General features: G+C 34.3%; 5 protein-coding genes across 5 annotated transcripts; 4 read left to right on the forward strand and 1 right to left on the reverse strand.

Moving 5' to 3' along the window:
• The first annotated feature begins 5,562 nt into the window (after window positions 1-5,562).
• Window positions 5,563-6,513, forward strand: LOC105716017 (olfactory receptor 10A7). Its single transcript, XM_012450552.2, has one exon. The coding sequence runs from the start codon at window positions 5,563-5,565 to the stop codon at window positions 6,511-6,513; it is 951 nt and encodes a 316-aa protein (XP_012305975.2).
• A 9,889-nt stretch (window positions 6,514-16,402) lies between these two features.
• Window positions 16,403-17,341, reverse strand: LOC105705671 (olfactory receptor 6C76-like). The gene has a single exon (XM_012435602.2). It carries the CDS (start codon window positions 17,339-17,341, stop codon window positions 16,403-16,405), a length of 939 nt encoding a protein of 312 aa, XP_012291025.2.
• Window positions 17,342-30,392: 13,051 nt separating this feature from the next.
• Window positions 30,393-31,331, forward strand: LOC105716018 (olfactory receptor 6C74). Its single transcript, XM_012450553.2, has one exon. The coding sequence runs from the start codon at window positions 30,393-30,395 to the stop codon at window positions 31,329-31,331; it is 939 nt and encodes a 312-aa protein (XP_012305976.1).
• Window positions 31,332-47,871: 16,540 nt separating this feature from the next.
• Window positions 47,872-48,810, forward strand: LOC105716019 (olfactory receptor 6C74-like). Its single transcript, XM_012450554.1, has one exon. The coding sequence runs from the start codon at window positions 47,872-47,874 to the stop codon at window positions 48,808-48,810; it is 939 nt and encodes a 312-aa protein (XP_012305977.1).
• A 15,034-nt stretch (window positions 48,811-63,844) lies between these two features.
• LOC105716021 (olfactory receptor 6C6-like) lies at window positions 63,845-64,801 on the forward strand. Its single transcript, XM_012450555.2, has one exon. The coding sequence runs from the start codon at window positions 63,845-63,847 to the stop codon at window positions 64,799-64,801; it is 957 nt and encodes a 318-aa protein (XP_012305978.1).
• The last annotated feature ends 2,183 nt before the right edge of the window (window positions 64,802-66,984 follow it).

Here is a 66,984-nt window from a genome sequence, read left to right on the forward strand (position 1 = left end):
TTGTTTTAAATAAATATTTTAGCTACTATTTTAATTACCCAAGTGATTTGCCTCCTAAACAGTAACTTTCAGATTAGTTGAAAAGTATAGTCTGGTTACCAAAAAGATGTATCACCTGCTTTAAAGCACACAAATGCTATTTTACACACCTTTAGTGTTTACATACCTTTAGTGTATACACATCACCATTGGATAAATTTAATTTGTTTTTACCATTCCTGAAGGGTTGATGTCCTCTGGATTACCTCATACATTTAAGTTCTGAAACAAATCTGTGAACCAAGTCCTAGACCAATGTGAGATCACATCTGACTTTGTTCATGAGCCACTAAAAGGCCGCTCTTACTGACGTTTCTTTATCCTTTATTTCTTTAAAATAAACTTCATCAAATGAGACTTACAAACAATGTAATCTTTTTTACATGGGGGTCAATGCCTATTTTATGCATCAAATCCACTATCTCATTAGTGTCTACCACTTTGTTGGTGAACCAGAATATCTATAGAAAAATAATTATTGACCTTTTAAAACCAGGTAAATCCAAAATTATAATAACACGAAAAGTTTTCAGCTAAAGTAATTAAGATGAACTACCAACAAGATGGCAGTGATAGTCAGTCAATGAATTGTACAATTCAGTTTTAGAAATTGCTTGATAAGGAACTGGACTATTTTAGAGTGGCAATTGGGCACGTATGTAGCAGGTTGCATTTTATGTTTTTAAAACATGTTTTTGTGTGGTGGGAGTAGGGTAATAGTCATTTAGGAACAGATAATGCAGAAGTAACTCCATTGAAATTTTACCTCATCTTTGGATAATGGGATTTTCATGGCCTTCTTGTTAAGGTCTTATCAATCTTTTGTTAAAAATATAATTTCAACTTTTAGTGTAGATATACAGGTACAGGCACAGGTTCGTTACATGGGTATATTGTATGACCGAAGTTATACATCTTTCATTAAAAAATTTAAAAACAAAACAAAAGCTTGACGTGTGATACAGCAATGCATCATTTTTCATGTGATTGTTTTTGCTCAATATTACAAATGTTTTCTTCAGTATGGTACATAGTTATATATTTGTTATAAGTATGAATGAAGATAGACCAAATATATTTTATATCATAGTTTTTTTCTTGGAAATGATTAGAGACTTATTTTACTTGTTTTAACGGTAGGTGTACCCTACTGAAGATTTTTTAAAGAATACGTTTTGGCTGAGCACAATGGCTCACACCTGTAATCCCAGCACTTTGGGAGGCTAAGGCGGGCAGATCACCTAGGTCAGGAGTTTGAGACCAGCCTGACCAATATAGTGAAACCCCATCTCTACTAAAAATACAAAAATTAGCCAGCCATGGTGACGGGTGCCTGTAGTCCAGCTACTTGGGAGGTTGAAACAGGAGAATTGCTTGAACCCAGGAGGTGGAAGTTGCAGTGAGCCGAGATTATGCCACTACCCTCCAGCCTGGGCGACAGAGCAAGGCTCTAGTCTCAAACCAAAAACAAAAACAATAATTTTAACCCATTATAGTATTATTTAGTTTCCTGAGAAAATGAGGGTTAAGGAATTTTCCTTTAACTTCTACAAATATAGGAAGCTTTTTCTTTTCTAGAGAGAAGTGAAATTAGCAAGTGATGAACCTTCCTCGCTAGCTATTTGTTAAGGCTCCTGTATATGCATAGGTTGACCTAAACTCCTAGGGCCTTTTTTTTGCCCTCAAAGATTTCATTAGAATTTTTTGAATTATTCCCACTGTGCTGATTTGTAACTGTTTTAAGGTTTATATCCATTTATAAAAGTTGCTTCTACAACAAATGTAAGATAAGAAAATACAGGGAGTTATTTCTGCAATTCTGTTTGCACATTACAAAATACTTCAATGTATAATGTTATTTCTCGATATTAAAATTACCTAAAAAATTCCAAGGACTAAAAAAATTGCTTACTTCTTCCCGACAGTAACCATGTTAGACATCATAAGGTACCACTCACTGACTGAAATAATATATGAATCATGGCATTGTTTTCAACGTTCTCATAGTAAAACGAACCAATAGCCAAACGACTTAAGGTATAAGACAACAATAAAATACATGCCAATTATCAGCTTAATTTTATGTATTTAATTATTTAAAAATATTATTACGGAAATAAGTTAAAATACTAACATTTAAAAATGAGTTACAAATAAAATTTAAAAATCATGTAAGTTTCATGAGCGTGAAATAAATTTGTCTCACCAATACTGAACCAAAAACTATCCTACAAAAAATACAGAAATCTTATAGGGAAAATTAAAATCTGTGTTCTTCAAATAACCTGGGCTTGTTAAAAGTTGCAATTCCAAGAGACCTGACCAGTAGGTCCAGTAGCTCCACCACAAAATATCTATTGTTGAGAAATGCATATTCAATTGTAATTATGACTTACAATAAATATAGATAATTGTATGAACATTCTGTATTTCCCCCTGTGAAATAAAAACAGTGGTTTAATTAACCAAACTCCTTTCTGGTGATCCATGGATCATTTCCCCAAGGCCAGACACACTTTTAAATGCTGTACTAAAATTTGGCCACCATGTAGTGCCAGTGCAAGGCAGGTTAGCCTGTCTAAGGTATTAACTTCATTATGAAGATTTGAGCTACCAATAGACTTCAAGATCAGTTAACATTTCTCTGAAGGCATTGTATATCTTTAAAAAAGTGATTAAACTTCTAATTACAGAAGAAATATGAGGTTTTATTTGGTAAGATACATCCAGATTTTTTTTATGATTTGTTATATTTCTCAATTTTGTTAAACATCTAAATTTATCTGTACATCTGTGTATTACAAAAGCATTCTAAGAAAAATAAATAATGAAATATTAATTATTGGAAAAGGAATAACTTTATGCTTCATTAAAATAAAAGAAAACAAAAAATAATGAGGCCTTTATTCTGTCTGGAAAGTAATAGAATGCTAAAGAAGAGAGCATTAATAAAACAGTAGCTGTGTAATAAATGCTGTGGATTATAACTACACAAAGAACTTTTAATTCAGGTACTATGGTAATTTATTCATTTACATGTAGATTTGTTAGAAGTGCTGTTCCATTTAGACAAATTTAATAACAATCTCAGATGCACTTTGTATTTCAAATACTGATGATATAACTGCATTCATCCATCATAATTTTATGAGAAAACATAAACTTGTAAAATAGCTGGCTAAAATAAGAGGTAAAGTCTATTTTCTAAAAAAAAAAAAAAAAAAAAAAATGTCAGAGTTGGCCTGTTTAATGATACATGAGAAAAAACCTATTTGGCCTTATTAAGATATCACCAACTAAATTAGTGAACTTAATTAAATGACATCAAATTACCAAAATGCCATGCTGCAAATAAAGCAGTACATTCTCTAGAGTGATGTAGTAATCATGGCAACTCAACAACAGTTTTCACTTTTTTTTTTTAATCAGTATAAATTTGTGGTAGTGATTGTGACATTATTGCTGATTAATCTCTGTTTAGAGGATACATGCAAAGTAATCTTTAGACTTTTTAGGCTCTAGAAAGACTGAGAAGAGTGTTTAGAGATACATCTCATGACACTATGAAGCTCTCATTGTCTAAACTTTTATTAAACTTTAAATATCTTCAGTAAAGACAGAAAATGAGCAATGATAATTATTTAAAATTCAATAAACTGACCATCTTTGGATAGCCTTATTCATATTTCACATGGATTGTACACTATAGAACTTAATACTCAATGAAAAGGCATTTATCCTAGTACTGCTTTCTGCCACTGTCGGTATCATAATTCTGAGAGGCACTTGGTTGAGGCATTTTAGGATACACCTAATATTGTAACTACTATAACATTTTGATGCCTTCATCAACTCTCATATTTTTATAAAACAAAAGATGTCGTAATTTTAGGCCCATAACAAGTTTAGAATTGTTCCAAAATGTGTGTAAGCATGATAATGCATATGAAGTTTTTCATAAGTTTTGATGCATATACCAGAATATGATGGTGTTGTTGCTATTCCTGTGATGACAAGAATGACAGTGAAGCTGGTTTTGCAATAATGCTGAGAGAGTAATGGTTGAAATCACTGTCACGTTACCTATTATTCTGGGAATTATAAGGGTATGGGAAGCCTAAGATCACCAGAGTAGTTCGTTTCCTTTTGCTACCAAAGACATTCATTTGAGAACTTACAATATGCACAAGACACAGGCAAGATGTTACATGTCTTAAGAGTAGAATTAAAATACAGTATTATTTAGATGAGCCACTAGTTTCAAAGGATTCCATACACTGTGGATTTTTACTTCCTCACTTCAGGAGGGAATATCTACTTTAAATTATTTTGACTATAAAATGAAATATGCATTTTTTCTGAATTAAATTAGAAAAATGTATTATAAAATAATTGATACAATATTTACCCAATTTCAGTATTTGAAAAAAATACATCATTCAGCTCATATCCAATGTAGCATTATGGATAATTATTTTTCTAACACATGCTCCTGCAATTGCTAAATTTTGGTACTAAGAATGACCTATAGAGAAAAAATTTGTATAATTTTACTGTTGGCCAAAATATTTTGCTCTAAGTAAAATATAGTATTTGAGTTCATAATAGTTGAATCAGTGCTTTTGTGACTGGATCAGCTGACATACAAAAGTAAGTATATGTATCCTACTCCTCTTCTGATCATGAAGTTTTAAAGAAGATGGTCAGTCATGAGGGGAACTATTTTGGTGGAGAAAAGTTGAGACGAATTTTGGAAAGATACTTTTCTATTGCAAGTCATATTTGTTTGGAAGTTTTTAAAAAAATATAAAGCTTAAGCAATAGAACCATAGCTATGTGTATAATAAGAAATGGGGGCCCAGTGAAGTTGAATTATGGTTCAAAAGACATTGTAAAAATTGTCATAAACTATTAGGCTCATGGAGACTATAGAGAAGCACCAAAATCATAAGCATATATTATGTTTATTTATTAAGTTTCTTGTGTGTGTGTGAGGGGGGAGGATGTTGGGATGTTGGGATGTATATATATATATAGACACACACACACACACACACACAGTGGATAAGTGGATTTAAAATGCACTATATTCAGAAGAGATGTGATTAAAATAATCAAATATTAGAATGTCAAGCTAGCCCATTATTTGTCTTTATTGCATCCTGAAATCATTTAAAAATTAGTAGACTATTCTATTTTAATAATCTATCAACACTCTTTCTACTGCATCCTACAAACTAGCATGCCTACGATGAAGAATATGAACGCAAACTATGACTACTCACGAGAGAAAAATTACATCTAGGTGATAAACAATGAGTAAGATTTATACAAAATGTTTATTTTCCCTAATTTTATCTTATTGTAAACATCATTTCTGCTTCAGAGAAACAGAATGGTAAGACAACTGAGAATAGAGATATTTTATGGATGTTATTATTATTGTTATTGAGATTATCTGTATATTGATTTAATACCCTTTGACACATATACTTTATTTTTAGAGAGAAAGTGGTCTAAGATATGATCTGTGAAAATCACACCAGAGTCACTGAATTTATTCTTCTTGGTTTTACAAACAACCCCGAGATGCAAGTTTCCCTCTTTATTTTGTTCCTGGCCATTTACACAGTCACTTTGTTTGGCAACTTTCTCATTGTCACAGTTACCAGTATGGATCCTGCACTTCAAACACCCATGTACTTCTTTCTCCGAAATCTGTCACTTCTTGAAGTATGTTTCACCTTGGTTATGGTGCCAAAGATGCTTGTAGATCTAGTGTCCCCAAGGAAAATCATCTCTTTTGTGGGCTGTGGTACCCAGATGTACTTCTTCTTCTTATTTGGCAGTTCTGAATGTTTCCTTCTCTCCATGATGGCTTATGATCGCTTTGTGGCCATCTGCAACCCTCTCCGTTATCCAGTCATAATGAACAGGTCCCTATGCTTGTGGATGGCCATAGGCTCTTGGATGTCTGGTGTTCCTGTGTCTATGCTACAGACAGCTTGGATGATGGCCCTTCCTTTCTGTGGACCAAATGCCGTGGACCACTTTTTTTGTGATGGTCCCCCAGTGTTGAAACTAGTCACTGTGGATACAACCACGTATGAAATGCAAGCACTTGCCTCCACACTCCTGTTTATCATGTTTCCTTTTTCTCTCATTTTGGTTTCCTACACCCACATTATCACAACAATTCTGAGGATGCCCTCTGCTACTGGCCGCCAGAAGGCATTTTCCACTTGTTCCTCACACCTCATTGTGGTGTCCCTCTTCTATGGAACAGCCAGCCTGACCTACCTGCGGCCCAAATCAAATCAGTCCCCAGAGAGCAAGAAGCTAGTGTCATTGTCCTACACTGTCATCACACCTATGCTAAACCCCATCATCTACAGCCTGAGGAACAATGACGTGAAAGGGGCGGTCAGGAGGACAATCACTCAAAAAGTCTTACAGAAGTTAGATGTGTTCTGACTTCCATTGTGTAAGAAAGCTTCCCAGTGAGCCGAGATGGCACCATTGCACACTCCAGCCTGGGTAACAAGAGCGAAACTCTGTCTCAAAAAAAAGAAAAAAAAAAAAAAAAAGAAAGCTTCCAAAATAGGAACAGCAAAACCTACTAACGAAAGTTTAAAACAGAGTGAAAGAGGCGCTTTTATTTCATCACTAACTGGGGGGTGCATTTCTATGTATCATTTTAGGGTCCTACAGGAAAGAGATGGTACTCCTGGATTGGGATAAGTGAGAAAACACTTTATGAGAGGACTATTTAAAAATCGTGGACAAGGTTAAGTAATAGCCACACAGGTCATATAATAGAAATTTTATACTTCTTGGCCTGAAGGGACAAATAGAAGGAGTGTTAACTGGAATCTAGATAATGCTACAACTATTTAAAAAAAAAATGTCACCTAATAGCTCTGTTCTTTAGTACAGCAAAACAGCCGTCCCAACCTTGTTTTGTTCTGACTCTCTCAAATCTATTGCTGACTTCTGTTCTCAGCCAAACCAAATACAACACGGGGACAAGAATGTCTGTTGATACAATGTATAAATGCTAGCCTCCTGGGGCACAGAGCAGGATGAAAAAGAGTAGGAAAAGTTATGAAAGATAAGTGAAAACAGCCACCACAAACCACTGTATATTCTGCAGCTATTGCAATGTAACAATGAATCATCTAATGCATTTTAAGTAACCTTTAAAAAAGTATACAAGATGGAGTTTTGCAGATGCCAAGAGTCCATAATGCAAATTCTTTATATGGGTTCTATGTTAAATAAAGTTATTTAATAAAATTAACTAAGTATTAATATTTGGTGACATGGTATTGGACTTTTCTGGTCATGGGCTAAATTATCCAGTAATTAATAATAAGCTATTCTTAGAATTTAAACAAATATTTGCTTGACACCAGAATAAAGTAAAAGAATGATAGTAATAGCAAACACGGTTTATTGAGGCACTGTCTTTGACACATGCCCTTTCAAAAACTCAAGAGATAGTTATTATATCTATATTTTTCATAAAAGACAAATTATAATCAGAAAATGTAAGTAACTTGGTAAGGCAAAAGCTATTGAGATGTGGCCACAATAATTTGAATCAGATCCTTCTGAATTTGAAATTCAATGTTAACCACTTAAAAATATCTAGTCACATTTTTATTGAGGTAAAGTTGCTACCTACATGGGAATTTGGCTTTCAAAACAATGGAGAGAACAAAATAAGATCATGTCAAATTTAATTATGCAAAATGTATATTTCCAGTAGAACAAGCATATACTGGCTTTGAATATGCAACTTGAAGAATAATATGTATTCTTATAAGTCTTCATTAGCCAAGGTTTCTGTTAATTGTACAGGTTCTTCTTCAAGCAGTAACCAATCTCCATGTTTCTTTGTCGACTTTCAGAAACATTTAAAAGCCACCACAAATTTGCAACTTGTGTTGATTATTTTAGTTTAATTTTGATTTGCTGAAGTACGTATCTATTGCATGTAATTGGAGTTTGAGGTAGAAAAAATCTATTCCTTTAAATCTTTCTCCTTCAATAATCTCTTAATTTTTTTAAGCCTAACTCAGATATTCTTGAATTAATGTAACTAAGTTCAATAACCATCTCATAAGACTCCATTACAATGGTTTTCTACCAGCTGTATGTGGCTCACAAGTAGATCGTGAGGTTATAAAATAAATTTAGTGCGCATGTTAATATGTCCAACAAACTAGCACAGTTAAAAAAAAAAGTATATTCTTGACAATTAAAACTTGTGTATATGTAGGGTGTACAACATGATGTTTATATATATAACAATTATGAAAACAAAAAATATAGAAATTTTAAATATATATGCATGTGTATATACACATACACACATATATTGTGGAATGACTAAATCAAGCTATTTTAATATATACATCACTCCACATACTTACCAGCTTTTTGTGGTGAGAAAACTCACAGGATATTTTTGATTATTTCATTCATTATCTTATTGATCTTGGTTGAAATAGAAATTATTTGAAAACCACTGTAATAATCTATAAAGAAGGTTCTAGAACTGTAAGGAGCTATAATTTGACAACAATAATAAGGAATGCTTAGTGGTGGACATAGGAACACACATAGTGGAGGTTTAATAGAACTTAGTTACTTTGCAAGTTAATTGGTATTGCCTCTTTTTCTTACACACTTTCTCACAGATTCAGCTTTTATATCTTTCATATATTTACAGGCTATGTTTATAGCCTATGTTATTTATGGTATTTTGTTTCTCTTAAGCATTTCCTGCAAAATATACATAGTCACTGTAGTTGACTGGATTGTGTTCCCCAAAAGGATATGTTGATGTTCTCATCCTTGATACCTGTGAATGTGACCTTACTTCAAAACAGGGCCTTTGCGATGTAGTCAATTTAAGATGAGGTTAAATTAGACTAGGGTGGATCCTAAATCCAATGACTAATGTCATATAAGAAGAGAGAGAGATGTGATGACACAGAGTCATACACACAGGGAAGACAGTCACGTGAAGATGGATGTAGAAATTGGAGTGACAACTCTGCAAACCAAGTATTGTTGACCACCAGTGGAAGGAGAGGGGCTTGGAACAGATTTTCCCTTAGAGACTTCAGGAGAAACAACCATGCTGTCATCTTAATTCCAGACTTCTGGCTTCCTGAACTGTAAAAGGATAAATTACTGTTGTTTTAAACATTAGGTGATTTTTTCATGAGCTGTGTGGTAAATGGATTAAAAAAAATAGCTGTGCCCTTTATAATGTGACTCAGGAGTGCCTCTCATCCAGATGCTGTTCATTTCCTTATCTCTTGAATCTAGTCTAGATGTGTGACTTGTTTTTGCAAAAAGAATGTGATAGAAGGAATTCTGCACCATTCAGAGTGTTAAAAGTCAAGAAACCATGTATGCATCTACTCTCTCTCTGTCTCTGGCATACACGTGATTCCCATGAGAACAAGCCAAAGCCAGCATGCTGGAAAAAGAGAGACATTTTGAAGCAGAGTTGAATTATCCCAAAAGAGTCCATTCTATACCAGCTTACAGCTAGCTGATTCCCAAAAATGTGGAAGAACCTAGTTTAGAACCCAGCAGAACTGCCTCGCCAACCTGTAACTCAAGAGCAATTACAAATAATTATCGTTTGATTATTTGTGACATAATATTTGAATTTGAAACATAACACTTCTATGTTTAGTGGAGGTCTGTTACATAGAAATAGCTAAGTATTAAAAGATGCACTCCAAATAATAAATTATTAATAATAAGTTAAGAATCACATCTGTCAGACTCATTCTTGACTCAATAACTGAAATTGCTCCCACTGTGAAGCCTGGTGCAGAGAAGCCGTAACAGATCTGGTACTTGCCTTTCCTTTTTTTCCTGCATGAAATAAATAAATAAATAATATCTTGCTCTATTTATTGGTTCAAATTTACTAAGTTCAAATAATTTCCATTTAAATTTAAAGTGAAATATTTTAAATTAACCTTTCCATTAGAAGTACATAAGCTCTCTGATGCCACAATTCTCTATGGAAGACATTTCAGTAGCTATTCTGAGCATTAAAGATCCTATCAGAGCTTTCACTGGTCTCAGTTAAAGAAATTATTTCAAGGGCCATCAAGTTCAGAGAAGAGGTTCCCTCTGAAGAGTTCAAGGAATAAAAGTGCTAACATTTGCAGTATCTGTAAGTGTTCAGTACCTTGCATTTTTCACCAGCCTCTCAAAGCACAAAACAGTTTTTTTCTTTAAAAAAATTTTTAAATTGACAAATAAACATTGTATTTATTGTGTTTTTGAGATATGTATACAATGTGTAATGACTAAGCTAATTAACATATATTACCTCACATACCTTTTTGTGAGAACACAAAATCTACTCTCAGCAATTTTTAAATGTACATTTTTATTAATGCAGTCATCACATTGTGCAATAGATTTCTTGAACTTACGTCTTCTAACTGAAATTTTGGGTGCTTGCCTTAGTGAAATCTTCTTGCCTTCATCTATCTCTGAAAATTAACTCTGTCCTCAACTTTCCAATGTTTTTCTAGCTTTTACTTGGACTCCTTTATATGGCTTATCAACTGAGATTTCCACTTACCTTCTGAATCCAAATACTACATTGATCTCCAAATCAATGATTGCTTCAGCTAGGCAATACGTCTAACTCCATTAGCTCTTAGATATCACTACTCTCAGTATATAGCCGTATAAATTTCCTTTTGCAAAATAAAACACTTTGTTACTCAGTGAGGTTTGTAATTAAAAAGTGAGTAAAATATCTATAAATAATATTTACTCTATACTACATTTTAAAATTATAGAAAAAGAAAAAATGATAATGCCCCAACACTGGCTATTTGTGGAAAATATGCAATGGAGACAGAATATTTGAATATCTGTCTTTATTGCTCATAATGCTTCATTGGAGAAACGCAATTGCCACAAATGGGTTTTATATTCATTCTTCTGACTTATGCTTACTTACCAGCACAGCTGGAAAGCTGATAAATCCTGCACTAGTGAATTCATCAAGCATGTGAAAGCAAGCTCAGGGGAGAATAATACTAAAAATTAATATATGTACATTACTGACTATATGGCAATCTCCATTCTAAAGCTTATTTACCATGGTAAATTTTGAGAATAGTGCTAATATGATCTACACTTTACAGATGATGAAGACAGAAATGTTAAAGATTTTATTGTCAGTTTCTGCTTCATTTCCTACTGTAGATACATTCATCAATCACTTTTTAAACCCATATTGTCAAGAATCTTCTGTCAAGAATCACACATTTTTTCTTCAAGTTTGATTCATTTGCTGAAAAGAAACCTGACGCTAGCTGGTGAAAAATAATTCATATTTTTTTGTCCTTGTCCTGCTACAGTTAATGTGGTATGAAAGGTAATCTGAAAAAAATAACTTGAATTGAGAATGCATACATTATGTTCAGAGGGCTGGAGGTTCACCAGGTGTAGATGCCAAAATGTTTAAAGTTAACTATTGGCAAAAAAGACTTGACAGGTATATTAATGCCATCATATAGAAGGAGCTGGAGGCAGCTAATGCATTTGAAATAGTATGTAGGTAAAGAGGTCATTTTCAAGCAGAGTAATGACAGCATTAAAATTGGGAGAACAAAGAATGATGGGAGGTACAAAGTACAGGCTTGATTCAGAGAGATCAACTAAGATATTAAAGTAATATAGCTGCTATGAGGTGTTAAGTCCACATGCCAGTGCTAGGGGAGAGATGGGACATGTAGGGAAGAATGAAAGAAAAATATCAACGGAAATATTTGCTAATTCATTGGCTTTGTGAGACAAGAAAGAAAGAACATCAAATATATTTCAGAAACAAGGGAAGTAGTAGAGTCGATCATAGACTACAGGCTTCTATACATCAAACTAGACTGTGGAGGATGGGAGGCAGTTGAAATGACAGCGTGTATGATGATGCTCCTAATGACATTTCAAATAGTATTTAATGAAACATCATTGAATTTACAAATACATTGATTTTGCTTACACATGTCACCCTAACTGGAAATTTTTTTGTGAAGAAGTAGTAAAGATAAACCAGAACATAGAAGTGTTTTTTCTTTTTTTTTTAATTTCAGTCTCCTCCTTTGTTTACACATATCCTCACTGCCCCAGGCTAAAGTATCTAATGAGAATTGGCATGGTACTTTTGTTGACTCAAGGTTCCAACTGCAGTTACTATGATTCTCTATGGAAAGTATCTTTTTTTATTCCCTTTAAAAAAATCACTATGCAACATCTTGTATGTTCAGAGTGATTGATTCCCTTGATAAACTAATACATTTCATTCTTTTCCTGAAAAACGTGAGATAGGAGATGTTTAAATCATTGCCTCGTTAGTTTTTATTTTTAAATTCTTCTCTTAGGATAATGGCCTCTAATTCCATCCAAGTTGCTGCAAAAATCATTATTTAATTTTTTATGGCTGAGTAGTATTTCAGTGTATATATACCACATTTTTGTTAGCCACTCATCTAACAGCCAAAGCAATTCTAAACAAAAAGAACAAATCTGGAGGCAATGCATTACCTGATTTCAAAGTATAGTACAAGGATATAGTAACCAAAACAGCTTGATACTGGTATAAAAATAGACACATAGACCAATGGAATAGAATAAACAACCCAGAAATAAAGTCAAATACTTAGAACCAACTGATCTTTGACAAAGATGACAAAAACATTCACTGGGGAAAAGACACACTATTCAATAAATGGTGCTGAGAAAATTGGATAGCCGCATGTAGAAGAATGAAACTAGATCCCTACTCTCACCATATAAAAAAATTAACTCAAGATGGATTACACACTTAAATGTAAGACCCAAAACCATAAAAATTATAGAAGAAAATCAAAGAAAATCTCTTCTTGATATTGGCTTAGGTAAAGAATTTATGACAAGTATCCCAGAAACAAATGCAACAAAAGCAAAAATAAATGGGACCTAATTAAGCTTTTTAATAAGCTTCTACACAGCAAAAGAAATAATCAACAGAATAAAAAGACAATCCTGTCTTTTTTGTGTTTTTATGACCTTGTCACTTTTGAAGAATATCAGCAGTTATTTTTAGAATGATAAAAGTCCTTGAGTTTGGTTTTCTAATATTTCTTTATGATAAGATTCTGTTTATGCAAATTTGCAGAATTACCACATGAGAACCCTTCGTGTTTTCTTCTGGCTCTATTTTAAAGGGTTTAGAAACTTTTATTTATTTTTTTTAAACATAGTGACTCTATTTGAATTCTGACAACTTTCACAATTCTCCCTTTTCATCAAGAGCTTTCTCTGGAAGAAGCACTGATTAACGATCCTATAGCTAGGTTTTGTTTTTGTTTTGTTTTATAAATTTATGGGGTACAAATGCAATTTTGTTACATAGAAGTATTGCATAGTCTGGGCTTTTAGTGTTTCCATTGCCTAAATAATGTACATTGAACCCAATAAATAATTAATTATTTCTCATCATCCACCATCATTTTGACTGTCTCTTGGTGTCAGAATAGACCTGTTCTGAATTGTTGATCTGGTCCCACATTGGAAGAAGTGAATTGCAACCAACAGTCAGTTTCAAAACATGTTTATCATTATTTTAACAACAAGGATGAATCGAAGAGAGTGGTTCTTAGGCTAAGTCTATCTGGAGTTACTTATTAAATTAGGTTTTGTCTGTTCCATAGTCCTTTGCTAGCATATCAAAGTGCTGGTCCAGCGTTATTTTGTCACAAACTGTACATCTGCAGAAATTTAACAAGTAACAGGCAGAATGTTTAGAAAGAAAAATACTAAGTAAAATTAGTAGTACTATAACAATCTCAGGTTGTATAATGATTTTCAGCCATGAACCTAAGTTTAAAGGCAACCAATTCAATAAATCAAATGATCGTAGTGAAACAATGCACAGGGCTTCAATCTAATGATGTGCATTATAACTTTTCTTTAGAAGCATACCTTTTCCTGATACATTGATCACATAGAAATCTTGGATTTAAAAACCTCTTGAGGCTGGGAAACCAAACCAAGGGAGACTTTAGACACTAGCTACGGTTCCTAGGCCTGCTAGAAAGTGATAATTTTTATTAATTCATTGTAACACTGTGAACTCTTGTAACCAGACATTCTATGTACATTCTCAAATATGACATTTTAGTCAAAGCCTTGGTAACAAAAACAATGTTTTAAATTGTATCTTGGTATAGAGAGATAGTAGATTTTTATTATTAATGATCCAAATAATATTTCCTAGCTTACCTTACTATAGGAGACTGAAGTTAGGGATCTGGAAATGAAGAGAAGTCTGTTCATAAAAAAAAAGCGTGACTGTGACTATCATATCTGTGTAACTACCCTTAGTGTCAATGACATGCAATAGTTGTAGAACTTGGGTGCCCAGAGTTTTGAAATTTGTGGTACTGGTTCAAATAAACATTACATAAAAGAATAAGACTTTTCATAAATTCAATACAATTTTGGTTTTCCTTCTTTGTGTGAAAACTTAAAAATAGCTGTCTTCCTTATTGCTATAATATTTTCAAAGTGTAGGAAGGGAACAAGGACCATTTAATCAAATATATCAAACGGAAATTAGGAGACAGTTGAAGGAAGTCATGTAAATTGTAATCGTAACATTAACCATGCCATTCACCTTCTAATTTTACTCAAGCTAGTTTTTATTATAAAATATTTACCATGAAAATTTTTAAATAGACACTTTAGAGAGCATAATTTAATGATCACTCATGAACTCATCACTTAGCTTTGATTATTATAAACATTGTGTTATTTTTATTTAGTTTATCTCTTCTGAAGATTTTTGGAACACAATTTTAAAACAAGCAGCAGATACCAGATCATTTCATCCCTAAATACTTTATTATTTAACTCTAAGAGATAAACTTAAAAACATACTCCAATAACATCACACCCTATACATTTTTAAATTATCCAAACATTAGAAAAATTCCACTTTGCAGCTTTTTTGGTCAAATTAATATTCATTTGAGATCTACATGCTGCATTTGGTGGCTATGACTCTTAATTTCTTTTTAATGTGGAATAATCTTCTCTAGTGTCTTTTTTCCATGATGTTGGTGTTTTGAAGTAATTGGGTTATAGGATACGCCATATTCTGAATTGGATTGTTTGGGTTCTTATGGAGTCATTTAACATCCTCATCTAACCTCTGTATTTCCTGTGAAATGGTAGTTACATATAGACACTTAATTTTTAAATAGCTTTAAAATATATAATTTCAATTTTTCCAAAAGCCTTTTTAGACTATACTTTAGTCATCATTCTTATGATTATACTTGATACAATTAAATATACAGATTGATTTACTTGTTTCTGTTATGAACATAATTTTTTTTATGATTAGGTCACATGCCTCTAAAGAAAAAGGCTTATGTGATTTATTTTATTGTTGTTTTTCAAACATAATATACTAAATATATGTAATAATAAAATGAATTTATACTTAACATTACTATTTTCATCTAATGGTTATTTTATGCTTTCCAATGAGCCTTAAAATATCCCAAAATAAAATAATTGTTTATTGTCATGTTACAGATATAAAATCTAGGGAACACAGTTCTAAGATGAGCCAGGAACAGCTGATAAAATATCACATGTGATCTCTCTAGGTTGCATTTTATTTCTCATCTAATTACCTAGACATAGTGCACATATATAGTTTATTTATCTATATCAATTAAAAATAATAATATACCATACGATTTTTATTATACTAGCACAGTGTTGTGAGCTTTATAAAATTTCCCAAGACAAAAAGGACAGTGGTACTTTAATCTCAACTTCCCACGTTGAAGTATTTTAGAAAAGAAAAACCACTGAAAATACATATTAGGACATAAAAATCTGGGAAAAACAAAAATCCCAAGGAATTTTCATTACATAATTGTTTTGAATTTATTAAGATTTATATAAGAACTAAAGATAATCCTTTTAGGTGGAAACAACAGTTTCAATGAACTGATTCATTAAGTTGATAAAAATAGCATTTCGGATATTAGCTATATTTCAATAAAAGAAGAGGAAAAGGAGTCAGATGTGAGAATTATTATAACAGTAAAGAAAAAAGAAGTTTTATTATTTTGAAAGCAAAATCTTTATTGGAGAAAGGCAGCTTATGTATCCTGTCACTTTAGAAAGAAGTGGAAGGACAAATAAGATTGTATATTAAACGCTATAATAGAAAAATTGAGAGCTGATCCAGACACTTCCTTGTAATTTTTCTTAATAATTAATTTCTCTCATATGCCTCATTATTATTCTACCTCTTAGATAAAGACAGAGCTCTCTGTAGCAAATCCTTAAATGATTGCTTCACCTGCTGGTTTCTTAGAGTATAAATGAAGGGGTTCAAAAGTGGGGCAACTGAGGTATTGAGCACTGAAACTCCCTTCATTAGGGATATCCTCTGTTTGGCTGAGGGTTTAATGTACATAAAGATGCAGCTGCCGTAGGAGAGGGAGATGACAATCATATGAGAAGAACAAGTGGAAAAAGCCTTTCTTCTCTGGTTGGCAGAAGGGATTTTTAAAATTGTTAGGGCAATATATGTGTATGACAGAATTACTAATACCAGAGTGACCAGGAGAGTCACCAAAGCTAAGACAAAACTCATCATTTCCAACAGATGTGTGTCTGTACAGGAGATTTGCAGTAGAGGAGCAGTATCACAGTAAAAATGATCAATAATATTGGAGTCACAGAAATCCAGGCCTAGGCCTAAGATGAGTCCTGGAAAAATGATGAGGAAACCAGCAATCCAAGAACTAAGAACCAGCTGGATGCAGACTTTGGTGCTCATGATGGTTGTATAATGCAGAGGCTTACAGATGGCAACATAACGATCATAGGACATGACAGCCAGGAGATAAAATTCAGATGCTCCCAGAAGGAAGGCAAAAAACAACTGAGCTGCACAACAGTTATAGGAAATGGTTTTGTCACCAGTTGCCATGCTAACAAGCAATTTGGGGATACAGACTGTTGTATAAGAAATTTCTAAGAAGGAAAAATTTCTGAGGAAGAAATACATAGGAGTCTTCAGGTGAGAGTCCAGCAGGGTGAGGGTGATGATGGTCAGGTTGCCTGAGATGCTTAGCAAGTAAGTGAGAAGCAGAAAGATAAACAGCACAATCTTCAGTTTGGGGTTTTCTGTCAATCCTACTAAGATAAACACAGTCACTGTTGTATGGTTTTCCATTGCTACTTCTTGACCTGCTTCTGTTTTGGTGAAAATGTTGAGAAAAAATTAGGTAAAGGTTCAAATGGTAAAACATGAAAATAGCAATGTTAAAATTCTGCAATTGCCGTTAATTACATATGGGGCACTTTTTTGAAATTATTTATATAAGATAAACTCTAGCAAAATCTATTTCTCTGCACATAGAAAAATATTTTGTACAAATCTACAGAAATTAAAAAGATTATCTTATAATTCATCTTTGTATTCTAATTTAATTATATTTATTGTGATGTGGTAAAAAGTTGAAAACACATGAAAAAAAAAATAGATTTCTTCTTTTCTCAGTATGTAAGTGCCGAAATGTCATGTTGCTCACAGTTAGCCTGACTAACAATTGGAATGTAATTGTCTAAAGGAGCTTACTTTGAATGCAAGAGAGAAATAAGATGATATGTAAATATTTATGACAATTAAAAATAGAAAACCATCTTTAGGCCTAAGATGAACACTGGAAGAAATTCAATATAATGATCACAGCTCTTGAGTTGTTTTGTTTTGTTTTGTTTGCCTGAACACTCTTTGTCTTAGTCTTCTCATTTTTTACACCTAAAAAACAAAATTCAGAAAACAAATTTAAACAGCAGTGCTTTGTCCCTGCTTCTATCTCTTCATTTCCTCTGTCTCTCTTCACTTTTACCATCTTTTATTTCAATACTAAATCCTTCTGATTTCACAGTAAACATACCTTAAACAGAATTAACAGATTCAGTGCTTCTGCTGGTCATAGTTCTGAAAATATAAAGGAACTAATAAAATGAAATGCAAGATAAAGTAAGCAAGAGATTAGAGAGAGGAAGAAAAATGAAATTGGGAAGAAGAACAGAAAGAAGGCAAAATAAGTAGGAAATAGGTAAGACATCAAGGGAGAAAAAGAGAAAGCCTACCATCAAGATTGGACTTTTCTTCAGACAAGAAAGTGACTTTTAATTAGCTCTTTGCTTCTTAACTGATATATAGTCTGAGCTGCAGCAGAAGTGAAATTTGCCTCTACCGAGTAGAAAACAGGAAACATTTTTACTCTGATGATCAGTCACCAGGCAAGTGTTTAGACACTTGGAAGTAATATCAACTTCCCTAAAACAATATGATTAATCAGAAGCCAAGCTAACACAAATGGAGTTGATTGTGTGGTTGAGAAGTTATAAGTCCCATTAAGCTAAATGCCTTGAAATCTCCTCGTTATGAACACGTTCATCCCTTGAGGACAAATTTCCTCTTTGAAGACTTCATTATCAGTTATCTTCGTTGATAACTTCATTATCAATGATAAACATTATTAAACAATGTTTATAGGTCCATAGAGGATGCACTGATATACACCAAGGAATCAAAGAAGTCTAAGACAACATCCCTGACTATTGCAATTTACCAATATATTCAGAAGAGAAGATACATGAATGAATATAACAATATATAATGTGGCATAAGCTTAAGGCAAATGGGGCTCATTTTTACCATGCGGTATAGGAGACTGAGAGATTTTTATGGTTCTTGGGGAAGTTGAGGAAGATTCTTAAGAGAGGGTGGCATAAGAGAAGATGGATCCTCACCTAGACATTGGAAATACATTAGAAAGTACAAAGCATTTTAGGCACGTTAAACACTGAACAGTGTACATAAGAATGAAAACTCATTAATTAATTAAAATATATTAGAGAAATATGAAAAATAAATGAGTGAATAAATAACCAGCTTTATCCAAGGATTATTTTAAGTTCTGGAGATTCTGGCTATTAATGACAAAGTATTGCTAATGGAAAAAAAAAATCTGTAAAATATTTAAAGAGGTTAATTTTTAGCCAACATGTGTGACCATGGCTCTGGGAACAGTCTCAAGAGGTCCTGAGAAAGAGTGCCTGGGTGGTTGGGTTACAAGTTGGTTTTATACATTTTAGGAAGACAGGAATTGAGGTAAAATCATGAATCAATACGTGGAAGGTATGGAATACCCTAAAGAGGCAGGATATTGTGAAGCAGAGGAGGCCTGAGGGTGGGGGAATCACAAGTCATAGGTGAATTCAAAGATTTTCCGAAAGGCCCAGTGTGGTAGCTCACACCTGTAATTCCAGCACTTTGGGAGGTCAAGGTGGGAAGATCAAGTGAGCCTGGGAGTTTGAGACCCGCCTTGGCAACATGGTGAGAACTTGTCTCTCACATTTGCCAGGCTTGGTGGCATGCACCTCTGCTCCCAGGTACTCAGAAGACTGAGGTCGAAGGACCGTTTGAGTCACGGAGTTCAAGGCTTCAGTCAGCTATGTTCACACCACTGCCATTGCACTCCAGCCCAGGTGACAGAGTGAGACCTTGTCTCAAAAAAAAAGAAAAGGGAAAAGGAAAAGATTTTCTGATTAGCAATTGGTTGACAGAGTTAAGCTTTGTCTAAAAACTTGAAGTAAGTAAAAATAAATGCTTGAGTTAAGATAAAGGGATTGTGGAGACGGAGGTTCTTGTTACATAGATGAAGGCTCCAGGTAGGAGCCTTCAAAGAGAATAGATGGTAAATGTCTCTTTCAGACCTTAAAGGTGTCAAACTCTCATTTAATCTCTCCTAGATCCTGAAAACACCTAGAAAGGGAAGACCTAGTTGCATTAAAGAAGATTCTCTACAGATGCAAATTTCTCACATAAGAGATGGCTTCACAGAGTCATTTCAAAATACATGAAGAAATATATTTTGGGGTAAAATACTTTGGTCTCCTTCCAGGTCTGCTATCTGTCATGTGATGTTATACCACAGTCAAGTTGGAATTTGGTATCTTTTTGCCATAAAGAGTGTTTTGTCTCTTATGATCTCTATTTTAACTTTAATGCTGGTCAGTAGTGCCTAAACTCCAAAAGGGAGAAGGTAAAATGAGGTTATGTCTGACATTCCTTTCCATCATGGCCAGAGATTCAATGTTTCAGGTGTCTCTGGGGTCCCCTGGGCCAAGAAAAAGTGTCCATTCAGTTGGCTGGAAGGTTGAAAATTTTGGTTTTGGTTTACAATATAATAATGTTTTCCTAGTATTTAAACACATTCTCCCAGCCTTAGAGAGAGTCTGAGGAAACTAATTGTATTAAAATGACTATAGCCTCTTGAGTCAGAAACGGAGCTTTCTTATCCCCACAAATCATAATTTTATCAAATCAGACCAAACATTTCTTCTTTTCTCCAGCTCCCCATATATACCCTGTAATAGTGTATTATAATATGTATAACAAACCTATCACTTTTATTTGTATTTATATTAAAAATGGAAATAAATGTTTTTCTCCTCTTAAAATGAACACAATTTTATTCAGTAATAGTGACATTTAATAAATTAATAAAATTCAGGTCTTCCATGATTAAATATGGTAATGTGCCATAAGCTTAAACAGAGTTACTAAAATCAAATCATAGTAATTTAAATCTATTAGTGTTCCTAGTTTTAGAGAGTTTTTATATTTTTCCAATAATATGTAGATTTATAAACAATCTGAAAAATACATTAAAACTTAAAAATTGTTATTGTTAGAGTAGGTAGTCAGACATGAGCAGAGCAAGAGAGCACCCCCCCATAGGAATGTCAGGCAACCATCAGGTAATGGTCAGGTGGTTGCTAAACTGTCTCCCTAAAATAGTAATTGTTCACAGCCAGTGCCAGGGAAAGGCAGTTTCCCAATAGAAAGAAATCACCTGAAACTGGTGATCAGCAGCTTCTTGATAAGATCTCAGGAATTGAGCCAGTGTGCTCAAGTATGTATACTAAGAGGCAAAATGGCGGAGTTTAACTGGTATATGGTCTTCCCTAGGAACACTCAACTGGTAAGAGAAAAACACCTCCAAATGAGCATGTGTAGAACATCAATAAACATCCTGGACATGCAGCCCCTCCAAAGTACTAACAGGCCACCACGTATCTGGATAGTCTGCCCCAAGGGAAGAAGCAGGAGAGAAGAGATACAAGAACTTGGAAGCATTTCAACATATAAAACCCCAAGTCAAAGTTCAAATTATGCATTCAAAACGCTCAGTTGCCTGCTTGGTCCTCTTCCAAATGCACTTTATTTCCTTTTGTTCCCACTCCATACATTTTAATAAACTTTCACTCCTGCTCTCAAGCTTGCCTTGGTCTCTCACTCTGCCTTATGCCCCTCAGTCAAATTCTTTCTTCTGAGGAGGCAAGAATTGAAGTTTCTGCAGGCCCAAATGGATTCACTGCTGCTAACATTATCCTTAAAGGTATATAAATAGAACTATTCAGCAACAGATTTTGTTCATTGATGTTCACATTCTTTACATTCCTGCTGCAAGATAAAGCACTCAAATTACTTTTTTTTTTCTGTTCCCAGGAATCACACTGAAATGTGGAATTTTTTAATAAGTTGTAACACTTGTGAACATTGTGTGATTCTAGATAAGACTGGAAATTTAAACTTTACAAATTTCTCTTTGATTACTCGTATTCAATATATTTTTAAGTTAATACAAAACAATACTAGAACTAATCAACTATTTATCTTATCAAGTGATTATGATTTGTTTACTTCCAGAGAATGACCTTAAAAAGATTCCATGTAAAATTCTGTTTTAGTCATCATACACTCCTTTTGTTTGTTCATTTACTTATTAGTTAATTCATTTCTTCCTTGAATATGTATTTATTGCACGCTTGCAGTGGCCCAGGCACACTTCTTTTTTTTTTTTTTTTTTTTTTATTGTACTTTAAGTTCTGGGATACATGTGCAGAACATGCAGGTTTGTTACATAGGTATACATGTGCACTGGTGGTTTGGTGCACTCATTAACCCGTAACCTACAGTAGGTGTTTCTCCTGATGCTATCCCTTCCCTATCCCCTCACCCACTGACAGGCCTTAGTGTGTGATGCTCCCCTTCCTGTGTCCATGTTTTCTCATTGTTCAAATCCCTCTTATGAGTGAGAACATGCAGTATTTGGTTTTCTGTTCTTGTGTTAGTTTGCTGAGAATGATGGTTTCCAGCTTCATCCATGTCCCTGCAAAGGATATTAACTCATCCTTTTTTATGGCTGCATAGTATTCCATGGTGTATATGTGCCACATTTTCTTTATCCAGTCTATCGTTGATGGGCATTTGATTGGTTCCAAGTTTTTGCTATTGTGAACAGTGTCACAATAAACATACGTGTGCTTGTGTCTTTATAATAGAATGATTCACGGTTCTTTGGGTATATCCCCAGTAATGAGATTGCTGGGTCAAATGGTATTTCTACTTCTAGATCCTTGAGGAATCACCACACTGCCTTCCACAATGGTTGAACTAATTTTCACTTCCACCAACAATGTAAAAGCATTGCTATTTCTCCACATCCTCCACATCTGTTGTCTACTGATTTTTTAATGATCTCCGTTCTAACTGGCATGAGATGGTATCTCATTGTGGTTTTGATTTGCATTTCTCTCATGACCAGTGATGATGAGCTTTTTTTCATATGTTTGTTGGTTGCATAAGTGTCTTCTTTTGAAAAGTGTCTGTTCATATCCTTTGCCAACTTTTGATGTGGTTGTTGTTCCTTTCCTGTAAGTTTGTTTAACTTCTTTGTAGATTTTAGATGTTAGCCCTTTGTCAGATGGATAGATTGCAAAAATTTTCTCCCATTCTGCAGGTTGCCTGTTCACTCTGATAATATTTTCTTTTGCTGTGCACAAGCTCTTTAGTTTAATTAGATCCCATTTGTCTATTTTGGCTTTTGTTGCCATTGCTTTTGGTGTTTTATTCATGAAATCTTTGCCCATGCCTATGTTCTGGATGGCATTGCCTAGGTTTTCTTCTAGGGTTTTTATGGTGTTAGGTGTTACATTTAAATATTTAATCCATCTTGAGTTAATTTTTGTATAAGGTGTAAGGGGTCCAGTTTCAGCTTTCTGCACATGGCTAGCCAGTTTTCCCAACACCATTCATTAAATAGGGAATCCTTTCCCCATTGCTTGTTTTTGTCAGGTTTGTCAAAGATCTGATGGTTGTAGTTATGTGGCATTACTTCTGAGGACTCTTTTCTGTTCCATTGGTCTATACCTCTATCTTGGTACCAGTACCATGCTTTTTTTGATTTCTATAGCATTGTAGTATAGTTTGAAGTCAGGTAGCATGTTGCCTCCAGCTTTGTTCTTCTTGCTTAGGATTGTCTTGGCTCTACAGGCTCTTTTGTGATTCCATAGGAAATTTAAGGTTGCTTTTTTACAATTTTCCAATTCTTTGAAGAAAGTCAATGGTAGCATTGAATCTATAAATTATTTTGGGCACTATGGCCATTTTCACAATATTGATTCTTCCTAACCATAAGCATAGAATGTTTTCCATCTGTTTGTGTCCTCCCTGAATTCCCTGAGCAGTGGTTTGTAGTTCTTCTTGAAGTGTCCTTCATATCCCTTGTAATTTGTATTCCTAGGTACTTAATTCTCTTTGTAGCAATTGTGAATGGGAGTTCACTCATGATTTGGCTCTCTGCTTGTCTGTTATTGGAGTATAGGAATGCTTGTGATTTTTGCACATTGATTTTGTATCCTGAGATTTTGGTGAAGTTGCTTATTAGCTTAAGGCGAGTTTGAGCTGAGACGATGGGGTCTTCTAAATATACAATCATGTCATCTACAAATAGAGACAATTCGACTTCCTCTTTATCTATCTGAGTACCCTTTATTTATTTCTCTTGCCTGGCCAGAACTTCCAATACTATGTTGAATAGTAGTGGTGAGATAGGGCATCCTTGTCTTTTGCTGGTTTTCAAAGGGAGTGCTTCCAGTTTTTGCCTATTTGGTATGATATTGGCTGTGAGTTTCATAAAGAGCCCTTATTATTTTGAGATAGGTTCCATCAATACCTAGTTTATTGAGATTTTTTTAGCATCAAGCACTGTTGAATTTTGTTGAAGGCCTTTTCTGCATCTATTGGGATAATCGTGTGATTTTTGTCTTTGGTTCTGTTTATGTGATGGATTACATTTATTGATTTGCTTATGTTGAACCAGACTTGCATCCCAGGGATGAAGCTGTCTTGATCATGATGGATAAGCTTCTTGATGTGCTGTTAGATTAGGTTTGCCAATAGTGTATTGAGGATTTTCACATTGATGTTCATCAGGGACATTGGCCTGAAATTTTCTTTTTTTGTTGTGTCTCTGCCAGGTTTTGGTATCAGGATAATGTTGGCCTCATAAAATGAGTTAGTGAGGATTCCTTTTTTTTTTTTATTGTTTGGAATAGTTTCAGAAGGAATGATACCAGCTCCTTTTTGTACTTCTGGTAGAATTCTGCTGTGAAACCGTCTGGTCCTGGCCTTTTTTTGGTTGGTAGGCTATTAATTGTTGTCTCAATTTCTGATTCTGCTTTTGATGCTTGCTTTTTCTTTTTAGGCTTTTTTTTCTTGCCTAAATTACATATATTGTATTTTTTATTGCATTGTAATTTTTTTGAAATTGGATGTGACATATGAAGTAATAGGAACTAAGGTAAATTTTCTTCAATGTGAAGTTTTATGTTAATTTGTCTAGGAGTTGGGTTGTACTTCCTGTTTTCTGTAGTTATGTTTCAATGGTTTCAAATTCTTCCAGTGTCCTCTTTTGTGGCACCCCTGCCTACTCTAGATTTCTCTAGGTATACCTCCTCAGAGAAAGTCTGCATTGTGCTGCCATAAAAAAGGATGAGTTCTCTCAGCTCTTTCTACCTTTCAGCTGTTAGATATCTTTATTGGCTGTTATGGAGGCCTCTTGATTTTCACACTTGATCTTCAATTAGTGGTAAATCACTCTCAGTTCTCAACTATGCTTCTTGAAGGCTTGAATGCTCTCAGCAACAGCTATCCAATTTTGGGGTCTTTATTATTACTATATCCTTTGTACCTCCCAAAAAAGTGACAACTTGCACATGCCAGTGCAATTTCCTTCAACTATATTGCATTCCAATTTATTACTGATGAAATTTTAACAATTTCACCCATATTGTATTTTAGGGTTATCAGTGCTTCTCCTACTATCCTGTAGCTGTCTTGTGGTTCATCCAGCATTGCTTACATTCTGTTTTTGTGTCAGTTTGCTGAGAATGATGGTTTCCAGCTTCATTCATGTCCCTACAAAGGACACAAACTTATCCTTTTTTATGGCTGCATAGTATTCCATGGTGTATATGTGCCACATTTTCTTTATCCAGTCTATCATTGATGGGCATTTGGGTTGGTTCTGAGTCTTTGCTATCATAAACAGTGCTGCAATAAACATAAGTGCATGTGTCTTTATAATAGAACAATTTATAATACTTTGGGCATATACCCAGTAATGGGATTGCTGGGTCAAATGGAATTTCTATTGCTAGATCCTTGAGGAATACACTGTATTCCACAATGGTTGAACTAATTTACACTCCCACCAACAGTGTAAAAGTGTTCCTATTTCTCCACATCCTCTCCAGCATCTGTTCTCTCCAGATTTTTTAATGATCGCCATTCTAACTGGCGTGAGATGGTATCTCAATGTGGTTTTGATTTGCATTTCTCTAATGACTAGTGATGATGAGCATGTTTTCGTATGTTTGTTGGTTGCATAAATGTCTTCTTTTGAAAAGTGTCTGTTCATATCCTTTGCCCACTTTTTGATGGCATTGTTTTTTTCTTGTAAATTTGTTTTTCTTTGTAGATTCTGGATATTAACATGGTACTGGTACCAAAACAGAGATATAGACCAATGGAACAGAACGGAGGCCTCAGAAGTAACGCCACACATCTGCAACCATCTGATCTTTGACAAACCTGACAAAAACAAACAATGGGGAAAGGATTCCCTGTTTAATAAATGGTGTTGGGAAAACTGGTTAGCCATGTGCAGAAAGCTGAAACTGGACCCCTTTCTTACACCTAATACAAAAATTAACTCCAGATGTTTTAAGACTTAAACATAAGTCTTAAGACATGTGTTAAGATGTCTTTAGACTTAAACATAAGACCTAACACCATAAAACCCTAGAAGAAAACCTAGGCAAAACCATTCATGACATAAGCATAGGCCAGGACTTCATGACTAAAACACCAAAAGCAATGACAACAAAAGCCAAGATAGACAAGTGGGATCTAATTAAACTTAAGAGCTTCTGCACAGCAAAAGAAACTATCATTAGAGTGAACCCACAACCAACAGAATGGGAAAAAAATTTTGCAATCTACTCTGTCTTTTTCTTATCCTGCCCTGCTGGCTGTAGATCTACACTCAAGATGGCAGTGTTAATTAGGTAGACTTTCTGAATGACTGCATAGAGTAAAACCACCGTCTCACCTCTCCTAACAAACACACACAATCCCTGCCCTACATGCTGCATGTTTGACCTTAAATTTTCAAAAAATGCTTTTTATTTTGTTAAAAGTGGCAAAACTATTCTGAACTATTGGAATTCAGGATAGTGATAGGCTTGGAGGGTGAATGACCAGAAGGAAGTAAGAGCAAGAGCTCTGGGTTACTGCTTATTTTCTGTTTTTTTCATCTGAACGCTACCCACGTGAATATATTCACATGAAAGGTGACCAAACTGTATAATCAGGATAATTGCATTTTATACATCATTAAAATGCTTAAAAATGTGTACTGTTTAAGCCTCAATATTTTAAAAATTTATCTGCTGTGGCAGCTAGTATTTAAGTACTCAGCAGTAGAAATGTTAAAAAGTACATGCATTTGAAATATAATTTTTATGTAGAACTGACAAAATTTTCCTACAGAATGGATGTGGACACTTAGCAGGTGCAAACACATTTGACTCACATGTGTCTATCCTGAGAAACTCAACGTTGGCCTTATTTCTATTCAATCCAATTTTTTTATACTTTTGACCCTGATGTAGTAATGTCACCTCGCACACTATTTTCTTTGCTAAGGATGACATAGCCTAACTTTCTAGATTCTAAAGCTGATTGTCTCTAAATATGCCACAGGAAAAGATAGCATTTAGAGTGAACCTAGGGAGGTGCAATGTAAATCTTCATTGAATTAATCAGAATCCAAAATTTTAGTAATGCTCTTACGTTGTTCCACACTATAGATTGTTAAGTTTAATTTTCTTTTTTGAAATGTATTTTTTAGTAACATGTAAGCCAACTTTAGTGTTTTTTAAACTTTATTATAGTTTACCACATATAGCCACTCAAAGTGTAGTTCTTTTCTGGTATTTAAACTTGAGCTTATAAATCTTAGAGTTTTGCCACTCAATAAAATGATTTTAATACCTCTTCAACATCCTAGTACAATAGTCTTCAGGGAAATGTTTCCTTCTTTTATAAAATTACTAAATCAGTTAATCCTCTTGAGACAAATGTATCAAAAGGATTATATTCTTCCAGTGTTAAAAACTGTAAAATAAGCTATTGTATTCCTCATATAGACTAGAAACATCTCAGAGTGAACAACAAGCTATAATCTCTTTGTTCTTCTGCTGTCTGTACTATATATACATATACATGCATATATAGAAGAGATATGATAAAGACAGATATATACTCCAAATTTAATTTAATACAGTATAATCAGAGAACATTTCCTCTTATTATTAAAAATCAGGAGAAGAAATGAACCAGGTAAGATTCATGTCATAATAAAATCTTCAAGCCTAAACAAACTGAGTGTGTGTTGCTAGTGTTAACGCATTTTTGGATGAGAAATATGGACAAAAGCAATATAAAAACATGAGGATATGCAACATTCAGCAATTACCTCTGTGCTGGGACTCACCGAAAAAAAGACAATTGGAAATCAAATTGCTACTAAATAAAGGTTTGGAAAAATCATGTCTTATTTTAATCACACTAACTTTGTTTAATGAAGGTAGATAAAGAAAATAATTTCTTTGTAAAGATAGTGAAACATTATGGCATGAAATTATAACTAGTTTTTTTTTGTTTTTACAAAGCAAACATTAAGCTGACCATTTGAGAAGTTATACTGAAAAATTAATTGTGTTATAAGACAGCTTTGAACCTTTCACTTTGCAGAAATCTAGTTTTGAAGAAATATTCTTCACAGCATACAATAAAATCCCAGAAATACATTTTATTAAATGAATGCATTTTCCTTTCTATAATTATAATTGCATATGCCTCTAGTATGAATAATCTTTGTAAATATTGTGAGATATGACACTGAACAAATAGATTTTTTCCTGAACTTGAAAACAGTTTTCCCTATACGTAGTCATTTTGCATTCAATGTTATTTAAACATTTCATGTAAAATCTACTTCTCCTATCCCAAAGGAATCTATCTTACCTGTAACTTGCCAAAACAGCCACAGTCGCCTCTGGGACGATAATGGTGGTTGGAAACATATGACTATTTTACTGTCACCCAGCAACCATTTTATTATGTGATTAAGTAGAAAATTAATGCTGTCAAGTAGATTATAATAGTTGTTGTCATTGCTGTTTTGCTTTTTATTTTTAGATTTTGTAATTTAAATTTAGGCCAGACAGTGTCCATATAAATTGCTTTCCGACTGTGTTCTCTGCCATATAACTCATCATTTGGTGATTGAGGTTTTCCTGTGTTTTTTTGAGCTTTAATTTAAACTGTGATCTTTAATTTTAAAAAGCTTCCTAATGAATATGGATTACATTTAAATGACCATACGTTTTTACAAAATAAGATGAATCAAAAATAATGGGAAAGGAAGGGGGGAAAAGTACAAAAGAAAATGAAGAGATGTTGGGACAAAATTTTAGTTATTGTAATCATTTACAATCACTGGAAATGCTTGTGTGTGTGTTTCACCCCAGAGCTGGAATATACACAAGGTAATAAGGTTCACGTGCAACTTAACATATGGCACAACATTCTTCTTAGGGTAAGTGTTGTCATTATTAAGAAAAATTTGGTATGATAGACTTTTCAGGTGATAAACATGGGGACCTAAGTATGATCTGGAAAAAGATAGAAAAACAAGAAAAATGAAGAAGTTGGCATAATTTTCAATTGTTATGTGCTGAACTAGGAAAAAGAGAGAGGATGTGAATAAGATACAGAAGAAAAGAGATGACCAGGGCAACAGGGAGAAACATGAAGAGCAGCGACACTAGTGAAAATTACCAGGGATGTCCAGCTAACATTTTGATTGACTGATGGATTTAGAGGTGGGGTCTTGCTCTGTCACCCAGGCTGGAGTGCAGGGCCATGATCATAGTTCACTGAAGCCTTGAATTCCTGGGCTCAAAGCAACCCTCCTGCCTCATTCTTCCAAGTAGCTGGGATTACAGGCACAGACCACATTTTATTATTAAATAGTTTGTTTTGTAGGACCCTCCTCTGTCACTGCAAATATTCTGCAAATGTCCTACGTAAACAACATAAGCATTAAGTATGAGGATATATTTTATATCTGCTTGGGTAAATAGAGAAAAGAGAACAGAGTGAGTAAGATAAATGTAAATTCAAGTTTTCAGGAAAATTGGGAAAGCAGAGCTAAAAATGGTCATGAGGATGTAGATATTGGAAAGTTTTTAGAAGTTTGATGAGGGTATTGAATTCCCACTGGGGAAGCCAAGATATGTTTAAGTCAACTTTACTTTGATTTAAAAGTCAGAGTTCTCAGCTGAAATCTGAATTAATGAATAGCAAAGTCTAGGGGAAAAAAACTAATAAACACAGAGAAAAATGTCATTGAACAAAGAACGAATCACCAGATGGTATACAATAAATACTTCAGAAAAATTCAAATACAGAAAAGTTGAAATATTATGATAGTTCTTGTGTTTGTTTTTACATTGACATGACTTTATTGATGCAACATATTATCCCTTTCCATTGCTTAAATTTACGGCCATTGAGAAAACAGAACAAAGTCAAAACGTTGCATTTATTTAGCAACATTTTGAGTAAAAATCACATAAGCTGATTTTTATAGGCTACTGTTAACGGAGGTTGGGTTTGGGTGTGGATAGCAATGTATTTATAGTGGATCTCAAGAAAAATGGGTATCTCATGCAGACCTTTCCTCTTCTGTTCTAATTTTTCTTCTTATTTTTAAAAATAGAAATCAACTATGAGAAACCATACAACAGTGGCAACCTTTATTCTTCTTGGACTGACAGACGATCCACAATTACAGGTGATCATTTTTCTTCTTCTTTTTTTCACCTACATGTTGAGCGTCACTGGAAATCTAACCATCATCACCCTCACCCTACTGGATTTGCGTCTCAAGACACCCATGTATTTCTTCCTCCGAAATTTCTCATTTTTAGAAGTCTCATTCACAACTGTCTGTATTCCCAAATTTCTTGTTAGTATGGCAACAGGGGATAAGACCATTTCTTACAACAATTGTGCAGCACAGCTGTTTTTCACTATTCTCTTGGGGGCAACTGAATTTTTTCTTCTGGCTGCCATGTCCTATGACCGCTATGTGGCCATCTGCAAACCCTTGCATTACACCACCATCATGAGCCCCAGAATTTGCAACTTGCTGGTCTTTGCTTCATGGATGGCTGGCTTCCTAATAATTTTTCCACCACTCCTTATGGGTCTTCAGCTCGATTTTTGTGCAGCCAACACCGTAGATCATTTCTTCTGTGATGTTTCTCCTATACTTCAGCTCTCTTGCACAGACACTGACATAATAGAATTAATGATGCTTCTATCAGCCATTTTGACGCTCCTGGTTACACTGGTATTAGTGATTCTCTCCTATACAAATATTATCAGGACTATTCTGAGAATACCTTCTTCTCAACAGAGAAAAAAAGCATTTTCTACATGTTCTTCCCACATGGTGGTCGTATCCATTTCTTATGGCAGCTGCATCTTCATGTATGTGAAGCCCTCAGCAAAAGAAAGAGTGTCATTAAATAAAGGGATAGCTCTGCTCAGCACTTCTGTTGCCCCCATGTTGAATCCCTTTATTTATACACTAAGAAACAAACAAGTTAAAGATGTTTTTAAGCATATAGTCAAAAAGATTGAACTTTTCTCAGTGAAATGAATCACTTTAATGATATTGTTAAGGTTATGAGTAAAATAAAACAAGAGTGGAGTATGTACACAGTTTTTCAATGTTTGTATTAAAAATAATATTACCTCTTTTTTGACTTATAATTTTCATCATGGCCTTCCTAATCTCCAAAGCCTAACCTTCACTCCCATTTCTCCCTCATGCTAAGAGCACGTACAGAAGATGCTTCTTGGTTTTGGTCAAAATCATTTGCTCATTATTTAGTGCCTCTTTCATTTCCTCTCGAAATTCTCTCAGAGGAAGACAAAGTGACACCTCAGTTTTTCCATGCTTCTTTCCACTCTTCTGGAATGTGGGGACCCAATTTGTCATATGTTCTACATGAAGTTCAGTGGACTACCTTGGTCTGATCACTTAATGAGTGTATTATTGGTGAATACAAAAGTGAAATCTGATTTCTTACTTAGTGTTTAGTAGAATCTTGAAGCAAATCAATTTAATGGCATTTCTTTAATTACACAGTTTAATAGCTTCAATTTTTCAACCAGGCTTAGAGATATAGTGTATTTTCAGAAATAAAAGAAAGGAAATTCAGAGAGGTTAAAGTATTACTGCTGTTGCAGCTGTCATATAGAAATTATAGCTAGCATTTATTAATTGCTTACAATGTGCCAAATTTTATTAAATTTATTAGTTTCATCTTCAAAACACTATAAGACAGGTATTTTATCCTCCATTTATGGATAAAAATATGAGGCATAAGGATTAAATAATTTGTTGATGACAAAAAACAAAAACAAAAGCCCAAGGATGAGAAAATGAAGCCTTCATGTCCGGTCACTGCCTACACATTTTTGTGAAAATCTCTTTCTGCTCTTAAGTCACTTAGAATGCAAAAGAACAGTAAGATTTTTGTAGAACATTCTACAGATTTATGGGTGACATAGATAAAATTAAAATCTTACAGCTCTACAGAGTACCTCATTTTTCAAATTAAGTGATTTGAGCATTAAAATTAATATAACGCCTGATCATGTGCAAAGCAGAGTATTTCAAAAGTTTTCCTTTCAATAGGATCATATATCAGTGTTACAAAACAAAAAAAAGTTTTTTTCTAAAAAACTAATGTCAGTTTCCTCAATAAATATTTGTCTGTTAGTTTCCACATAAGGTAACTGATGACCTTATGAAAAATTCTGATAGGATTTATTTTTTTGACTTGTAACATTATTATATACATTTTATCTTAATATATTTCCAAGTATATGTAACTGTCAGATCCCCAGGCTAGCTAGAAATTTTATATTAATTTTATGAGCATTAGTGAGAAACTTTGTATATATATTAACTGGGGAATTGAGAAGCTGAGAAGACTCAAATAGACATTTTAATAGTGGCCATGTATGTGTAAATGGTTTCCATAATGCTGCAATACTTCAAGAATGTTTTGTTCAAAAATAGAAAATAAAATATCTAGGAAGCATTCTTCAGCTTTCACCAATTTGCTTTCTTTGCATCAGGAATTTAAGTTTATATAGACAAATAATTATACTTTATAGATAATAACTACACTCAAGAAAAGTTGACTCAAAATGTTTAGAATCTGACAAAAATTCTGATCTGGAATATCTCAGATTTTCCTGTGAACACTATTCTCCACAATTTAAGTTGTTGCCAAATGCACATATGCAACATATTTATTTTCTAAGGATTACATTGCTTAATTTTAAAACTTATTCTTCATACATGAACTCTAAGCTCAGCTCTTTTAAATGTCTGATATATAGATAAATCCACAAAATATTTGATGTAGATCACAACCCATAATTTCTTCCCTTTTTCTTCATCCAAAAATGAATATCGACAACTCTGTAAAATTCAGAAATATACTTAGTAGACCTAATTACTTAGAATAGATGGATTTTTCTCTATTTCTAGGCTGTTTGTAAGTAGATAATGGAAAACGCAAAAGGAAAGAAACTCTAGTCCTAATTTATGATGGGAAAAGATTAGTGAAAGTCATTTTTTACTTAATTTGAAATAAATCACTAGTAATCTGATTTATAGCGTAAATACCACAGATCAGGGTCCATTATAGGAACTTATAATTTTTAAATTGTGTTAGACTTTTAAAAAGTTATTAAAATCTCATTTGTTCATGTTTATCTCATGTCTAATATTCATTTTTCTGGAACTGAAAAGGGAAAAAATAATCAGCTGTTTTTCACCAGTATTAGGTTGGTGCAAAAGGAATTGCGGTTTCACCATTAAAAGTAATTAAAATTTCACCATTAAAATTTAATTTCACCACTAAAAGTAATGGTGAAATTGCAATTCCTTTTGTACCAACCTAATATATACTGAATAAGTATTCAGACAAGCTAGACTCAAGGTATGTCTATTATATAGCCTTCCTGCCTTTGATCTCTAACTCATCCTCCACATTGCTGTTAGAATACTTTCTAAAATACAAATCCATCATGCCACCACTCTGCTAACATATTATTGATGGTTCTCTGTTGCCTGAAAAATAATAACAAAATTCCCCCAATATGTGCATTACCTGACCTTTCCAGTTTTGTTTCTTATCTCTTCCAACTAGTACTTCTATGAGTTAACTACACTAAACAACTAAGTATATTGCAAAACTTCTGTGCTGTCATATACATTGAATGCCTGCCTATTGTCCAAATCTCTGCTAGCTTCAATCACCAGTTAAAGATAATTAAAATTAATTAAAATGGATACTTCTGTGGAAGGCTGGTCGACAAGTATGTTAGTCACTTCATACTCAAACTTTTGTAGTGCTTGTAGTCAGCTCTAGATGGTGCTTATCATAGCACGTGTAATTATTCTTTTTCTTGCAATGAACTCTAAATCTTATAGTTTTCTACATTCTCTCCATCTAACCCAGTGTCTAGTAAGGAAAAAAATAAAATAAATAAGGCAGTGAATGATAGGAGATTAATATGTTTGCCAATAAAATAAGATTAAAGTGTGGCATTTGATGGGGATTAATATAAAAATGTAAGCTTAGATTCACAATGTCTATTATAGAATAATTAATGGATTGGACGTGATGACTAGCAATAATAAAAAATGTTTAGGTGTTAGGAAACTACAAGTTTATTATAAATATGGAGTGTTTATGAGCATTGAAGAGATCATTAAATTACATGAGACACTAAAGTCCCATTTTATCATACATATCTCAAAAATTCTGTTTAGTTTTATCCTTTAAAATGAGCTTTTGAAAATTGTTTGAAGTCAAAGAATAATCAGCATTGTCATAAATTTAGAAATTATGTCACATGAGAAAATATTTAGAGCGCTAATAATATGGAGCTTGAGGAAAAATTGCTTATAAGAAAAATAAATGCTATATTCAAATATTAAAATCACCATGCTTTCAAAAGTTATGGACTTGCTTTTCTTTCTATAAGTATAGGTGTGCAACTGGTGTTTATCAAACACTCAATTAGTAAATATATATGTATTTTCAAGGTATGTACACATTTATTAGTTCATAATTTATATATAAACAACAGTATAAATATTTTGAAATTTTAATAGAAAAATAGGAATTAATAAAGGAAATTATACAAAATAATCAATATGTTTTACAATATAACTTTACAGTATAACTTTTAATTTTACTGATGGTACAAATATTTTAATTTAATTAAATATACTTTATTATACTTGCAAATACTTATACAATTCTTGTGTGAAATGATCTGCAAGTCTTAGTCCAAGTTTATTTTACCTAGTACTTAGTTACGTGGGTTGTCATAGTGCAAAGTTAATGCTTCATAATAATGTGGATCCACCTTAAAGAAGTGAACATCACAATATTTATCCTTCAATCCCATTCAAATTTTTTTTTGAGTGACTACATTTCTGTTTTCTCTAATGTTAATCAGCTGTCTTGATTCTGCATTTTTATATAATTTTTTTAAAGCACATACATGTTTTATGGCCAAATAGGAACAGCTCTGGATTGCAGTTCTCAGCAAAAACACAGAGGATCAGTGATTGCCACATTTCCAAATGAATTTTTACTGCCCACAGACCAGGAGATTCCCAGGCGAAAAAGCACCATGAGTCTCCAGCATGGTTGTTTCAGCCAGCGCAGCAGGTCTCTGCCCAAAAATTCACACAAATCCAGGCACCATTTTAACTGGCAACTGGAACGCCTGGGAGACAAGAGTCGCTCATTCAACTGAAAAAAAGGAAGCTGAAACAGGGAGCCAGGTGTTCTGGCTCAGCTGATCCCACCCCCACAAAGACCAGCAGTCGGAAACACTCTGAATTGAGAGTTTCACAGCAAGCACAGCTGGACCCAGGACAGTCCATCTCTGTGGGGAGAAGGGTGTCCACCACTACCAAGGCAGTCTGCATGTTTGATTTTCTGTTCTTGTGTCAGTTTGCTGAAAATGATGGTTTCCAGGTTCACCCATGTCCCTACAAAGGACACAAACTCATCGTTTTTGATGGCTGCATAGTATTCCATGGTGTATATGTGCCACATTTTCCCCTGTCCAGTCTATCATTGATGGGCATTTGGGTTGGTTCCAGGTCTTTGCTATTGTAAACAGTGCTGCAATGAACATTCGTGTACATGTGTCCTTATAGTAGAAAGACTTATAATCCTTTGGATATATACCTAGTAATGGGATTGGTGGGTCAAATGGAATCTTTAGTTCCAGGTCCTTGAGGAATCACCACACTGCCTTCCACAATGGTTGAACTAATTTACACTCCCACCAACAGTGTAAAAGTGTTCCTATTTCTCCACATCCTCTCCAGCATCTGTTGTCTCCAGATTTTTTATCATCCACTCTTATAAGTAAACACCCTGGCATTCTATTGTCATGTAATTAAGATTAGCTCAGAAATGAGATTGAATAATCTCTGAAAAATCCATGTTTCATTGATTTCACTGTACACCTTTCTTGGGAAAGAACCATATATCATTTGAAGAACACTAGTGGAAGATTTAGATATTAATATGCATGACAGTTTTGCAAAGATAACTTTCTTCATGGGTTCTGGTTCTATGAAATGATTGACATCTATAATTGAATAAGGAGCTTTAACTGCATTATGATGGCTAATTTATTCTTCCTTTCACTTATCCTAGATTTCTTTTTTTTTTTAATTGCATTTTAGGTTTTGGGGTACATGTGAAAAACATGCAAGGTTGTTGCATAGGTGGATACGTGGCAGTGTGATTTGCTGCCTTCCTCCACTTCACCTATATCTGGCATTTCTCCACATGCTATCCCTGCACAACTCCCCACCCCCCCGCTGTCCCCCCTCCCCCCCAACAGACCCCTGTGTATAGTGCTCCCCTCCCTGTGTCCATGTGTTCTCCTTGTTCAACACCCGCCTATGAGTGAGAACATGTGGTGTTTGATTTTGTGTTCTTGTGTCAGTTTGCTGAGAATGATGGTTTCCAGGTTCATCCATGTCCCTACAAAGGACGTGAACTCCTCGTTTTTAATGGCTGCATAGTATTCCATGGTGTATATGTGCTACATTTTTCCTGTCCAGTCTATCATCGATGGGCATTTGGGTTGGTTCCAGGTCTTTGCTATTGTAAACTGTGCTGCAATGAACATTCGTGTGCATGTGTCCTTATAGTAGAACGATTTATAATCCTTTGGATATATGCCCAGTAATGGGATTGCTGGGTCAAATGGAATTTCTATTTCTAGGTCCTTGAGGAATCACCACAGATTTCTTTCAATTATATGGATCAGTTAGAAATGTAATGGGCTGCCTATTTATTTTAGTCTTAGGAACTCCATGATCTGTTGTTCACTGCTAAAGTATATCATGCAATTTTTATAACTACTTCGCCCATACTGACCAATAAGTAACCGCAGTGAATATGCCCAAGTCATGTAAGTGCTATTACATAGCCTCTGCCTTCCCATGATCTATCATGTCCATTAAAATCAGGGAGTTCATATAAACAAAAGCATCCTCCCTCTTCATTTCAAGCCAGTGGTTAAAATACTTTTAAAAGCTGCTAGCAAATACCGTTGTTAATATTTTAGTATCTTGTCAAAAGCTTTTCCTCTGGGTCTTCTCCAGTTACATAGCTAAGGTTATGTAAGTAAATTGCATACAATGAAGCTGTTCCACATTGCAATTTCTCTACATTTTAGATTTATATTTACACATACGGAACACACACACAGATATACACACATATATGTAATTTCCAACTGGTATCCCTCCAGATTTCCAATCAAGTAACTTTCACAAAAGGTATCTGGTAAGGATGTAAATTCAACCAATATTGCTATATAATAAACTGCAAGATCAGAGCCTACCTTTGTTTTCAGCACCAAATGACATGAAGATTTAAGACATAATAAATTTATTTAGGACAGTCGTGAATTTCATGGTTTGCTGATTATTATGCAATTTAAGATAATTTAAGGCTACAACCTTGTAATTTCTTTCTTTAAGATCCTCAATGTGGATAGAAATAGCCTTCCCATGTTATAGCATGTGCAGTACTTGTATTTCACGTGCTTATCACAGTGTTCTCTATCCCATACATCTAGTTTGAGAAAACTCAGCCTTAAATATAAGCTTCTTTCCAAATGATAATATTTGATGCCATAGACTTGTAATATTTCATCTTCTTATGGTCACAGCACTCTCCTCAGACACTTCAAGATGACATTAACTAATTCTAAATTCCCCTCCATACGGATCTATTTCGTGCAACCACTTGTAGTACCAATATACCAGTTATCACTTTTGGGTTGCAATTCTCCATGGCATTTCTACACATTTAATATTAGGCTTGGTCTAGGTTTTTTTTTACAAAGATGTTTTTATATCACTCAGCTTTGAAAGATAGAAATAATACCTCCCTCCAGGGCAGAAGGCAGATTTGTTTCCTGACTAGGATTATAAAATTGATGTCTCCCAGCATGGCCAGTTTGGGCAGGTTTTCTAGCTATCTCTTTAAAATAGTGGGAGTTCCCTAAGTTCAGGATTTTGCAGCTGTGTTACAGACTGTGTCTGCTGCACCCACGGACACCCCTCTGCATGGCACCCCTGGGGACTGGGAGGCAAGGGGAACTGATGCAAACATTAAGCATATAGCATCTGCTATGTCCTGAGTGATAACATCCATTCATAGCATTTCTGACTCAGAAGTCTTGTGCTTCCTGTCAGAACTTATGAACTATGGCTGGCTAACTTACTACATCCCTTCCAGTTCTTGACAATTTTGGTGGAAAGGATGGGAATGCTGACAGGGGTATGGCTTTTAGAATGAGTAAAGGCACAAGGGTCTGGGCAAGGTTAGAGTAGAAAAGACTTTCCCAGGTTCCAGTCATAGATTTTCCTGTCCAAGTGGTTAATGAAAAGTGAGTCCCCCACTGTCCTACTGGTTAATGAGGTTAATGAAGATGACAGCCAGGAGGTAGAATTGGAATTAGCTATCTGAGAATTGCTGTTTGTTGTTTCTCACTTCTCTCTAAATGTAAGAAAGAAGGGTCAAGAATTTCCGAACCTGGTAGAGGGCTTTAAATATAATAAAAACATAGGAAGCTTATCTGACTCACAAGCAGACACATGAGCTTGAAAAGAAATGCGCAAAGACTTGCAGTTTAAAGTCAGGCATATAAAGCTTGAACATTGTCACACCCTTCCACGTGATTAGAAAACCCTGGACAACTGAAAGACAATGACTTTACTTTTCTTGAATCTATAAGAAAACAGGTTGAAGGGGGAAAATGACAATATAAAGCCGAGAGAGTGGCAGCCAGAGAGTTACAGGTGACATCTGCTTACCTGGAACAGAAGCCACTGAAGCAACGGACTAGTAGAAACACTTATGTGCAAATTTTGATGAATTGCTGAAGATTGAGTGTGGATGAGAATGAGAATGTGAAACTTCTGTGTGGCCACAGTCTTAAGGAATTTCAACACATTAAGGGCTTTACCTCAAAAAATTCCACCGGGTTCTCATGGTCAATATTTGGGACATAACCTCTTGTGTCTCTGGCTACAGTAGGGAAGAGTAATAACTGTGAAATATACCCAGAGCCTTCTCCATAGAAAAGATTTCCACTACACAAGAAAAGATTTTGCTAGAGTCGAATCCCATCTAAATGAAAGGCATCCTCCTGCTCTGTCCCTTGGTAGCCTTCCTGCCACACCAAAGGAAAGACTTAGTCAATAGATGTCATGCATTTAAAGAATAGAATTGGCACTATTGCAGCCTGTGAAAGAGGTAGAAGGCAGGAGGAAATAGATATGCTGCTGGAGAAATACTTGTGACGATCACAGCCTAGGGACACAGGCCCACTAAAAGACTAAAGTCTTCTTAACATCATAAAAGGAGTGATCCAGTATAGTAATAGTAATTTTTTAAAAAGAAGAGCATTGGGGAAGGAACAAAGGACAGCAAGCATATATTTTTAAATTTTTTTCTTATTCTCAAGTGATCTAAAAGATAACAGTTTATTTAAAGCAGTAATAGTAATAATGGGTGATATTTAAAATGAATGACACCTGTGTTGCTGTGGTACATCATGGCAGAAGTGGAAGGGTAGGCCGGGCATGGTGGCTCAAACCTGTAATCCTAGCACTTTGGGAAGCTGAGGCGGGTGGATCACCTGAGGTCAGGAGTTCAAGACCAGCCTGGACGACATGGTGAAACCCCGTCTCTACTAGGAAAAAAAATAGTCAGGCATGGTGGTGGGTACCTGTAATCCCTGCTACTCAGAGGCTAAGAAAGGGAGAATTGCCTGAACCTGAAAGGCAGAATTGCAGTGAGCCAAGATCATGCCACTGCACTCCAGCGTGGGCGACAGAACAAGACTCCATCTCAAAAAAAATAATAAATAAATAAATAAAGTGGAAGTGTAAAAAAAAAGTGCACACAAGGAGAGGAAGAGAATAAGAGCCAAAAGGAGCCTGAACTCATCTTTTTATATGAATAGTTCCATGATAACAAACCCACTTCCGGAATAATGACATGAATCCATCATGAGAGCAGAGCCTCCATAGCCTAATCTATTACCAGTACCACATCTTAAAACTATTATAGTGACAACTAAATTTCAACATATTTCAGAGGGGACACAGAAACTACAGAAGCTCTCATATCATGTAAAACTTATTTTAAATAAATCTGTGTGCTTGTATTTTGTTAATCTGTCTTTTGTTTTAGTGATCTCAGACATGAACCTAAAGTGGGTGAGAAAAAGATATATATTTTTTTCTTTCCTATGACACAGTAAGAAAGGAGATAAAGTGGGATCTTAAAAATATATGATAGTACAATGAGAGAAAGTAGAAAAAGAGGATAAAAAAGGGAACAGAGGCCGGGCGCGGTGGCTCAAGCCTGTAATCCCAGCACTTTGGGAGGCCGAGGCGGGTGGATCACGAGGTCAAGAGATCGAGACCGTCCTGGTCAACATGGTGAAACCCCGTCTCTACTAATACAAAAAAAAAATTAGCTGGGCATGGTGGCGCGTGCCTGTAATCCCAGCCACTCAGGAGGCTGAGGCAGGAGAATTGCCTGAACCCAGGAGGCGGAGATTGCGGTGAGCCGAGATCGCGCCATTGCACTCCAGCCTGGGTAACAAGAGCGAGGTGGCTCATGCCTATAATCCCAGCACTTTGGGAGGCCGAGGCGGGTGGATCACGAGGTCAAGAGATCGAGACCATCCTGGTCAACAAGGTGAAACCCCGTCTCTACTAATACAAAAAATTAGCTGGGCATGGTGGCGCGTGCCTGTAATCCCAGCCACTCAGGAGGCTGAGGCAGGAGAATTGCCTGAACCCAGGAGGCGGAGATTGCGGTGAGCCGAGATCGCGCCATTGCGCTCCAGCCTGGGTATCAAGAGCGAAACTCCGTCTCAAAAAAAAAAAAAAAAAAAAAAAAAAAAAAAAAAAAAAGGGAACAGAACATATCGATAGCATTCACAATATGTTTCCCAGTGTACGGCACCCTGGCGTTTCAGAAAACAGCAGAAGCAGGAAAGTCACTTTCACTTTCTCCTTACTGCTTCTCACCTGAAGCAGGCCACAAAGCCTAGCTGAACTTTCCCTGAATTTGGTCATAAAACTTTCACTCCATAGATGCCTTCCCTATACTCAAAGGAAAGAAACATTCTTTGAAGGCACAGCTATGCCAAGAAGAAACTGAAGAAATAGGTCTTGCTAAGTTTGTTCAGTTTATTAACTTAGAGCTTACCTTTTGTTCTCTAATCACAGTTCTGCAAAAGTGTCCCTAAACATGCAGGGTAAATCCATCCGTAAAATGGGGTATTATTCAGCAATGGAAGGAATAAGCTATCAAGCCATGCAATGACAGAGAAGAATTTTAAATGCATATCTCTAAGTAAAAATCAGCAGACTTACAAGGCTATAAATTATTTAATTTCATTTATATAACATTCTGCGGAGGTAAATTTACAGAGAAAGTAACGTATCGGTGGTTGCCAGGACTTTGTTGGAGTAAGAGTTAAGTGAGGAAGCGTAGGGAATCTTTGGTTAGGATAGCAAAACTATTCTATATAATAATGTAAAGATGAATACATAACATTGTGCAGTTGTCAAAACCAGTACAACTTTACAAAACAAAGAATGTGTGAAAACTCTGTGTGAAAATTTAAAAAATAACATCTGTGATATCACAATAGAATGTGGAAGAATTTAACTGTATTACAAATGTGTGACACAACCTCACTGAAGGGCACAGTGTAAAAAGTTGCTAACCGAAGTGACTTTGGAAATGAGTGGAGTCAGTAAGACTAAAGTCAAAAGGAACTATACATAACCAATGTAGTCAAGTTAATAAAGTTTTCTCCCAATACACATATATGCTAGAGCTGAATGATTAAGCAAGTGGATGGCGCATGATGGAAGCCAGTATCTCATGGTTGCATTAGGAGATGACAGATAAGGAATGATTCATGTGATGACATTTTAAACATGGTGACAGTATAAAGTTTAATTCTATATATATATATATATACACACACACACACACACACACAGACTGGTACTATAAAATATTTATCATTGTGTGTCTAGACATGGGTTAGAATAAACACCTATCTTTCCTTGCTTTGTTACCTGAGAGGGTCGAGAAGCTAAAATAGTCCAGTAGCAATAAGCACACCCAGTGCCCAAACCTTGGTTTTTAACACCATTTTCTCAAAAGAAAAATAACTAGAATCAGGTTGCTGATTGAGTCTGGCTCTATGTTTCTAATGCAGATGCTATCACTGCATGATGTATTTGCAACTCCCATCAAAAGTTGACCTGCTTTTCTCACGCTGGGGTAGACCATATTGCAAGGAATGTTGCCTCCTCCTGCTTTTGCCAACTTGAGTACGTTGGGTCTATTGGTAGTGCCTCACCAGGTAGATGCTGTTTCAGGTTACTGATTAGATGACTGTGGTACGCAATTGTGATCTTTGACACGTATCTGTGTCACGTCTTTAGATCCTCAGATCTAGAGTTTGACAACTTTTATTGTCCAAGCTATTCAGCAAAGGACTAATAGTCTCTGCCTCACTCATCTCTTCCTGATTCATGCACCTAAGTAAAGCAATATGGTCATTGAATGCAACTGTCCCCAGACCAGGCCACTCATTTTCTTTTTGGTAAAGATCAAGATAAAAGTGGTTGGGAAATATATAGACTTACTTTGAAAATTCAAGATTCCATCTCAGTCATTCAAAGAATGATGTAACTTTCTTTTCCCTAAGATCAAATCTAGATAAACCTGGTGCCAAACCTTCTAGGTGGTAATTGGGACACAAGGAGGCCTAAGAAATGAAAGTTTAATACTTGTTAAAATTTTTTAAAATGTCCTTGTTCTTCATTTATCTGACTCTTCTAGGTGAAAGATCTGAATACAAGTAGGGTATGATTGGGAGAAAAAAGAAAGGTGAAGCTATAGCTACAGGAATGGAGAACTCAGATTTGAAGGAAGCATAGGTAGAAAAAAAGCTGGCATCTGAGGAGAAAACACCTTAGATGTTCAGGGGCCATGGAGAGAGGTATTAGTAATCTTTGCCTCTAAGATGAATCCTGGGCCCTTCCTCCAGAAGAAAACTTCCACTGTATATCTCCCCAAATGCCACAGGAGCCTTAATTTTAATTGACTGCTGGGTCTTCCATCCTTTACCAGATGGCTCTGCCGGGATAACAGAGACAATAAGGTACTATTACACCACCTGCATGTTTCTTTGTCCCACTTGATAGTGACAGGAGGCAGTCAAATGCCTAGGAAGATAGGGGCACGTCCCCAGTGAAACCCCACCTCCAAGCTGAAGACAGTTTAATGCCTGAAAAGCCAAGCTACAAGTTAAATCCTTGGACCGAATTGAGAACCTATCTTCCCATTTGGCACACTTTTCTCTGACTGATCACCCTTCACCTATTTTACACAAACTTACCCTTTCCGAATTGGTTTTCTACATTGTGCGGCCACCTTTGAGTGGTATCTTCCTTTTTCACTGACCAGAGTATTAATGTCTTCTAGTGGGAAAAAGTTAGGCAGGTTTGCAAGTAGTTTCTAAAAAGATTGGCAATTTACTATACTTGGGGTTCCCCATTTGTGAATTGGATGCATTGTGCGCACATTAGGGCCTCCTCTATGTTGTCATCCACCTGTAGGGGAAAAGAGATGCTAACAAGAACATGAAGGATGATTCCAGGAAATGGCACAAACCATCTATGTTTCCGTCACTTGGCCAAAATTTAGCCACATGGTCACCATAAATTGCACCAAAGGCAAGGGCATGGAAACTTCTATTAATATGGAAGAAGTGGAAAATGGTTATCTATTGTGAAATATATTTCAGACCACTAGACAATATCCCAAAGACTGCAGAAAATATAACTTGCAGAAAAGAAAGTCAAGTTTACATAGGACATGAAATATTCAGTTGTACCTGATGAATTAGTGATGTGCATTTAGCTTGAGGTAGAATTTTGTCTATGACAGGCTGTGTTCTCCATTTTATATTCCCGTGTTTTAGTCTCACATAAAATAACCTTTTTCTTTTTTGTGTCTGTCAATGGTTAATCTATATTTCAATTAAGCTAAATAATGTTTATTTAGCTTCAAGCTTCAACCTTTTAAACAAGAAAAGCAAGGCACAGTACATTTTTATTTGTAGTTAATGCACAAAATAGCCTCATTTCCCTTGAGAAACAGTATCATATTTAAAAATACACTTTGATGAATACTGAACATTAAAACATGATATGATACTATGTAATGCTTCCAAATCCTCATCTATATATCTAGGATCTCAAAACATGGAGATGGGAGGGCAAACACATATTGGGGCAATCTACACTGATTTCTCTAGAGACATAGTTTAAGTAGTTATTTTTAAATATGTATTTTGTTTTTAAAGTTATGCAGTGCCTCAAGAGAACATTTGAATAACATATAAAATGGTCATCCTTCGGGAAATGGTGTTCTTGGATCTGATATTTTCCTGAGAGTCCTTCATAATCTTTATTTTTCTTCAGGGCGCAGAAAGCATTAAAACTCCAAGGGATCAAGAGTTGATTAATTTTACGTGGAAATTTTATGTGGATTAATTTTATGTAAATTTTTAATTTTAGTATTACACACAGTGCAATGCTACTTAGGAAAACATTCAATACATAGATAATTAACATATAGTCAAGAGGAATTTTAATACACTAGTCTAACTGCAATAAAATAGCTAACAAACCGTTTTCCAAGATTGCCATTTATAGGTGAGAAATAACAATCATAGATTATGGGACAGAGAGATTCATTCAGAGAGAAATGTAGTATCAATATGCTTGATTCAGCCTAATGATAAAGGAGTTAAATATTAAAGCAGAGATGCTTTTGTCTAAATAAATCTGTCTATACCTTTAATAATTTTTTGCGTGTTTCAGATAAATATTTTTATTTTAAAATTTTGAAGACTTATATAACTCAAAATGATAAAAAATAATATTTCTAAAAGCTGAAGGCAATATTTCCTTCTAGATAAGTTGTGACTAAGGTTTGTTCTAATTTTAGCATTAAAGCCTTAATCTTTTCTCTTTTTTTAACCTTTAAATTGCATTTGTAGACCTGACTTCTACTAGTTTTATAAAGTGAATTTCATTATGTTCACAGTGTTGTTGGGGAATAGTTGATATGTATGATTGTTGAAGTTGATCAAAGGAATGGTCTAACATGATAAAACTCTGATTTAGGTGTTTTAGATATATGGATTCCTATAATGATGGCCCCTGGTGCAATTTGTATAAACAAGAACAATTTTGTGACAGATTGCTTTATAATTATCTGAATGTGAAAAGAATGTCCAGGAAAAAATCACAGTCATTTCATTTCACTCATGTATGCCTGCATTATTAACACGCATGGTTTTAATAGCAGAATGCTACGTTGTTTCTAATGAAGTCATGCATGTGCCCTTTCCTTTGTTTCTGTTCAGGCTTTCCCTTTCCTGGGAATATCTTGTCTTAATTCCTTATCTCACTCTAAGACCTGTCTTAGAATCCAAATTACTTCCTGTAAACGTCTCTAGATATTATTGGAACAGCTTTTACTTGTTTTTATATGTTTATTTTTACTTACGTGTCTGTCTTCTTAATAATAATGTGTGTTTCTGTGATTGGAAACAATTAAATTGATATTTTCACCACAGAAAGCATAGTCCAATATAATGTCATGCATATCACAAAGGCTTGTTTCATGTGTTTGATGATTAAAATGCCCAGAAAGAAAATTATCCTTAGATATATCATTAATCATTTTGTTTAAGAAATGCACTATAGTCTGGTATACAATTGCTTGTGTACCAGAAGACATTTTGGAAAATAAACTCAATCTTAATCATGGATCTCAAATTTACTAGCTATGTAAACCCAAACAATTTTGTTTCTTGATCTCACTTTCTCACTTATCACGTATACTGGATGTGGAAAAGTATTAACTGTTTTTATTAACTCTTTAATTGCATATTAGATGGATATTTGAACAACATTATATGCCTCCTAAAATTTTATGTCAACACTATTCAATAATTCATTTTGCATTTGTAATTTATCAAATATTCCTTTTATAAGGCCATGATGAACTCAAACCTTTTCATGTTTTCATCTCTATTTTACACAAAGAAGAAATGTGAGTATACAAAATAGAAACACAGAGAAATTTTATTGGTAAAAAGTTCACTCATAATTTTTACTAATTTACATATTTTAATCTTCATTTAATTATTTCCTCTATTTCATTATCCTATCTCTAAAATCTTTCTTCTCTCTCTAGGTTTTCATACAGCTTTGTCTTTACTTCTCCCACAACATGTAATTTCCTAAATCCATATTTATTTATTTGTCTCTGCTTCTGTTTTCCTGTACCTCACTTTTCACTTTATCTGGTCCATTCTCAAGAGCAAAACCTCAGAGGAAAACTGCAGTGGCTTTCTACACACACTTACGGTATTAGACTGCTCCTGCTGATTTGGTATTGAGGTTCAGTATGAGAAAGCTTGGGGTGAGTACCAGTAGAGATTAAGGTGATGGAAATACTAGTAAGAATAGCAAATGAAATCATTCCCTGTGCCTCATTTCCACTTATCTGAGACTGGATCTTACTAGAAATGAAAGTAAATAAGACAGGACTTAAGCATTTTAGTTTGATTAGTTGAGTGAAATGATAAAGGTGTACTAGCACTGGTTATCGATGGTTAGGTTTGTGTGTGTTTGTGTGGGTATGTGTTTGTGCATGTTAAATGCAAAATATGGACACATGTACTTTTTTTTTTAGTGAAAGTTTATTTATTTATTTATTTACTTTTTTATTGCATTTTAGGTTTTGGGGTACATGTGAAAAACATGCAAGGTTGTTGCATAGGTGCATACGTGGCAGTGTGATTTGCTGCCTTCCTCCCCTTCACCTATATCTGGCATTTCTCCCCATGCTATCCCTCCCCGACTCCCCACCTCCCCTGCTGTCCCCCCCACTCTCCCCAACAGACCCCAGTGTATAGTGCTCCCCTCCCTGTGTCCATGTGTTCTCATTGTTCAACACCCTCCTATGAGTGAGAACATGCGGTGTTTGATTTTGTGTTCTTGGGACACATGTACTTCTAATGAGAGGTATCATTTGGAGTTTGATATGCAAATATTAAAAAATGTTTCTTCAATTAAACTTCTTTGAGCAAGAAGTGGCACGCCATCCAAATTCTTACATGTCATCAAGAAAGAAAAAGCATTGTCTATCCTTTAATTTCCCTATAATTAATACACATAAAATTAATGATCAATTACTATCATTATGTAGATTATTCTTGGGTAGCAAAGTTTTAATTCTCTATCCAAATCCTTTGGAAACACAAATTATTATTCTTCCTGGCCTAAGCATCTGGAAAATATTAATGAACATTGTAATGCTGTATCTGAAACCTCACTTTGCTAACGTTAGCTTAAACACTGTGATCACTGTTACTTTTCTGTAGAGATAATTATTACTTTTTTTCTATTCAGACCTGGTAAAATTCAGAGGACGGTAATGAGAAACCATACCAGAGTGACAGTGTTCATACTAGCAGGTTTGACTGATAACCCAGAATTGAAAGTTGTGTTGTTTATCTTTCTGCTTCTCACCTACGTGCTAAGCATCACTGGTAATCTGATCATCATCACACTCACCCTGATGGATATTCACCTTAAAACTCCCATGTATTTTTTCCTTCGGAATTTTTCCTTCTTAGAAATTTCCTATACTACTACATGCATCCCTAAATTGCTAGTTACTATGGCAACTGGGGACAAAAGCATTTCTTATAACAGTTGTGTCACTCAAGTGTTTTTTGCCTTCCTACTTGGAGCATCAGAATTTTACTTGCTGGCAGCCATGTCCTATGACCGCTATGTGGCCATCTGTAAGCCCCTGCATTACACCACCATCATGAGCAGCAAAATCTGCCTGCAGCTTGTGCTTGGGTGCTGGGTTTTTGGTTTTCTCGTCATCTTTCCACCACTCCTCTTAGGACTAAATCTTGACTTCTGTGCCTCCAATGTCATTGATCATTTCTACTGTGACACTATCCCGCTCCTGCAGATTTCCTGCACAGACACACAGCTCCTGGAGAGGATGGGTTTCATCTCGGCGTTGGTGACACTCTTAGTCACACTGGTAATGGTGATAATATCATATACTTATATTGCCCTGACAATTCTAAAAATCCCTTCAACTAATCAGAGGAAAAAGGCTTTTTCCACATGTTCTTCTCACATGATTGTGATATCCCTTTCTTATGGCAGCTGCATCTTCATGTATGTTAAGCCATCAGTCAAACAAATGGTATCTTTTTCAAAGGGAATTTCGGTGCTCAATACCTCTGTTGCTCCACTTTTGAACCCTTTCATCTACACCTTAAGAAACCAACAAGTGAAAAAAGCCTTCATGAATGCGATGTACAGGATTACCTCTTTCTTAAGGAAATGAGCATTCAATTGTATTATATAAAGGACATGAAGAAAGGAGTTTCAAATAATGTCATTGAATACAGTAGGAGCTTCAGTGACATAATTCTCCCTTTTTTTCTTTCTATTGCTTTGATATTTATCTTTATGTCTTTTCAAACTTTATTTTTTTCATTTTTTTTTGTTTTAGAGAAGCTAATTTTCTTTCACTTCTTTATGATAGGTAGTTTTTATTTCTATCTTACTTTCTTTTTATTTAGACATCTAAAAGAAATTGAGCTACATTTTCAACATATCTCATTTGACTTTTAAGCATTCCAGTTAATCAAGACTATAAAATATTATTTCATTGAAATTTAATTTGATGTATCAAGGTTATTACATTTTCTTTTACTTGTGATTAGTTATAACCAAATTAAAACTAATATTTATTTATATTTTTGTCATACTACCAACTTATTGGTATATATTCTATTTAAGGAAATTAAAAGGCTATTATAACATATTTGATCATAAGTGTTGCGGCTCATTTAAAAATGTATATGATTTGTGAATGATTATTGAATTTGTGAATGATTATTGAATAATATCAATGTTAATGCGGTTTTTTTTTCAGAATTTATTTTCTAACATATATATCAAATATATGTATATGTGAACAATATACATAGATATAGATATTTGCATAGATAGATAATAGTTCCAATTAGTGAGACAAGGGAAATAGAAGAAATAAAATTGTCTCTTAAGGAGACATTCTAGCTATAGGTCAGATTTGATTAGAAATTAATTTCTGTGTGATGACCAGAGATTTTTTAAATAAAAAAATAGAAAATATTTTCACAGATATACATTCTATTTCATAAATTTTTTCACAAATGTTTGTGTATTAGGCCATATTCTTTTCATTTCATTTTTTTAAAATTGTGGATCTTGACTAGAAGAAAATATGTCTGAAAAATGACATATAAAGGGCCAGAACAAATAGTCAGGGAGAAAAATACATATGTAATTGTCCAGTATGTAATTAACTGGACAATTACACAGGTGTTTGTAGAATTTTTAAAATAAATTAGATCTTGAAAAATATTTGGGTTATAAATATGATTTTAGGTAAAATGGTTATTTAAACATTGATTAATTTTCTTGTCATTTAAGTACACTTATTTTTTCATTTCCATTTCCTCTGGTGTTAGTTAACTTCTAGAATATATATAGAGACAGAGAGTTAGTTAACTTCTAGTACATATATATATACATATATTCTGGAGTATAGTGGTGCAGTCCCAGCTCACTGCAGCATCCGTCTCCAGGGCTCAAGCTATTCTTTGCCTCAGCCTACCTAGTAGCTGGGACTGCAGGTGCACACCACCACACCCGGCTAATTTTTGTATTTTTAGTACAGATGGGATTTCACTGTGTTGGCCAGACTGGTCTTGAATTCCTGACCTCAAGTGATCCTCCCATCTCAGCTTCCCTAAGTGCTGGGATTACAGACATGAGCCACCATGCCTGGCCACACTTTTAGAAATTGTAAGAACATGAAAATGAAAAATACACATATAACATTTTGCCACAATCTAATAAAAGCAAATCCTAAGGCTCTCTCAATCTTCTGATTAGTTGTTACTGTTATGTGCCAAGGAGGATCGGTTTGCTTAAAATATCCTCCCCAAGTTAAATCACTAATTTATTACTGAGTTATTCTGAAATAGTTTATATGTTTTAAAATTTCTGTCATCTACTTTAGAACAGTGAATACTCTGTAACTCTCAATAAAGATCTATTACTCTGAAAGCAAAACTTTCCCATTCTTCCTGACTTCTTCCCATTCCAGGCGGATTAGTTATGTCATCTGACGTCTCTGGTGCTACAATTGGTTTATGACATATCACTTCACATTATACCTATTAGAATCACTACCATTGGCCTCTGAATTATTAATCTCCAGGTAGTTTATTACTACTGTTTCTTTGTTTTTGTTTGTTTGTTTGTTTTAAATTATTGGTCTTCAGCTTGTAACACAGCTTCTTAAATACAGGTACCTCTTATTTCTTGAGAGAGTTTCTACCTGAAATGTTGAAATGCTTAATTCTAAAATGCTTTCAGCCTTTCTTCTCAGGTGATGCACAAACCGTAGTATTAAAAATAAGACCTATATCTTGTGGACTACTCACTAAATTACAGGCAGTGCTTGATATTCTTTATGAGTCACACAATTCTGGAAATAACAGTGTGCTATAAAAATTATTATTGGCATTAGGCATAGGATCAAAAGATAGCTCAGTGAGTTTAAGATAGCTTTGATAGATGTGGAACTAAAAAGAATAGTAAAAATGTAAGCTCAGCAAGGCTTAGTTTTCTTTATGCAATTGAAGACTTTGATGTCTTTTAAACTTTTATCTTCTGTCATTTCTGAGCTATGTGTTAGAGGACATTTATTTTCTTTGCATACTGAGCACTCCAGGATAAAGACTAAAAGGATAATTAGTGCTATTACTCTTCCCTGGTTGGTAAGGATCCTTACATAAAGCTTCCACAATCTTTTGCCTTCTAAAACCTTGTTTTACCTTTCTTAAGAACATTAACTGTCTTTACAAGGCAGAGTTAATCATTCAATTCTCTGTGCAACTTTTTTGTGACATTTAATTTTTGTGCAGCGACTCAATAGCAACTATCCTACAAAGATCATTCTAGTCTGTCAGTTGACTTATACATCAAATTAGTTATTTTACTTAGTTTGTTTCACAATACATTATAATAGATATGTGCTTCTCCACCTACCTGTGCACACAGACATGTTTGGTTAGTCCATCACATTAATATTTCCAAATTAAAATAAATATGCTTAAAAGGCATTCATTTGCTATTCAAAGGAAAATTGTCAAACTTTTACGTTTTGTCTCAAGAATTAGCTCAAAATTTGATCAAACAGCAATATAAAATTCCTTCTCCAAAATAAATTTTATTTGTAAATTTCTTAATAAGACTATACATTAATATCTTAATAAGTTAAAAATAATTTAAGGCTAAGTAGCATTAGCTGTATTCTATGATTAGAATCTTTTAACATTTTAGGATATTTCTCATAAAAGTAAGTTCTAGGCAGAGCCTGAACTTTGTTACTGAATATTTCAAAAAATATATATATTTTATATTTTAGAATATAGTTCCTATCCTTCATGTTCTCTTTTCCTCAAATATGTAGATATATCCATAGTTAGACATTGTAACAAATCAATACTAATTTTTATTAGTTGGTAACAGTTTTAAAAATTTTGTTACCGATGTCTTTTTTTTTTTTTTTTTTTTGCTTTATATTCATGGTATTATTTACTCAAAGCTGAATCACATTTCCCACTGTAATCAAATACTTGAAATATTCTACTCCTAATAGATGTTTCTTGTTTGTTTTGTAATGCTAGTTTGGAAGGCATCACTGCCTACCTATGACTACCTATGGCTATTATAGTTTTCCTTACTTTTTTACTTCACATTCTCTTCTCAATCTTAATCTCAATCTCCTCTCAATTTTTAGTCTGTAATTCACCAATCCTTCTTTTTCCAAATTCATGAATCATATATTTAGTGATGGTAATGAATCTCAGTTTTTCACTGCCTTCTATTTGATTTAATTTCTTTGTCTAGGTTTAATAAAATATTACCTGGTTTTCTATATAGCCTTATTAATGGTTCTTTCTCACTTCCTTTGCTGGATTCTCCTCTGAATGATTCCTAAATGTTGAATTTATCAATCAACATTTGATATGGTTTGATTGTGTCTCTACTTGAATCTCATCTTGAATTATCATGTATTTTGGGAGGGGCCTGGTGGGAGGTAATTGAATGGTGGGGTCAGGTCTTTCCCATGCTGTTCTCATGATAGTGAATAAGTCTCATGAGATCTGATGATTTTATAAGGAGTTATCCTGCACAAGCTCTCTTTCTCTCTCTCTTTGCCTGCTGCCATTTAAGATGTGACTTACTCCTCCTTGGCTTCCACCATGATTGTGAGCCCATCACAGTCATGCGGAACTGTAAGTCCACTAAACCCCTTTCTTTTGTAAATTGCCCAGTCTTGGGTATGTCTTTATCAGCAGCATGAAAACAGACTAATACAACACTATACATAGTAAAACTGCTTTTAACATAACATACACAGAGATCTTTGTCAGAAAAATTCTCATTGAGCACAGTAAGATTGGCATCCAAATTTTCAACAGAAAAGTGAATAAAACAGTGTCAAGAGAAGTTTGGAAGATACTTAGAAATGAAACACACAACAATGCAAAATAAAAGTATTATACTAATAAAGGCAAAAACGATAGCTCAAGAACATTGAAATTGACCCAAAATAGCTTTTTGAAGAATGGATTGTGTATATTATTGATTTGTAAACTGAAAAAGACAATGCAACAAAAAGACCCAGAGATCAATATATAACATAGATGTGCATGCAAAACTTCTAAATAAAATTTTAGTAAAAACATTCAAGAACACAATAAATAAAATAAACCAAAGACAACTTATTACTGGGATACAAGATTCATTAATATCATGTGGCACATTACTAGACCTAAACTAAAAATCACATTATTATTCCCACAGAGCCTTAAAAGGGTCTTAACAGTTTGAAAAATTCCTGATGAATAAAAAACAATAAAGAACATGTATGCTGGTTATATTTTCATAACACATGTATACACATACACATGTGTGCCTTTATATTAAAACTAGATTTTTACTGATTGTGTAAATAGTTGGCATATTTTCACTAAAAAGACAAACAAGGAAAGAATATCTTGTATATCCACTGCTATTTATCATGATGTGAAAAGGAAAAATTACAACAAATTTAGTTCAAAGATCTCAATTGGCTTTATTGCAATTCTAGAATCTGGCAACACTTCATTTCATAAAACAGAATACGTGTTCCAATAAGTCCAGTGGAGAAGTCTGGCTTTCTAAACCGCAAAAGGACTGAAGAAAGCAGAAACAAAGAACAGAAAGCAGTTTGGTCATTTCAAAGCCTTTCCTTGTAAGTTGTGGACAGGGAGACAGAACAGTAGAAAGATTACTAAGTGACTAACATCAGGTTACCTTTGGTTGTAAAGATTAAAACAGAGGGAACTTAGTTATGCCAATTGAAGATTAAACCTAGGCTGTTTCAAAAACTGGCTGTTATCTTTCTCTAGGATTTCTCAGAAAGTCAAGTAACAACTCAGTTTCCCTTCGTTGATTTAGATCTTTAGCATGAATGACTGCAGTTTGATTTGTAGCGTGGTCTGTTGGGGCCTCGTGCAAAGCTTAATCTAAAAAAGTAACTTCCCACAATTTTTAGTTAACAATTGTAACAGAATTATTAGCAAGTGTTATTAGACAAGAGAAATTAATTAGAGGCAGTATTATTAAATAAGAAGTATTTTTTAAAATTTTTTTTTATTGTATAAAGATATACAACATGATGTGTTATATACATATACATAGTGAAATGATTACTAAAGGTAAGCAAATTAAAATATACATTACCTTTCACAATCATCTCCTGTTTGTGATAAGACCACCTGAAATCTACTGTCTTCACAAATTTTCAATATACAATACAATATTATTAACTGTAGTCCTGCTGTCTGTTAGACCTCTAGATTTATTCCTTCTACATATGTACCATTTGACCTACATTTCTCCATTTCCTTACCCTTACCACCCCTGGTAACCACTGTTCTACTCCATAATAAGTGTTAATAATATCATGCAGTATTTTTCTTTCTGTGTCTGACTTATTTCACTTAGCATACTGTTTTCTAAATTTCTCCATGTCATCACAAATGACAATATTATTTCTGTGTGTGTGTAACAAATCTCTTTTTCCATTCATCCATCCATATTCACTTAGGTTGTTTCTATATCTTAGCTATTGTGAATAGTGTGGCAATGACCATGAGAGTGCAGACATCTATATGAGGTATTTATTTTATTTCTTTTGGTCATATACACAGAAGAGAGATTGCGGGATCATGTGGCAATTCTACTTTTAAATTTTTGAATATCCTCCCTACAGGTTTTTATAATGGTTGCACCAATGTACATTCCCGCAAACAATGTACCATACCTTCACTGACACTTGTTACCGCTTGTCTTTATAATAGTAGACATCTTAACAGGTGTGAGGTAAAATATATCATTGGAGTTTTGATCTACATTTACCTGATAATTGGCGATGACCTTTTCATATGCCTATTGATCATGTTTATGTCTTATGAGAAATGTATATTCAAGTCTTTTGCCCATTTTAAAATTATTTGCTTTCTTGCTATCAAGTTATATTTTTATAGATTTTTAATATTAACCCCTTATCAATATATGGTTTGCAAATATTTTCCCATTCTGTAGGTTGTCTTTTCATTTTGCAAATTGTTTCTTTTGCAGTACAGAAGCTGTTTAGTTTAATTTGATCACACTTGTCTAGTTTTGCTTTTGTTAGCTGTGTTTTTGGTGTCATATCTAAAAAATACCATTGCCAAGGCCAATATAAAAGTGCTTTCCTCCTATGTTTTCCTTTAGAAATTTAAGAGTTAAGGTTTTTCATTTAGGTCTTTAATCCATTTTGAGTTGGTTTTTTGTAAGATAAGGGTCGAGATTTTTGAAAGATCTGTACATTGAATACTATAAAATGTTGATATTGGAAACTAAAGAAGAGACAAATAAATGAAAAGATATCTCCTGTTCATGCATTGAAAGAATTCATATTAAAAATTTTCATAATACTCCAAGCAATAAACAGATTCAATGAAGTCTCTATCAAAATTCCAAAGGTATTTTTCATGGAAGTAGAAAAACTATTTTAAAAGTCTTATGGAATCACAAAAGACTCTAAATAGCCAAATCAACTTTTAGAAAGAAAAATGAAATTAGAGACATCATACTTCCTTATTGCAATGCTATAATAATCAAAATGGTGAGAGTAGGCATCCTTGGCTTGTACCATATTTTAGAAGTAATCCTTTTAGGTTTTCCTCATTAATGATTAGGTTGGTGTAAAAGTAATTGCAGTTTTCATTACTGCTTTTAATGGCAAAAATCACAATTGCTTTTGCACCAGCTTATATCATATTTGCTGTGGGTGTTTCATAAATGGGCTTTAATATGCTAAGTAAATTTTTTCTATAATTTTTTGAGAGTATTTATCATGAAATGATGTTGAACTTTGTCAAATCATTTTCTTGCATTAATTGATATTATTGTGTGTTTTTTTAATCCTACATTCTATCAATATAATGTTTTGTGTTGATTTGTTTGCATATATTTAGCCTTGCATGTCACAGATAAATTCCACTTGGTCGTGGTAACCTTATTGATGTATTGCTGAATTCAGTTTGCTAGTACTTTATTAAGAATGTTTGCCTATATATTTATCAAACATTGGCCTGTGGGTTTGTTTTTTTTTTTCACGTTCATCTGTCCTTAGTATCAGAGTGATGCTGGACTCATAAAATGACTTTGGAAATATTCTGTCCACTTCAATTTTTCTTTGTTAGGAGGTTTTTGATTAATGCTTCAATATAAAAATACTAAAAAGCCTTTTTTTTCCTAAGTGGAGCTGGTTGAAATTACATTATAGGTAAAAAATTATACATGTACTGCCATAATAAAAACTAAGAAAATAAAAGCTAAAAGGAGAAACTACACTTATTAGGCATAAAAACATACTGTAAAATATCTGCAATGAAAATATCAGGGTATAGGAGCATCAGTAGTCAGATCTAGTGGAATAGAGTAAAGTTTAGAAATAGACATGTTTATATATAGAATTTTGCTTATGATAAGGATATCAAATCACAGGAACAAAGATAGACTTTCTAATAAACATTACTAAAAGAAATGATAGGCAAGTTGGAAAAAGATAAATTTAGGCTCATATATTGCATAATACATACAAATAAATTTCAAATTGATTGAGAAGCTAAATGTAAAAATTAAAAATACTATTAAAAGAAAATATGGGTGAATTCCTATTTTACTTAGATGTGAGAAAACGATTTCCAGCTATGATTCAGAATCCAAACACAGTAAAACAAAAGATTTGACAGCATAAAAATAGGACGGTTTTTTATAGCACGCACACAGATACATCATAAAAATAAAAGTCACTGTCAAAGTAGGAGAAAATACTTGCTCATATATCTATGATTAAAGGTTGATATTCTCTGCATATAAAGAACCCTTAAAATGTAAATAATAGAAATCTGATAGAAAAATGAACAAAAGATGTTGTATAGACAATTCACAAATATATCAATGTATACGAAATGGCTGTTCAATTTATGAAATGATATACAACCCCACACATAATTTTAAAAATGCAAAGTAAAATGATTCTGAGTTACCCTTTCTCACCCATGAGATAGCCAAACTTTTTAAACTACAGAAATCCACTTTACTTTTGAGATTGTTGAGGAACAAAAACCTTAACACGTTGATAGAGACTGAAAATGCATGTAGAGAACAATTCAGCAGTAGCTAAAAAAAACATACAGGGTTTGTTTTTGGTTCAGCAATTATAATTTTAGGAATTTACCATAAAGGTCTAATATAATTTTCAACGTTATAAAAATTATGTTTTATTAAAATACATTATGAAAATACATATGCATCATTTTATTCATTGGTACATTCTAACTGTTAAAATTGGAAACAATTTTGACACACATGGGAGAGCAATGAAACTATTGTACATTCTCACAAAGAAGGACTATGCAGCTATAAAATATGTTGGAATATCTCCATAAATTGATATGGAGTATTTGATTGGATATATTGTTAAGTGAATAAATCAAAAGGAAATAGATATTTATAGTATAGCACATTCAAGTTCAGGTCAATTAGTCTCAAGAGGCTATATTTTCCATCTTATATTCACTTTTTATGCTCAGTTAAAATATCCCTTCTTAACTATGTATCTGGGATTTCAAAAGAAGGATGTGTGGTGGGCAATCAATGTATATTGAGTTCTCTGGAGGCATAGTTAAAAGAAATAAAATGTTCTTGTGTGTGTGTGTGTGTGCGTGTGTGTCTCTGTGTGTGTCTGTGTGTTTATGTCTATAGAGACCATTTTTGTAATATCCAATTTGATGATTCCCTAGGAGATGATGTTCTTGGATCTCAGTTATTCTGAGAATTATTTATTCATATTTCATATTTTCCTGTAAGGCACAGAAGGCATAAATCTTAATATTGTACAGAAATACTGCATACCTATTATACAGGGATAACTGATTTTTTGACAAATGTTCAAAGACAAATTAGTTAAGAAAGAACAAATCTGTTTTTATTTTTATTCTTCCAAGGAATTGTTCTGATGTATTTCTTGTATAAGAGTAGTAGGTCTGGTCTGTATTTCAACTCTGAATTCTTACAGTAGACCTTAGACCTGACAATTTCTTAAGAACGGATGATGGTAACCATTTTTTGTTCATGTCTAAACATTAGCAACTAGTCATTTGGATTTGCTTTTGATGACATTTGTTTTGAGTCAAATTTTGTGGTTCTTAGAGAAGACTTTGTTTAATAACCTTTTAGAACTTGCTTACAAAGATAATATACATAACCAATCCTTTTCACTTACCTTGAGTATAGTCTTTATATTAATATGATCCACGGGCTTCAGATGTTTAAATTATCCTGCACCTGCGTGTCACAAACCAAATGCAATACTATTTGTTTTTTCCAAATTTATAAAAAGCACACCTTTAAAAATAATCAAACCCATTACACTTGCACACCCAGTGTCCTACCAGTACACAATTGAAACCTAATTTTAAGTTCGAATCTATTTGCAGTATTCAGGCCTGCTTTATGCTTGGTCTGAATTTCTTCTTCTTTTTTTTTTTTTTTTTTAAGTGAAAGTAACAGAAAGGTTTTTTTGTTTGTCTGAAAAAAACAGCCCAGCAGATTTTCTCACGTTGCCGCATGACTGTGAAAACAATTGATGTCTTGTTGCATATTGCCTAGATTTTAAAAACAGACAACACAGATTTTTATGTGCACAAATAAACTTTTTGAATGGTAGTCTCTAAGGAATTTTTTCTCTATTTTCTTTTGCTTTGTAGTTTCAACAGATTCCCTTGTGTCTTTACTGAGCAAAAAGATAAAACTGTAACTCTAGCTTAATTAGAATAATGGGATACATTACTCTACTTAAAATCTGTTCTTTTTCCTAGGCTTTTATCTTTGGTGTAACAAGTCTAGTTAAGTATTAATGAAAACCTTTAGAAATTTAACCAGACTGTAGAGAATGATAGAGATATATTAGGATTTGTGTGTGTGTGTATCTGAATCCTGAGATGTGTAGTGAATATGAACTTAAGTGAAAGTGGAAATATTTTTAAACAAAATGTTCTCTCATTTTATCTTTACATGGATCCTTCTAAAGAAAACTTGGCATTTAATATCTGTTTAATAATTGAACAATGTATTGAAATGATTATAAGTACCCTTAATTTAGTTAGCCTTTGCATTCTACCTTGTACCGTAATATAAAAACAAATCCACGCCAGTCCAACCAACGGCGCTGGCAACCCGTGGACCTTCGCCACCTGTGAATCTCCTGGTCTGTGGGCAGTAAAAATCCGCTGCCCTGTGAGCCGCTGCATCAGCCAAAGCAGCGGCTCTGAGATTCGCGGCGCGCCCTTGCCCGGGAGTGTCCTGGCTTGAATCCCTGCTTCAGCTCCCCTTGCTGGCTCAGAGGTGACTCAGTCTCTCTCGCTCTGTACGTGGATCCACCGCCCCCCACCTCAGGGCGTAGGCCGAGCGGCGCGCCGCTCCGCTCAAACCAGCGGCGCTGACGACCCGTGCGGCTCTTCCTCCTGTTAATCCCCTGGTCTGTGGGCAGTAAAAATCTGTCTGGAAATGCGGCGTCCACTCACCCTCTGTGCCTTCCTTCGGAGCTGCGATCCCGACTTCCTCCTAATCGGCCATCTTGAAAACCTCTCAAAATAATAAAAGCTATTTATGACAAACCAACAGCCAATATCATACTGAATGGGCAAAAACTGGAAGCATTCCCTTTGAAATCGGGCACTAGACAAGGATGCCCTCTCTCACCACTCCTGTTCAATATAGTACTGGAAGTTCTAGCCAGAGCAATCAGACAAGAAAAAGAAATAAAGGGTATTCAATTAGGAAAGGAGGAAGTCAAATTGTCTCTATTTGCAGACGACATGATTGTATATCTAGAAGACCCTATCATCTCAGCCCAAAATCTCCTGAAACTGATAAGCAACTTCAGCAAAGTCTCAGGATACAAAATCAATGTGCAAAAATCACAAGCATTCCTATACACCAATAATAGACTTAAAGAGAGCCAAATCAAGAACGAACTGCCATTCACAATTGCTACAAAGAGAATAAAATACCTAGGAATACAACTAACAAGGAACGTAAAGGACCTCTTCAAGGAGAACTACAAACCACTGCTCAACGAAATAAGAGAGGACACAAACAGATGGAGAAACATTCCATGTTCATGGTTAGGAAGAATTAATACCGTGAAAATGGCCATACTGCCCAAAGTAATTTACAGATTCAACGCTATCCCCATCAAGCTACCAATGACCTTCTTCACAGAACTGGAAAAAACCACCTTAAACTTCATATGGAACCAAAAGAGAGCCCACATAGCCAAGTCAATACTAAGCAAAAAGAACAAAGCAGGAGGCATCACACTACCGGACTTCAAACTCTACTACAAGGCTACGGTAATCAAAACAGCATGGTACTGGTACCAAAACAGAGATATAGACCAATGGAACAGAACAGAGGCGTCGGAGGCGACACAACATATCTACAACCACTCGATCTTTGACAAACCTGATAAAAACAAGCAATGGGGAAAGGATTCCCTGTTCAATAAGTGGTGTTGGGAAAACTGGCTAACCATATGCAGAAAGCAGAAACTCGACCCCTTCCTGACACCTTACACTAAAATTGACTCCAGATGGATTAAAGACTTAAACATAAGGCCTAACACCATAAAATCACTAGAAGGAAACCTAGGCAAAACCATTCAGGACATAGGCGTAGGCAAGGACTTTATGACCAAAACACCAAAAGCATTGGCAACAAAAGCCAAAATAGACAAATGGGACCTAATCAAACTCCACAGCTTCTGCACGGCAAAAGAAACAGTCAATAGAGTGAATCGGCAACCAACAGAATGGGAAAAAATTTTTGCAGCCTACCCATCTGACAAAGGGCTGATATCCAGAATTTACAACGAGCTAAAACAGATTTACAAGAAAAAAACAAACAAGCCCATTCAAAAATGGGTGAAGGATATGAACAGATACTTTACAAAAGAAGACATACAAGAGGCCAACAAACATATGAAAAAATGCTCATCATCACTGGTCATTAGAGAAATGCAAATCAAAACTACATTGAGATACCATCTCACGCCAGTTAGAATGGCGATCATTAAAAAATCTGGAGAAAATAGATGCTGGAGAGGATGTGGAGAAATAGGAACACTTTTACACTGTTGGTGGGAGTGTAAATTAGTTCAACCACTGTGGAAAACAGTGTGGCGATTCCCCAAGGACCTAGAAATAGAAATTCCATTTGATCCAGCAATCCCATTACTGGGCATATATCCAAAGGATTATAAATCGTTCTACTATAAGGACACATGCACACAAATGTTCATTGCAGCACAGTTTACAATAGCAAAGACCTGGAACCAACCCAAATGCCCATCGATGATAGACTGGACAGGAAAAATGTGGCACATATACACCATGGAATATTATGCAGCCATTAAAAACGAGGAGTTTGCGTCCTTTGTAGGGACATGGATGAACCTGGAAACCATCATTCTCAGCAAACTGACACAAGAACACAAAACCAAACACCACATGTTCTCACTCATAGGAGGGTGTTGAACAAGGAGAACACATGGACACAGGGAGGGGAGCACTGTACACGGGGGTCTGTTGCGGGGGAGTGGGGGGGACAGCGGGGGGGAGAGTTGGGGAGGGATAGCATGGGGAGAAATGCCAGATATGGGTGAGGGGGAGGGAGGCAGCAAATCACACTGCCATGAATGCACCTATGCAACAACTTTGCATGTTTTTCACATGTACCCCAAAACCTAAAATGCAATAAAAAAAAAAAAAAGAAAAAAAAAAAACTGGAAAAAAAAAAAAAAACAAATCCAATATACCCTGTGAAAGGTAAGACAATTTTTAACCTATCTTTTTGTGCAATAGAAGTTAGGGCAAAACTTTGGAAATCCAAATCAGGAAATTACATTTGCCTTTAAGTTGTTCTATTTGCTTTATTCCTTCTGATAAAGAAGTAAAACTTCCTAATATATATATTAAATATATATCCTTATATCTGTGTAGATATCTTACAAATTCCCAATACATATTGGTATTATATATAAGACATTTTTACTTCTTCATCTATATTTTCATATTTTTATCTTTTATACATATTATATATAATGTAATAGAATGCCTTTTTTTAATATACAAGTGAATCTAGTTCTTTTTCTTCTGCTTTTAAGTTCTGGGGTACATGTGCAGAATGTGCAGGTTTGTTACTCTAATTCATTTTTTAATCTATCTCTATGAGCTCATAGTTGTACTGAATGAATTATAGAGGGAAAATTAGAGAGCAGCTATTTACAGTTTGAAAAAAATCTACAAACACATTTATATCCAGTTTGAGATTAAAGATAGCTGTTGTGTTTAACAAAGCTCAGATTATGACCAAAATACAAGTATTTTGTTAAAATACATGTATTTTTGTTTTGAAAAACCAATACCAAAAATACATGTATTTTTGTTTTGAAAAACCCAGAGATAACACAAATAGAAATTATTTATGTTGCAAGTACTATTATGCATGCATTAACATTATTTATGAAAGATATTCAAATTAAGAAGAGTAGAGAGCAATCATTGTTTGAAAGAAACATTCTAGGGATTCATTAATTAAAAGCAAAGGTTTCATAGGGATTCGGTAATTTTAAAATGAGTATATATAAATAAGAGAATATTAAGCTCTCTAGAAAAGCAGATAAATATATTTAAATATTTTAATAAAAATTTAAAAATTAACTTACATTGTATTTGATTTTTTTATTATAGCTTGTATGTTATAAAAGGAAGCCAGAAAATGAAAAAAACAAAATACCTTTTGAATATTGTCTGGGTATTCTGAAAAATATCTAAGACAAAGCAGCCTTTCTTTAGCAAAAATAAAATAATTAACTAAAAACAAATTATAATCAGTTACTATGGAATATAACTGCAATACTAGTCAGTAAGAAGGCCTGCAACTAGAACTTAAAATCATTTTACATTTAACATAAAGCAATATATAGCTTCTTACTGTATTTGCAAAAGAAAGAAATAATAAATCCTTATAAATAGATTAAGGAAAAATGGAAGATAAAATATAGAAAGACCAACTTTAGTTTTTCTGTTTGATATATTTTTGTCATACAGAATTGAGACATTGTTGATGACTTACCAGAAAAGTGGTGAATCTAAAGGCAATTGATATAGTACAAATAGGCATGTAAATGGAACTAGAAAAACTGTAGGGGAGTAATCACAAAAACCAAGTAAATAAAATATAAAATTGAACTTGATAGATAAATATATATCAGTGAATAAATATAAAATGGAACTTGATGATGAATACATGAATCTCTTAAGTAACAAATTACTTGAGATATTAGCTAAATTCAGAAATTTCAAAATACTAAATATTTAAACTGCCTTTTGGAATAAAATGCTTGAAAGATGAATCAAAAGTTAATACTAACCAAAGTATGAAACTTATTTCAAAGGTCTGAAAAGCCTTTTTATAAACATGATTGATGAAGTGGATGATATGTTCATTTTTATGAACTCTAAGTTGATTTGTAAAAATATTTGCACATGGGTAATTTTCTAAATATGAAACTTTCTATGGCTGAGAATGAAGTAACATTTTCTTGTGATATCAGTTTTTATTTTCTGTAGATTTCACAGGACAAAAGAAAAATGAAGACTCAATCAATGGAGATAGTGTTCACTCTGCTGGAACTGACAAATGACCCTCTACTACAGATTGTGATTTTTCTGTTTCTATTATTTAATTATGTCCTGAGCCTGATGGGAAACTTAACCATCATCCTCCTCACCCTTCTGGATCCACTGCTCAAGACTCCAATGTATTTCTTCCTCCGAACTTTTTCCTTCTTAGAAGTTTCCCTCACAACTGTTTGCATTCCACGATTTTTGACAAGCATTCTGACTGGAGACGAGACAATTTCCTACAATGCTTGTGCGACTCAATTATTCTTCTTTGTTTTAGTAGGAGTTACTGAGTTTTACCTCCTGGCTGCCATGTCCTATGACCGCTATGTTGCCATCTGCAAACCGCTGCGTTATCCAGTCATTATGAGCAGCAAAGTGTGCTACCAACTTGTACTCAACTCTTGGGTAACTGGATTCCTAATCATCTTTCCTCCTTTGGTCTTGGGACTCAAGCTGGATTTCTGTGCTTCCAAAAGTATCGATCACTTCTTATATGACTCTTCTCCTATTCTGCAGATTTCTTGCACAGATACACGTGTTATAGAATTAATGGCTTTTATCTTAGCTGTGGTGACACTCATCATCACGTTGTTGTTAGTGATCCTCTCTTACACATACATCATCAAAACCATTCTAACATTCCCTTCTGTTCAACAACAAACCAAGGCTTTTTCCACTTGTTCCTCACACATGGTTGTTGTCTCTATTACTTATGGGAGTTGTATTTTTATGTATATGGAACCATCAGCAAAAGAAAGGGTGACTTTAACTAAAGGAGTAGCTGTACTCAACACCTCTATTGCTCCTTTACTCAACCCCTTCATTTACACCCTAAGGAACCAGCAAGTGAAAGAAGCTCTCAAGGATATGCTTCAAAGATTTTGTTATTTTCGAAACAAGACAAAATTTGGATATAAATAATATGCTGTTGGAACATGGATGGGAAAATTGAATACAGTCTTCAATAAATTACATTAGTTCAGAGTTATTCCGTTTCTCCATTTGAATATTAATATCATAATAGGTTTACTACATCTCTGTGTTCTCTGCAGCCCACTGTGTTGTTCTTTCTGAGTAGCTCTTCCTACTCTCTGGTGATAAACAGCCTTCTTCAATCCAGAATATTAAATACCCTCTATGCTTAGAAATATCTCTTCCATAATTAATAATTTTATATACTGAATGTTTTGTACCAGTGAACATTGCTAGATATACTGAGACAGTTATTTCAATATATGTGTTAATTGGTAAGCATTGCATCTGCTTTTAAGTATTTTGCATTCCTGAAATAGTCAAAAACACAGAACCTGATAATTATTATATTATGTAATTGATGCTGTGATTAAAATGAGGTAGAAAATCTGATTAATTTTAAAGATCAAAATAGCCCTCCAAGAGATCATTGCTTATGATGGACCTTGAAAGATGAAGAAAAAAATTAAAGGTTCAAGGATGCTGTAATCAGAGCATAAAATATACAAATAAAGTCTACTGAAGAAGGTTCACCTGGGAATTACAATGATTAAGAATATTAAGAATATGTTATTTGTAAACATTTTTGGTTGTTTTGAGGGATAAAAATAATTTAACTTGGCCAGGTGTGGTGGCTCACGCCTGTAACCCCAGCACCTTAGCAGGTAGAAATGGGTGGACCACTTGAGGTCAGGAGTTCGAAACCACCCTAATATGGTGAAACCCTGTCTCTACTAAAAAATACAAAAATTAGCTGGGTGTGACAGTGTGCGCCTGTAATCCCAGCTACTCGGGAGGCTGAGGCAGGAGAATCACTTGAACCCAGGAGGCAGAGGTTGCAGTGAGCCAAGATCCTGCCATTGCACTCCAGCCTAGGCAACAGAGAGAGATCATGTCTCAAAAATTGATTGATTAATTAATTAATTAACTTAAGACTCTGTTTCCAATTGTTTATATTGCCTTATAATCTCTGAAGTCTGCATGTGATAGTAACCCATGAAAGAAATTCAAGGTATAATTTACTTATATTTGAGTTTGGGAAACTTTAAACATATTTTAAATAGTTCATAAACTAAAAGCTCTCTAATCAATTCTGCTTGTGTGAATTTTTACCAAATCAATTAAGTATATATTTTATATAAAACATACATAAAACAATGCATTTGGACAAAATATCATATTCATGTAAAAATATAAAAATATTTACAACATATTAAATAGTTCCCTTTTTGTCTTTCCAGTCATTCCCATCTTCCACCTCTAACCCCATCTGTCATTGAATTGAGGTATTTACTGGTGTTCTTTCACTCACTATAGACTTGTTTCGTCTTTTCTGGAATTTCTTTTTTCTTTCTTTTATTTTTTTGAATATATGCATATATATATTTATTTTTTTGAATATATACATATATATATGTATATATTCAAGACAAGATCTCACTCTGTCTCCCTGGAGAGAGGCTGGAGTGGAGTGGCATAATCATGGCTCACTGCAGCCTCAAACTCTTGAGCTCAAGCAATCCTCCCATCTCAACCTCCCAAGTAGCTGGGACTGTAGGTATGCACCACCATATCCAGCTAATTCCTTAATTTTTGTAGAGATGAGGTCTTGCTGTGTTGCCTAAGTTGGTCTTAAATTCCTGAGCTCAAGCAATCTTCCTGTCTCTGGCTCTCAAAGTGCTGGCCTTACAAGTATGAGCCATGGTACCCAGTTTGGAATTTCTTATATAAGAGAGCATATTGTGTGAACTTTATGTATGGCTGCTTTTGCTCCACATAATATTTTTTGAGTTTCATTCATGCTATTGCATGTATACATAGTGAATTCCTTTTTGCTGATATAATTTAGCAGAATATCTAGTGTCCTTTTGTGATAGCTAGCATTCTCTCCCTTATTCCAATACTTTGGTATTTTTATTCTCTGAGGAATATCTTCACATGATTGACCCATTTAGTTTGATCAGTATGAAAACTAATTACATTCCATATTTTGGATTGCCAATCCCTGAAGGCCTTTATCCTCCTATAATGTCTTTTAGAAATAAGCTGATCCAACCAATTGGAGTTAATGGAAGGAGTCTTTGCCCAATGTCTTGGTGACTCTACTTCTCAATTCCTATTCTCCAAGGCAG

Source organism: Aotus nancymaae, unplaced genomic scaffold (assembly GCF_030222135.1).
Source record: "Aotus nancymaae isolate 86718 unplaced genomic scaffold, 86718_ANA_hifiasm-v0.15.2.pri h1tg000016l, whole genome shotgun sequence".
NCBI classification, from domain to species: domain Eukaryota; kingdom Metazoa; phylum Chordata; class Mammalia; order Primates; family Aotidae; genus Aotus; species Aotus nancymaae.

Excerpts from the sequence above, each read along its gene's own strand:
- LOC105716017 (XM_012450552.2), top strand. The coding sequence starts at position 5,563 with ATGATCTGTGAAAATCACACCAGAGTCACTGAATTTATTCTTCTTGGT.
- LOC105705671 (XM_012435602.2), bottom strand. The coding sequence starts at position 17,341 with ATGGAAAACCATACAACAGTGACTGTGTTTATCTTAGTAGGATTGACA.
- LOC105716018 (XM_012450553.2), top strand. The coding sequence starts at position 30,393 with ATGAGAAACCATACAACAGTGGCAACCTTTATTCTTCTTGGACTGACA.
- LOC105716019 (XM_012450554.1), top strand. The coding sequence starts at position 47,872 with ATGAGAAACCATACCAGAGTGACAGTGTTCATACTAGCAGGTTTGACT.
- LOC105716021 (XM_012450555.2), top strand. The coding sequence starts at position 63,845 with ATGAAGACTCAATCAATGGAGATAGTGTTCACTCTGCTGGAACTGACA.